General features: G+C 46.7%; 1 protein-coding gene and 2 long non-coding RNA genes across 3 annotated transcripts in view; 1 reads left to right on the top strand and 2 right to left on the bottom strand.

Annotated features, from left to right (window-relative positions):
- LOC142587167 (uncharacterized) overlaps window positions 1-5,062 on the top strand; it is a 12,548-nt gene extending 7,486 nt beyond the window's left edge. Inside the window, exons 5-6 of the mRNA XM_075698054.1 lie at window positions 2,433-2,584; window positions 4,823-5,062. Of these exons, the coding sequence (XP_075554169.1) occupies window positions 2,433-2,584; window positions 4,823-4,920 (250 nt within the window). The 3' untranslated portion in view covers window positions 4,921-5,062. The remainder of the gene's footprint in view (window positions 1-2,432; window positions 2,585-4,822) is intronic.
- Window positions 5,063-13,207: 8,145 nt separating this feature from the next.
- LOC142587165 (uncharacterized) lies at window positions 13,208-42,703 on the bottom strand. Its single transcript, XR_012829380.1, has 4 exons — window positions 42,543-42,703; window positions 40,273-40,458; window positions 36,366-36,545; window positions 13,208-13,425 (listed from the first exon to the last, which is right to left on the bottom strand). It is a non-coding gene; the product is annotated as an uncharacterized LOC142587165 (long non-coding RNA).
- Window positions 42,704-54,963: 12,260 nt separating this feature from the next.
- Window positions 54,964-68,012, bottom strand: LOC142587166 (uncharacterized). The gene is made up of 4 exons (XR_012829382.1): window positions 67,873-68,012; window positions 65,680-65,865; window positions 59,582-59,761; window positions 54,964-55,121 (listed from the first exon to the last, which is right to left on the bottom strand). It is a non-coding gene; the product is annotated as an uncharacterized LOC142587166 (long non-coding RNA).
- Between the last annotated feature and the right edge of the window lie 4,077 nt (window positions 68,013-72,089).

The following is a 72,089-nucleotide window of genomic DNA, read 5'->3' as shown; positions in this document are numbered from 1 at the left end:
CGGCGCCGCAGCGATAGGAACGCGTTGAGCGTCAACAGCGCCTGCGATAGTCGATGTACAGGTCAACTAGTTGGGGATCGGGTGTGGTATACAATGCGGTAACCATTGCAGGCCCACCACAGAAACGAAAAGGTTGGGAGCTATCACAATACGTCCAGACGTGGTGCGAGAATCAGGGTAAATCAAAATGTTGCCGTCTAGAATTTTGTCAGCACTAACCGAGACGATTTCTTCTCGAGGTGGCCAAGTAGCAGTTTCCATAAGTGCTTCGAAACAGACACCTTCCATTAACACTGACAAAAGATTCGACGAGCGCTCTAGAGGTATAATAGCCAATCCTATGGATGAAGCGTTCCCTCTGAACACGTTTCTGAGCTCTCGCATCAAATACGCATCGAACAAAACAAACGATTCACTTCGCCGGGCCCCTCCTGCCACATCGGACACGTGCCAGAACCCTGCCGCCATGCTACAATATTTGTTCCTGTCTTATGTTGTTGGAAGCGCTTGATGGGATGCACGGGCTCCCGTTCGCCGGCTCTTTGGGATGGAAGCGCCAGCTTTCGGGATATTTTCCAACTAACAAGTGCACTTCGACATGGCTCCAGAGGAGGGCAGCACCTTTTCAACAGTACTTGAAGGAATTTTTTCGCGCAATTTGTGCTAGCGGCGGGCGTCAAGCGCCAACAGGATGGCCATGTTTACAGCATGGGCGTTTTAAGGAAAAAAAAAAAGTCACGTGCGTTCAGTTGATCAGAAGAGGACTTTAGAATCACGGATGAACATATTTCGCCTTTAGATAGGAAGTAAACTTTCATGGATAAGAAAACTTTAGAAGAAGGCCACAGTGAAGAAACCTTCAGTCCCGCAGCACAAATCCTAGCCCGCACCCAGAAGATCGCTTCGAGCGCTACCACACAGTGCTGAAGTACCGTTGAGAGCCTCAGGAATAAATAAACGTTTTGTGAAAGATATAAACGTGTGTTTGTTTACCTGAGTGCTTTTGCTGTCTGGATTTCAAAAGGAGCAATATAGCCCTTTACTGGAAGGACTATAAATTGGGTAAATTCTCTTGACCGCAACGTGTTAAAAACCACAGTTCGAAGAGTTACATGGGACATCGAATTTGGAAGTCTTGATCTTTGAAGTCGCATACGAATGTTTACTGGGCAGTCGCATGGGGGCGCATAAGCTCACTTAGAGTTGCCTATTCTGGAGTGAGCGAAGTCGTGACGTGAGGACAGCGCAAGTGGGGGTGGGGCCGACAAAAGGAAGGGGAATGAAAGGTGATGATTGACCCTGTCAGTGGAAGGAGCCGCCAGTGTTTACGTGTAACAAAGTTTAACACGATTTTTTTTAGTCGTACTGTGTAGCGATTTACAGCAAGAAAAGTGCAGTAGAGTTCCTTACTAACACGGTTTCAAAGCGGATAGAGGTACTGTGGACGGTTAGGACCTACAACAGAATGAGCACCACAACAAAAACGACACCTCCTTCACATTTATAGAATGCGGCAGAACACGAGAAAGCAGGATGCGGAAACGAGCTGTCAGGCACTAAGGAAAGGAAATCTGGTATGTTTAGGGTTATTCAGAAAACAAACAAATAAAAAAACTCGGAACATTTCGGCCTCCTGACGGGGTCAAGTCCGGACTGCCTCGCTAAATTACTCATGATTGGCAACCCTATGTCTTCGTAGACTACGTGATAGCTGCACCGAAAAGGATGTTCCACGTCTGCCGCCTTATGCGTAAATGGTTCTGGCTAACTATACATAGGTTAACCTTGTACGCAAATAGCCAAGAATGTGGGCCGCTGGATGGCTGACGCTATAGCTTAATCTAGTTGGTAAGGCGCTGTACGCCTAATGCCTAAGGTACCCGCCGTGGTTGCTCTGTGGCTATGGTGTTGGGCTGCTGAGCACGAGATCACGGGATCGAATCCCGGCCACGGCGGCCGCATTTCGACGGGGGCGAAAACACCCGCGTACTTAGATTTAGGTGCACGTTAAAGAACCCCAGGTGGTCGAAATTTCCGGAGTCTTCCACTACGGCGTGCCTCATAATCAGCAAGTGATTTTGGCACGTAAAACTCCATAATTTAATAATGCCTAAGGTGTGGTTTCGGCTCTCAAGTGCGGCAAGGTATCTTTTTTTTTGTTTTCATTTCCCTTTACCGTATTGTTTCTACATTTCGATCAACCATATCAATCAATTCTACAACGCGCTTTCACAGCACTATTTGTCAGTTACTTCATATAATATGTCATTATTTTTATATTTCAATTAACTATAACAACTCACATTATTTGTCTGTTACTTCGTATGATTGTGACTAAAACAGATACTGAGCCCCTTGGATCGCTCCCATTGTTACTCAGCCTGTTTACATTACTGTCTCCAAGTTTTCTTTTCACTGTTTCCGACATGCAGCGTGCAGTTCACTTCCTCGCCAATCATGGCAGAGTGCCCGGATGATTACATCATAATCGGAGGTGTGCGCATGTGCTCCACGGGCCACGAGACCGAGATCGAGCAGCGACACACCAGAGACCTCAACGCCACGGGCCTAACGCTCATAACAGGTAAACGTAAAAAAAGAAAGAAATATCCACGTACACGTGAATACAAGTCTATCACCTCTCGCGTAGTCTTTAAAAAGGAGTCTTAGTGCTCGCCGACCTCAGCGAAACCTTCTTGAAATGTAGAAAAAAAAACGAAGTTCGCAGGAATATGAAGCCTTCAAGCGAAGAACAGTTGGTCAGCAAGAATTGCCACTGGAGCCAACATCTCAACGGGATATGGTCTTCCTCGTGGCTGCGACTGCTTTCCTTAGCGACGTTTGTGTACGCGCAGCTCACTCTCTCCTTCTCTGTGTAGGAAATGAGGAGGAGAGGCATTCGTCAGTTTCACCCCAAGGCTAAGAAATTGAAAGCGATTGCAAGGTACGCGGTAGGTCGTCTGAAAACTCTATAGCGGGGAAAGAAGCGTTTCAACGATGTTGCAGGAGTCGCGCTTGGATTGCGCGCGAGATGAGACCGCAGGAAAACAGTCAGCGTTGGGCAGCGTGCGCAGAAAGCATGACAAAAAATAAACCTTGACGTTAACCACGCTGTGGTATGCCCGCAGCTGCTGAGGTGGAACGCTAGTGTGTGAGTGAGCACTACGCTGATATTCCACGTGTGCCGGAAGCCCATTAAGCGGAGTTTGACGGTGTTTTGTCCACTCGGGTTTGTTGGATTTGAAGCCGAAGAGCAGTTCGTGTCTCTGGAGGCCTTCAAAACCCCACGATGCGTCAGTCGCCCGGCTCTCAATAATTGCACTAATTATTCCCGACACATTTGTACCCTGATTGACGCTCGGTAGAGGCTTCGTGCAGCGTTTGCGCGTCCTTTTCGGCGGAGCGCGAATCGGTGAATATATCAAAACCTTACCTTAAGAGTACTTAACAAACAAACAAACAAACAAACAAACAAACAAACAAACAAACAAACAAACAAACAAACAAACAAACAAACAAAGAAACAAACAAACAAACAAGCAAACAAACAAACGAACAAATGAAGAATTCATCCACGCGCGCTTTGCTCACCTGTCGTCGATGACAGGACAGCACTACGCCGACTCCAATGGCGACGGTGCAAATGTGCTTTGAGCGTCTGCATAATTGCTATCGCAATAATGAGCTGGTGCATACAGTGGGAAGTTAAGAGCAAGCTCTAGCTCGGGCTCAACTCCGAAGCGGCCTATTCAAATACATGTAAAACGCAAAAACGCTTTTCTGAGATAATCCCTAGAGCGATTTTAATTAAATTTGTTGTATTTGAGAAAGTTAAATTATAGTGACTGTTGGAAGCGGAATTTCGATTCAGGTCCTGAATCTCGTTACAAGAATTTTCAAACGTACGAAAGTTTAAAAAAGTATAGAAGCACGAAGTTTACAAATTCATAGCTCTGCACCAAGAACAGATATCGCGGTTCTGCAAACGGCATCGATTAGATCATTCAAAGCGGACAAGTTCAGTTTGTCATTTTACATTTTACATGAATTTGTTACGTTGGTTACTGGGGTTCTGCAAAAGCTGTATTTCCACATTACTAAATTCGTTGATACTCATGAGCAACATAGCAATTTTGTCCGCTTTAGATGTACTATTACATGTAATTCACAGAATTGTATTATCATTTTTGGTTGCTGAATTACAGAGTTGTAGACTTGATAGCTTCGTATTTTGAAAAGTTTCGATTTTCGCGAATTCTTTTGTTAGAAATAGAGGACATAAATCAGAAATTCGAAACCAACAGTCACTAGATTTTAAGTTTTTCTTTTAAATGCAACAAACGTCGTCAAATTTGGTGCAGTGGTTGCCGACAAAAATGGATTCTCCTTTTACGTGTATTTAGATAGGAGCACCCGAGCCAAAGCTTCCTCTTAAGAAAAAGCGTCCTCAATTGGCTTTGCTCCCCCCAGAACCCAATTCCTTTTCCACACCTTTTACGTACTTTTGCAATCTTTGTGTTGTTTTATACGCCTGGCCATTAATGTCCAATAACAGTGGCTATTTTATAGGTATTCTATGTGTACATCAATATCAACAGAGAATTGAGTAAATAAAGCTCCAACAACCTAAAATGAGATTCCTTCTCTTTATATACTTTTATCAGTACGGCGAAGGAGAATAATCCACAATTTGGAGGATATGAACACATTTACTAGTAATGCAGTAAACATTGAGCGACGTGGGCGACGTTTATCGCACATGAGCCTCAAGCAGTTCCAAATGATCTCATTTATTGCATCTCCTATTGTTCTGGATTCACAGACGGTACGCCTGGTCCATTCCTGATGCGCTTTGTCTCAAACCACGTGAACAACGCCCGCGGATTCAAGCTCCACTACCGCCAGAACCCCTGCAAGTGACACCCACGCCCTGGTCTCTGCAAGGTTTCCTGTATCTTCGGCCATCTCTTTCCTTCTGATACCCTACCTATGTCGCTAGTCTTCGTTCAGTAGTCCGCTGTAATCTTGTACTTATTACATGTGAACGTGTTATCGTGGGAAATAAAACGTCGTGCTCAAGTTGTCGAATCTTTTTCTTCGCATGTTTGGCAAGAAAATTCCCATCGCGACTTTCGTTCAATCGTTTCACAGCTTCTTGGTGACAATTTTAACTTTATACGTGTTCGCAGCTCTGCGTATGTTCCATGCATGGCCACCGTCGAAAGACGTGCGTGAGAGTAGTAGCCCAAGTGAAACTAGCACTCGTTGAGGAGTAATAAGATTAGGCAGCGCGCAGCGTGTGCTGCCCGCGTCGGCAGCCCCGAGCGGCTGGATGTCCGAAAGCAAAATCTGCCGACGAAATGTCGTTGGGGCTGCTCCAATATGCTTAGAGATGGCAACAAACTTTCCACTTCTGTTCAGGGTTTTCGAAAACAACATTTTGAACGCAGATATGAGCAAGAAGTTCACCGCCGCAATGTATTGGAGAGTTTATGCGACTCGATGAGAGAGGAGAAGTTCCACAATTGCAGCAGTGTCTTTAATATACACCGAAAAGATTTTCTTCGTGTCTAGTGCTCACATAAAAACTTCGTGCACAGCTAAGCACTTTTATTTAGAAACTGTAATAAAGGTTAACGTAATATTACTGCGCTCACATCGACATCCCTGGAACACACTTATCATCGACTGGAACACGCGCACTGAAGCAACAAATTAGAAGCTGGAGCGTTTTTTTTTTGCACTGGCCGTCACCTAGGCTGGGGTGCTTATGGCCCCACCCCGCCCCAATCGCCCGACATTGGCAATAAAGTTTTCACTCACTCACTGATACAAAAGTATCCATATGCCGAAATATATTCGTTCAATATCTATGACCTACGACGGATGTCTGAGACGACGATACGAGAGAACAAAACACAAGGTTAAAAATTCAGAAAACGTTCACAAGCGCGGGCACATTTCTAGGCATTTTTCTTCGCGATGGGAAGTGGCTCGCATTCTACAAATTCAGCGTGGCAATATTTGGTGCAAGAACGACAGTTTCCTCGTATGGACCCCAGCCCACACGGGCCCTCTGCTCCCGAGGACTTACATGCCGAGCCGCGGCGCCCGGCGGCAATCCCGACGTCTCGCCCACCGCGAGAGCGATGCGGGAGTGGACGTGGGGGGGATCGCATGACCCCATTCAGAGACATCACGCAACACTACAGATTGAGCAGATGTAAATACCCACCAGAGCACGCCAAACTAAACAAGAAACAGGCGGTTGCCTGAAGGCAGTTGCACACCCACACATATCCGAACCCGGCGATCCTTCACCTCTGCTACCCCGACATTCATTCGTCCGGCGATTGTAATGCGTGCGGAGCCAGAGCGACGGAGTTGCAGTACATGCTGTGGGCATGCACCGGTAGCGTGCGCCAGGAGTCCCTGAGGACCCGGGTAGACATGGCAGTTTCGAACTGAGGAGCGCGTTGGGAGGCGGCCCTGCTCAGCCACGACTTCGCCGATCAACTGTGGGCCGTCCGGCACGCCGAGGAAGCCGCCCGTGTCCAAGGACTCGAGGCCGTTACCAAGGCTGGGGTGCTTATCCTCTTCGGAAATATTCGGACACTTAGAATAAAGTTTTCACTTACTGAAGTTGCTTTAGTTTCCTTTACAACCCTGTAAAGGAATCCCTCGCACAAGTCCTATCTTGCGTTGTAATGCCATGGAGGAATCTTCTTCGCACAGCTACCACCGCGAAGAAATTTCCAGCATAGCCATGGTTGTTTTGCCGGTTCCGAAAAAGTAATTTTGATAACATGCTCTAGCAGCGCGGTATCGGTCGTGTACGTATTAAAGCGAAGCATAAGAGATACGTACAAGGCGTACATATGCGCAACAGCTAAGGTCAGCTGCACAGTACGTAATCTTTAGGAGCCCATGCAGCGGGGAAACTGAATTTATTCCGTAACCTCTCCAGAAAACTTCTTCTCATGAGCGATAGAAAGAAAATTTCACGGGGAAAATATTTCAAGTGAAAGCCGCCACTAACAACTCGAGTCGTTGGCTATATTGCAGAGGAACCGACGTCCACCCCTACATTTTTTCACATGGCACCCGTAATTCGGCAAATCCGAGAAGATCTCGAACATCCTGTTGTGAATAAGTTTAAACGCACCGTTGCTTATCAGACGATAATATTTCGACCTGGTACCAACAAAACGTTGGCTTGTGCCTAGATGTTACAGCGAAGCTGCATACGGCTAGGTTTCCGTTTCTTTTTGCCCGCGTGGAAGAAGTTCGCGTGGACCAAGAAGTCGACGTAGCAACTCTCCCCTAAACTCTCCCCTAAAAAGTGAGAGTGAAAGAGCCAACAACGTTCTGTACTTGCAGTGCATTACATGTGTGTTATGGCTGTTCTAAATATCTGACTTTATGTATGCGTACGTGAACTGAACTAATGCACAGAACTTTGCGACTGTTGGACTGTATATTTTTTGTTCATCCAGTGTTCTACCGAGTTCCATATTTCGTGTCGCTATTCTCCCTTTTTACGCGAATTTGTTTCCTTTGCCAAGTGACAAGGAGTAGCCGGTGCCACCATAAAGGCGCCAACCTCTCCTAATATTCACTTCAATAAAAAAAAAAAAACGAAACCAAACGCACATCGCCGCTCGCGTCGGAGCTCGGTTTAACGGCCACCTGCGTCGAAAACGGCATCCGTCGCCGCTGCCTCTGCGAATGTATGACGTAGTGCGTGACGTAGTGTGCCCCTGATGAGGCGAGCAAGGGGAATTTTCTGTACCGTTTCGCTCCACCATTGCTATAGGAAGGCCGCGCGTGATACGTACGCCTGAAGACCAGCGCATCTACGAGGAGCGACAGCGAGAGCAGCGGCGGGAGAGAAACCACGGACGTCGTGCCAACCCAGAGGCCCAAGAAGAAGAGCGGGCCAGCGATTTCGTCCGTAGGCGATGACCAAAAGCCAACGACGCACGCCGCGACGCCGAGGATGCTGCGAAGAGACGTCGACGCCATAGGCGGAGAGTTTTCATTTTTACGGTTGGGGGCGGGGCACGTAGGCGCTGATCAAGGGTAATGTGCGTCGTTTTAGTACAACGCTTGTACAGAGGCTCTGCTGAAGAGCGCAGGTACAACGTTTCTCCACGACGAACGGTTTCTTGCACCCGCGGTTCCGGCACGTCTTCCGAACCTCAACGCCGATCGGATCAGCTTTGCTGGCCCTCCACCTTCACAGAGTATAATGACTCATGAATTTTTTTCTACAGTACATTTCCAAAAAAATACGCGTCATGGAATTGACGACTGATGTGCGTTGAAAGGAAGCGTGTGAAAATTGATAAATATTGAAAGCCAAAAACACAGTTATTGCTTGGCATGACGGTGTTGTTGTTATGATGGTGGTGTTGTTATGTAGAATCAGTATTACATGGCAATCACCGCTCCAGGACGGACATGATGCGAATTGATTTTACGTGGAACTAACTGCATTTAGCGCTCAGACGGAGATGAGTTTGGATCTGGAGTTCTTGATGCATTTCTGCATTTATGGGTTCGAGCTTGGATTTGGAATATTCCACCGAAGTCACGCATGCTTTAGCCTTGAATTCCTCGGAAGCAGTAATAACATCTTCGCCCTCACACCACACACTCGCACACGCAGGCACACAGATGTAGACGCATGCACACACACCCGCACACACAGGACCAGAAACTACAGAATCACGTTAACATGTGCAGATAAATGTGCAGACTTCTCGGTTTTACTTCTCTATATTATATTTCAGATATACAAACAACGGGGAGCTCCCCAATTTTCGCATTAGAGATACAATATTATTAACGACCTATACATTGTACATATCGTCATAACTACGGGGCGTAAGGGAACAGAAAAACGACTTGAAGGTTAGACTAGCCATAGGTATGGCCCCACAACAAAATTTCTGAGACTGCGTAAGCAATAAAGCCAGAAATTTTTAACGCGATAGCCATAAAGGCCCCGTGTCGCCGAAAATTCGACTCCGGCGTCGGCGTCCCGCGTCGGCCTCCGGCGTCCAGCGTCGCATGCCGTTTCGGCAAAAATATTTTCAAATCACCCATGCCCAGGCCCTCATTCAGTCTGGCTATGATCGACCTGCCGGCCCAGTTGGGTGCTGTCGCTGGTGTGCAGCATGCGCTCTATGCCGACGACATCACCCTGTGGGCCACGCAGGGCTCACCAGGAGACATTGAGGCTAACCTGCAACAAGCGGCGACCATAGTGGACCGTTATGCTCGCCACTGTGGCCTGCAATGCTCCCCTCAAAAGTCTGAATTTGTACACATACGCCCCTCACCAAAGTGCACAGCCAAAATTGAGCTCTTTCTGGAGACAGGACCAATTCCTGAACACACAGAAGTCCGGGTACTGGGGCTTTTCATTGATCAATGTAGACGGTCAAACACTACCCTGGCCCAGCTCCGTAAGGTGGGGGACCAGGTGGGCCACATGGTCCGCCGGGTTTCCAACAAACGCGGGGGGTTGCGGTGCAAAGACGCCTTGCGGCTGGCGCATGCATTCGTGACCAGTCGAATCTTATATTCGACTCCTTACCTCCACCTTCGGAAAAAAGACGAGGATGCACTCGAAGTCATCCTCCGCAAAATTATTAAGAGAGCCCTCGATCTCACCGTGAACACCTCCAACCAGCGACTCCTGGGTCTAGGCATGGTGAGCACGTTCCGGGAGCTCCGAGAGGCTCACTTAACTAACCAATACACACGCCTCTCTAAGACACTTTCGGATCGCGGCCTCCTTGCCCGACTACGCATCCAACACACCACCCTTATGAAAGAGCGAGTGCGACTCCCTTTCGAGCGGAGATGCGCCCTCCACGTACGCCCTCTTCCTAACAACATGACACCTGAGGACCACAATGGTCGGCGCCTGGCGCGGGCGGAAGCCCTGGGCCGCCATTATGGGTCTAAACCCGGCACTTATTACGTGGACGCCTCCGGGCCCCACCATGGGGGATGGTACACGGCCTCAGTCGTCCACCAGTCCAAAACAGTTAACGGGCTTACATTTCGCGCCCGCGACATAACTCATGCGGAGGAGGTCGCCATTTCACTGGCTGCTACCCACTCTGATTCCGAAAAAGTTATCTCCGACTCGCGAGGGGCCTGTCGGAACGTCGAGCAAGGCTGGGCTCCGTACTTAGCCTACCGACTACTTCAAAGTTGCACTTACACCGGAGACCCCGCTCACCGGAACATAGTATGGGCTCCTGCTCATATGGGTCTCGAGGGGAATGAGGCAGCCGATGCAGCCGCTCGCGCGCTCTCTCTCCGGGCTTCCTTTCTCGACCCCCTAGATCAGGATCTTGAATTCAGTCCCGCGTATTCTTTTAAAGACATTGTCCTGCATTATCAATCTGCCCATAGCCTTTACCCTCGCCCGAGTAAAGGTCTATCTAAGACGGAGGAGCGGCTTCTACTCCGTCTCTATACGAACACTCTGCTGTGCCCGGCAGCACTCAAACATTTTGATCGTTCTTTCACGGGCAGTTGTCCGCACTGTGCGGAGAAGTCTTCGGACATCTACCACATGGTGTGGGCCTGCCCATCTAACCCAGCTATTGCCCCTCACCCCAACCCCACTCGGGAGGACTGGCAGGCGACCCTGCTCGGCTGCTATGATCTGCAGGCCCAAAGGGCCTTGGTCGAGCGCGCCCGGGCTGCGGCCGACGCCACTTGGGTCCCGTACTTGGGATTCCGCCCAGTATTTTATGGGCCGGGCCCTTAAGGACCAGCCCATGTGCGTGCCTCCATGTGCTTCTCGTCTGAGAGCAATAAAAGTTTTTCACCACCACCACCACCCAGGCCCTCCATGTGGCGCGAGGAACTTACCGAACTATTTGTATTTCTGAAGCTAAAATACGTAGAAAAATCGTAAAGTACGCCTTACACACAACCTACAGACATGATAGCATTGAACTGTAACTTCGATGTACGAGAAAACACAATTACGTTGCGTGAAAACTCAAAGAAACATTTTTTACAGCATTTCTACCATACATAGACCGAGCACGGCGTCCACCATTTGCATGCACCGGTGTGCGAAAATCTCGGAGTCCACGTAGCGGCGCATCCGCTTTCTTGAAACACTTCTAGGTGGCGCTCGCCTCCGCCGCATCGCGGCCCATGCAAGAGGCCGCGGCCGCGTTAATATCAGAAAACGCGCCTTCGCGAGTAGCGTTTGCCGCGAGCGTTTCCCGGTTAACATTACGGCTACAGACACTGCAGTTGCCTGGAAGCGTAAAGAGCAGTGAAGGATCTTTGAATGCTATCGGCGTTCCACTCTTAAAGGCGAAGATTAAGCGTCCTCCAATTTTTTTTCTGAGCTGGTGCTGTTTATGTATGTATTTTTACACATATAAGCAGATATAAGTAACACGGAGGGACAACATGCAAATATACGGTTGTAGAGTTATAGAGAAGTGGTCTGCGTAATATCGGATCAAATAATAACAAAACAAATTACAATGTGCCGTGACGCATAACTGCCTTGATTGAAATTGCTTCAAGTAAGACTGGATCTAAACACGCGCGTGAACGCAATATTAGGTCCAGGTAGATTACAAGGGACAGAAGACATACTGGTGCTGTATTCGCCACGATCATATCTGAAGCGCAATGCTGTTACATTTGTTGCCTTGAGGCCGAAAGGTTTTTGTCATATTGGGAGAGGAATTTCACATGCATATTGAGCTATAATAGGCATTGTTGTACATTCAGCTGCATCGTCGGTCTTCGTTTTACGAGAAATCTCGCCATAAATTCCAAATATAGAGTTTGAACATGTTGACTTCACTGCGCGCACACTTTTCCTAATGCAGCACGGAATCCGCTCTCGGCCTTCACTTTTATTATTCACTGTGGAAGCTTTCGTGAAAAAATATACGTTGTTACCACTAGAAATCATACTGCAAGTAGACAACGGCCGCCTGACTCTTAGAATATCCTAAGAAAACCATTTTTATTGATTTATGCGTTTATGTATTCATTTATTGCAGAAAAACTGCTGCGCTCCTACAGACATCAGTGCAAAGGAGGGCACATATACGTAAGAAATACAAAGCACAAAAGGAACACGGATTTTGCTTCAATTTATAGAAAACAATTCTCGACTGCCATTCGGAAGTTGATGCAGAAGGGGCCGCAATATTATTTGTTAGCTTACATTGAGTGTTTTTTCACCATACGTAGATACAGTAAATATTTGTTTATGCAAAATCAGATAAGTTCCATGCTGTGCAATCTTGTTAGCGCGAGCGTCAAATAGAAGTTTTGAATTGTAATAGAAAAGCTAAAAGTTACGTTTGAATAATTTTCAATCTAAGCAAACATCCGAACGCGAAAGCGAATCTTTTGTGTACTAAATGTACTAAATGTGTGAAAAACACGAGAAACCTACGACATTGTGCCCTTGGATTGCCTCTGGCTAAACCGGGGCAGTTTTAGAAGTATGGGAGAGGCATTTGCTCTGCAGTGGGCGTAACCAGGCCGATGATGATGATGATGATGATGATGATGATGATACTGAACCCTGGTCAAGCGACCCAGTCAAGGTGCAGCTGACGTATCGACTCTCGATTTTTGAAAGAACCAAGCTCTGGCATGCAATTACGACAGCTTGCTTGTTAATTTTTTTCCCAGATCATTTAAGGCGAGAAAAGGATATTATTATCGATGATGTTTTGGCGTCTCGGTATTGCGTGCGCTATTGTCGAGCCTCCTCGTGTGTGTGTGGTGTGGTAAAACCTTCTTGAGGTCCTGCAGATTGTAAGCTCAGTAAAGTTTCACCACACCCCACACATACGAGGAGGCTCGACAATAGCTGGCGCAATTCCGAGAGGCCCAAGCTACATCGATAATAATTGCCTTTTCTCAGCTTAAACGACCTCAGAAAAAAAAAAACAAGTACGCCGTAGTAATTGTATGGCAATGCTTGGTTCTTTCAAAAATCATGTGTTCGTACATATTTTTTTTCTCTGTATTTTTCGGCTTATCAAGAGAAAGCGAGGGAGAGAGAAAGAGACGTCATAAGGGAAAGGCAGGGAGGTGAACCAGGCTGAGCCCGGTAGGCTTCCATGTGCTGGGGAAGGGGAAAAGGGGACTGGAAGAGGACTGGAAGAAACATTGGTGAAATACGGAGGCGAAACTGGGTAGATCCTTTATTCTTTATTCCTTCCATTAAAATCCTTTATTTTGGTGTTATTTCGCAGGCTCCAAGGGCGCTCGACCTTGGAGTTCGTTTAGTCTGGCCCTGTCAGTGGGGGTCGTGCGGTGCATTTTCTAAATGTAGTTTATGTTTAGACTTCGATTTTGTTTTCAGTATGTCAGGCAAGATACAGACTGCATCCGCATTGCGATCTGAAGCAGAACGAAAACAAGGTGAAATGTAGAAAAGTAAAGTTCATGCATAAATCAAGAGCTGATTGCACACAAAGAACTTTATCAGCCTTTCTACTCTGTGAAGGACAAGCAGTGGAAATGTGGTGCGTTCTACCTTAATCGACGCATCTATCTATCTATCTATCTATCTATCTATCTATCTATCTATCTATCTATCTATCTATCTATCTATCTATCTATCTATCTATCTATCTATCTATCTATCTATCTATCTATCTATCTATCTATCTATCTATCTATCTATCTATCTATCTATCTATCTATCTATCTATCTATCTATCTATATTATTATTATTATTATTATTATTATTATTATTATTCTTATTATTATTATTATTATTACTATTATTATAATTATTATTGAAAGACAAAGCCCAAAAATATATCTTTTTTACAGTGAAGTGATTTATTCTTTCATGAAGTAGTGGCGCGTGCGAGTACCACCGCTTGGCAGACGGGAATTCTCCAATATTTACAACTTCCCTTTGAACTACGTAATTAGGAGAACTAGTTGAAACTCGGCGTGATGTTTGAGTCGATTTACCGGCCAATTGCCATTTAATTTGCATCTGAATAGTTTTGTTAAATTGAGCGTGACAGCCGTTTTCCGTGACCACACACCCTTCGTATAGCGGGCCACGTGTTCATCGCAGACAGGAATTCTGTAACGTTTACAACTTGACTGTGAACTAACTAATTACGACAAGTAAATGAAACTCGGCGTAGTTATAGAGCCGTCTTAGCGTCGAATTTCACTATATCTTTTTCCAAGGCAGCTGCATTAGATTGAAAACTACGGAGCATTTACGAGAAAATGGACACGAAAATTTTTTCGTGTCGACGCGACGCGTAGATGGACGGATATCGACCACCGCCAGGAAGGTAGCTATAGGCAGCTTCTCTGTAAAAATAGGAGCGAATGTCACTATGAAACTAAATTGTCATCGTTCCCTGTGCATGCATAACAGCGATGGCTACACTGAAGAGCGACTAATGCTTGTTTATGTTGGCATAACCCATTCCGAGCATTCGCGCTACAAACATGAGAATGTCGTGCGTACGTTTATTTACAGACATCATCGGTCCTACCACGGAACAAGATTAATGATGATGATGATAGCAACTTTATTGTACCGCCGGATAAGGAGGCCCCTACTCCCCGTCCCCGGCACACAGGCCTTGGGGACGGGGGCCGGAACCTCCGCGATTAGAAGCAAGCAAAGAGGTCTTGACTCTTCGCGGCTTCTTCCGCCAGGCGGATGGCGTGTTGCTGTGGAGTAGGGTCCTCGCTCCGCAGCAGGGCTTCCCAGGCCTCTCTACAATTTATGTTTGCTTTAGCCCCTGGTGAGCTAGCGCATTCCCAGATTACGTGATCGAGGGTCCCTCTCGCCCCACAGTGTTTGCACTCATCGGCTTCTCTATCATGCATAACATGGTACGCCCAGACCGGGTTTACGAAGTTCCCAGCTTGCAGGCGCCGCCATGCGACTGCCTCTCTATTGTTTAGACTTTTATCCGGTGGTGGCACCAGTCTCCTGCGTAGCCGATAATTTTCGACAATCTCCGTATAATTTTGCAGACGCTCGTCCATGTTCCGGCAGTCGGGCGGTTCCACAGCCACCCGGAAGTAGAGAGCTCGGGCTAACTCGTGGGCCGCCTCGTTGCCAGGAACGGAGGTGTGTGCAGGGGTCCAAATTAGGCTAATTTTTCTGTTCAGCCGTCTACTGGCCAGAACCCTTGCCGCTTCCGGCGAGATCCTGCCCTTTCCAAAATTCCAGATGGCCGTTTTGCTATCGCTAATTATGAAATTTGCTTCCGTTCCCACGCAAGCAAGCGCTATCGCAACTTCTTCAGCCGTTTCCGAGTTGCGGCTTCTAATGGTGGCGGCCGATACGGGGGCACCTCGGCCGTCGACCACCGAGGCGACCGCCGCACCCGACTTGCCACTTGCCGCGTCCACGTACGCAACCGACTTGCTGTTCATTGAATCAAAGCGTTTGATTAGTGCTTCTGCTCTTTTTTCCCTCCTCTCCGTGTTGAATATGGGATGCATGTTACGAGGAAGGGGGGGAATGATTATATTTTCTCGGCAGTCCAGCGGGATGTTTGTCTTGCCTCGTAGTCCCCTATCTGTTTGCAGGCCTACCATTTCGAGGATAGCTCTGCCCGTGGTCGTTCGGCTTAATCTTTCAAGCTGCGAAATTCTGACAGCCTCCGCTATTTCGTCCCAGGTATTGTGCACCCCCATAGAGAGGAGCTTTTCTGTGGAGGTGGTAATTGGTAAGCCTACGGCCCTCTTTATGCACCGTCGAATGAGCGAGTCGAGTTTCCTCCTCTCCTCTGACCTGATGTTTAAGAAAGGTGTGGCATAGCACACGCGGCTTATTACGTATGCTTGGGTTAGTTTAAGCAAGCTTCTTTCCTTCAGGCCTCGTCCTTTCAGCGCGACCCTTCTAAATATGCCAAGTGCTTGCGTGGCAAAGCCCTCTAGATTTTTGATTGTCCCATCATTATATCCGTTTTCCTGTATGAAAAGTCCTAGGATTCTGATTTGGTTAACCTTTGGGACTGGTTTCCCCTCTATTTTAATGTCAAATTCCCAGCTACGCTTGCACCGGAGCGACTTTGGGTTGTAGACGAATAACTCCGATTTTTGCGGTGAGCACGAGAGACCCCTACCGGCAGCATAGTGCACGACAGTATCCGCCGCCGCCTGCAGGCGCTCCTCGATGCTCGCATCGCTCCCCTGGTTGGTCCAGAGGGTGATGTCATCCGCATAAATACTGAAATTTAGCCCCTGTATGTTTCTCAGAGCTTCGGGGAGGCCCCTCATCGCCACGTTGAAGAGGAACGGGGAAAGAACCGAGCCCTGCGGCGTGCCCCTGCTTCCTAATTTCAGTGTTGGAGATTCAATATCTTGGAACTTCATGCAGGCAGTTCTGTCTGACAGAAAGTCCTTGATATAGTCGAATGTTCGCGCGCCTACCCCGATTTCTTGGAGACCGTGGAGTATCGCTTCGTGTTTAACATTATCAAAAGCCTTTGTCAAGTCCAGGCCGAGGATTACCTTGGCGTCTCTAGAACGTGAGTCGATTATGTCATGTTTTAGTCGGAGCATCACGTCCTGCGTACACAAGCCCGGTCGGAAGCCGATGATCTCGTGCGGCCACAGGTCGTTCTGCTCCATAAAGTGCGTCAGTCTGGTCTGGACTACGCGCTCCATCAATTTTCCCATGCATGAGGTTAGGGAAATGGGTCTTAGATTTTCTAGTTTAGGGGGTTTGCCCGGCTTTGGAATTAGGATCACGTTTGCCATCTTCCACTGGCGTGGCAGGTGGCCTTTAGTCCAAATTTCTTGCATGTACTCCGTCAGAGCGCTGATGGAGGCATCGTCCAGATTTCTTAGAATTTTGTTTGTTATCCCGTCAGGGCCTGGGGCTGATTTGGTTTTTAGTCCCAATATTACTGCCCTGACCTCCGCCTCAGTGATGGGTGCGTCGAGCTCTTCATTGGGAGCTCCGTCGTATTCCGGGAGGGGGGTGCTATGCGTATCGCCAATGTACATGGTGATCAGTTTGTCCATAAATTCCGCGTCTGTACCCTCATACGCGTGCCTGGCTTTTGATAATCTAATTCCCGATAGGGTTTTCGAATTGGTCGGATCTAATAGGTGTCTCAGCAGACCCCACGTTTTGGAAAGGCTCATGCCCCTCTCCATCTCGTCGCATCTGCTGCACCAATTCTGTTCGCATAATTTGATCGCGTAATTTTCAATTTCTTTGTTATGTCTAGCAATCCGCCGTCTAAGATTACGGTTCCATTTCTGCTTCTTTAGTCTGCGCTCCATGCCACGTTTTGCCTCCCACATGTGAAGCAGTTTGCTATCGATTATTTCCGGGGCATCGTCCCCTTCAATCGTCTTGGTTGCCTCTTCAACGTGACGCGCGATGACCTCCGTCCATTTCTCTATGTTTGTGATTTTCCCTATGGCAGCTTTCTCTCGTTTCTCCCTAAATAATCCCCATTCGGTGATCCTCGGTTGACGCACACGACGCGTCTTCACCCCTTTTTTAAGGATCGAGGCCAGAATGAAATGATCACTTCCGAAATTGAGCTCCGAGTTTTTCCAATTCAGATCGGTCATATTTTTTGAGAAGGTCAGGTCAGGGGAGGTGTCTGCGCACACGCTGTTACCCACCCTGGTCGGACAGCTAGGGTCCGTGTGTAGGGTGAGTCCTAGCTCGTGCGCGTCCTCCCATAGCTGCCTACCTTTTGGATCTTGTTTAGCGTAACCCCATTCCGGATGCGCTGCATTAAAGTCACCTACTATTAGTAAGGGATTAATCCCGGCTGCCTGAATAGCTTTGCGAAAGAGGGCCCTGAATCGTACCTTTCTCTGCTGTGGAGTGCTGTACAAGTTTAATAGGAACACGCTCGGTTCCTCTTTTCGTCCCGTAATAATTTCCAGAAGCACTGCCTCAATGTCTCTCGAGTTGATTTCGTGCACGATTGCCGCAATATTCCTCTTAATGAACGTAGTGACGCGAGATTTCTCACCCCTGTCACTTGAAAAAGCTTGGTATCCCGAGAGTTGTGTTGCTTTGCCCGTCTCCTGCAGGGCTATAGCTAGCGGTTTCTCATCTAATAGCGTCAAGTACTGTTGCACTAACGCTCGCTTGCGTTGGAAGCCGCGACAGTTCCACTGCCAGATTAAAGACTCACTTTGCGCGCCTCTGGCCATGTTGGAGGTGGTCGAGTTGTTCCTCTGCTTTTAGTTGCCATTCTCCGATGGCTACTAATTCTGCCCTTTGCTTTTGTACTTCACCCGTAACGGCTTGGATCTGGCTTTGAACCTGCTGTATTGCTCCCATAATTTGGGCCATAAAAGAATCAAATTTAGCTTCGATTTTGGCTTCTAATCTTTTCTCTAGTGCCACCAACGGATCAACGTCTTCCCCTTTGCGTTTCATTGGGGGTGGTCTAGCCGATTCGATAATCATATTTTCCTCCTCCGGTGCCGCAGGCTGCATGGGAGTCACAGCCATAGGGACCGGGCGGGTTGGTTTCGATACCAATTTTGGTTGCGTGTTGTGGGTGGAGGGGGACACCGTACACGCCTGTGATTTTGGTCTATGCAACTCTTGAGTGAGCTTATTAATGACCTCTTTAAGCTCCCCAACCTCTTTCCGTAATTTATCGATCTCCTCATCTTTCTTATCTTTTGCCTGGGAAACCCCACTGCCAAAGCTTACATTGTTTCGGTCCCTGCTCTGCTTCCGCTTCTTAGTCCATGGGTTCGCCGGGTCCCTGGAGCTTGATCTCCCCCTTTGTCTGGATCCGGAGCGGCCCCTGGTGCGGGACCGCGAACGGCCACGCTGCTGGTGCCCTCCGGTGGTCTCCTCCAGCCTCGGAAAGGAGTCGGTTCTGACGCGAAAGTCCTCGTTTCCGCGCCTGACCTTGGAACGACCCCTGGGATTCACCTCGGCAGTCGCTCCGGCTTGCTGCTGCTTCTGAAGTTGCTGCTGCTGTAGCATGTTGGTCTTTCGTTCCCACTGCCTCTTCTTCACCTCGTAAGGAACACGGTAGAGTTCTCTACATTTTCTGTCACCGAGCGGGTGTCCTTTCCCGCACAGTTGGCACTTGGGTTCACATAAATGGTCTTGTGGTGGTTGCTCCATGCCACAGCCACGACACTTCACATTCGCGGGGTCCGGGCAGACGTCCTCGCGGTGTCCGAGCCGCCCGCAGGCGTTACAAACTTCGTACTTCTTGCGGTAGAGTACGCAGCGTTGCGCCACGGGCGTAAGTCTCACCCACCGCGGCACCTCTTTGTCTTCGAACAGTATTAGAACTGTCCTCGACGTTCTTCCGAGTCGTCGTACTCCCAGGACCGGGGGATTCCCGTAGATTTGCAGCCTTTTCAAGATCTCTGCGTCGGAGAAGGACAAAGGGACTTCATGCACGACGCCTTTTCCGCAGTCCTCCGGCATAGCGACGTACGTAGTCATTTCAATTTTTTCCCCTTCGAAGACGAGGAGCTTCAAGTCCGCGTATTTTCGCTTCCTTTCCGCGCTGACGGTGGCGACGAGAATGGAATGCTGCTTCACATTCATCAAGATGACGTCCTCTCCGGCGGCGTCTGGACTGACGCCAGCCGCCTTAAGTATTACGTCTGCCAAATACGCACTTCCGTATTTCATTAGACGTACGAGACCGCCGTGCGGCCTCATGACTACTTTCTCGGCGCCGTCCGGAAGTCGGGCAAATTGCCTCTCAACCGACTTAGCCGCCATCTTCCTCCCTGCGAGCTTCTCAGCGGCTCGCTGCCGTTCCATATGGCGTGCCTCGTTGTTCACTAGGGGGGCCGCTTTTCCTTTCTTCTTTCTAATGTACCATTGCCCCGGCACGTTCAATTCTTCCGGATCGATCTCCGTACCATCTACGGTCTCCATCATAGTCTTTGAGCTGCGCCTCCACCGCCGCCGCCGCCGGTGGCTCCTCGTCGCTATCTCGAGCCTTAGGCTTAGCTCACCATGCAGCGCGTAGAACGCTTCAAAGTCTCGATATCGTGGGAAAACGAGGGCCCACCTTGGAAAAATTGATATCCTCGGTGTCCGTTCGTCGAGTGCTGTTGATTCCAGCTAGAAACCAAGACCGTCGAATCCAACTTGTGCTAGAGCGGCCGTTGTCGACGGAGCCCATCGAACGCACGTCTGCTCGAGCGATCGTCGTCGTCTTCCTCTCCCGGAACAAGATTAATAACAAATGATTACGACACGTCAGGCTCTGTTAGTAGAATAATAGAAAAGATGAAAAGGACAATTTTTGAAGAAGCTCCGCCATCACAACTTGTCCCCGGTAGCTTGTTCCAGTTCCGCGCAGTTTCCAGGAGGAATGAATTCATGAGGAAACCAAAGGGGTCGCAGTGGAGCGCCCGATCAAGAGGACCAGTGCAGCTGCATTATAGAAGGGCCCGGCGAGTGCCATACATCGCATCGAGCGCGCGCTGCTATCCCATCTTCAGTTTCCTCCTCTTTCACCAAGGCTCCGGCTGAGAGCGCCAACCCTAGCGTCCCCGAGGTGTGGCATAGGTGGGCGCTACAAGCCCTCCCCCCTCCCCCACCCCCACCCACCCGCCCAGTGGCAACGGCGAAATGGATAGTGTGAACGCGTTACAAAGGGGCTCGTGGTTAGCCTAAGTAGTCTGTTTGAAAGGCATGGAGTCACTACCACAGAGCTCGGGCAGGCGGCCCTGGGTGCTTAGTAACGGGCGAGGGACTCGATGAATAGGCGCTTTTGGCGGGAGCGTGCCCAATTGACGAGCCGATGCTGGGCACATGCCTCTTCAGGTTGGGGGACGGGGAACAGTGCGTCGGCGGTGCTTCCATCATGATGATGTACTATTCAGAGCGTAATCAATCCCTGAGCCTCGGTAGGTTCGGTGAATGGTTCCACTTGATCGATGACCTTCTTGTAGAGGAGGGTGGGTTGACTTCGTACAGGATGTTAGGGTCAGTGATTTCACTGATGCAAAGTCGCTCAGGCTGAGCAATTCACTGCCTGTAGATTCACTAGGTACGACGACGGGAAAAAAATTTCTGTGTACTGACAACGCAGGAATTGGCTTCTCGGGCAGAAAGATGGTCAGCGAGAGTCACTACTGTATGTAGCTCATGGGGTCGGAGTGAACCGAGTGGAAGTTCAGTTCCCGTGTGAAAAATGAGCTTTATGATAGAAGAGATAGTCCGATTACTGTCAAGAAAACGAAAAATGGCAGTTGTTTCTCGGTTTTTTGCTGGTGGTGAACTTAGGAGCCATGGTTAAACGGTCAATGCTTCCAGCAACGTCGACACCGACTGTGTCGACGCTACGTCGATACAGGGCCGGCGATAGGCCCGGTAAAAGCTAAGTGCGTTCGACAAAAGATGGACTGAAAAACCGAAAGAAGCCCTCTGGAGGTCATCGAGGTCATTCCAGGTAGTCCTTACTGCATTAGATACGCCGTGATTGCTCAGTGGCTATGGTGTTGGGCTGCTGAGCACGAGGTCGCGGGATCGAATCCAGGCCACGATGATGATGATGATATGTGGTGTTTTGTGGCGCAAGGGCCAGGTTTGGCCAAAGAGCGCCATGACACGTGGTAATGTTGAAGATGTATTATGGAAGATGTGACTTGGCTGTAAAGTGGCCTAAAAATATTCGCTGTAAAGTGCGTAAAATCTACGTGCTATAAAATTATGGCGATGACTTATGACGAATACTATGAAGATTGAAATCCATCGTAGAATAATGATGGAAATTATAAAATATATAAGATCGTAAAATTACTTGGAGCACTGCTGCCTCGACAGAGCCCTTGAAAGACAAGGGCCTAGAGGCATGTGCTATACTAAAGAGATATCGCAGCGGCATCCTCTGAAGAGAGGACCCGCTACGAACATGTGGGGCTAAAAACATGCAAGACAACATCTTTCAGAAAACTTAGGACGGCATTGGTGTCAAATAAAGGTTCTGGGCCGAGTAGCATTGCGGGATGAAGGGGGATGTGATGCCGGTATGCTAAAGGAAAATGTTTCTTTCTTTCATATTCGGCTTCCCGACACTCCAGGAGGACGTGGAGGATGGTCAGCCTCTCCCCGCATCTACCGCAGGTTGGAGTATCATTTTCAGTGAGTAAATAGTTATGCGTGCCAAATGTGTGTCCTATTCTGAGACGACAGAATAGGACATCTGTTCGGCGTGATTTTGTTACAGAGGGCCAGAATCCTAACTGTGGCTTTATCACGTGGAGCTTATTATTTGTTTCCGCGTCCCATAGGCGTTGCCAGTGATTTCGTAGTTTCCTCCGCAAGAAGGGCTTCAGATCTGTGACAGGAACTGCAGCGGTGGGATTAGCAGAATGCCATGCAACTGACGTGGCCATCTGGTCCGCCAGAACATTACCTTCGATGGCTCTATGTCCTGGCACCCAGCATATAATCACATGCTGGTTAGATATATATGCGTTACATAAGATGGAATAGAGTTCAATTATAACAGGATTTTTGTGCTTACAGAACGATATCAAAGCCTTCACAACACTTAGGGAGTCCGTATATATAACTGATCTTTTGAGTTTTGATTTCCTTATATGCTTCACAGTCGATAATATTGCGTAGGCTTCAGCCGTAAAGATACTAGTTTCCGGATGCAGTACGCCGGATTCCGAGAAGGATGGACCGACGGCTGCATAGGACACCCCGTCGTGCGACTTCGATGCGTCTGTGTAGAACTCCGTGCAGGAGTGTTTGTGTTGGAGTTCCCGGAAATGCATTTGGATTTCAATGTCTGAAGCGTGCTTTGTAACTTGAACGAAAGATGTGTCGCATTGTATCAGTTGCCACTCCCAAGGCGGTAGCAGCTTGGCTGGTTGCATTAGGCGAAGCTCGAGGAGTGGAACATGCATTTCTTCACTAAACTCCCTCACACGCAGCGAGAAAGGCTGTCTTACGGAGGGACGATTGCGAAAGAGTGTAGCGTATGTCATCTCGTTAACGGTATTATAACACGGATGTTGAGCATTAGAGTGGACTTTCAAAAAATATGTTTGGCTGATGTATGTTCTCTGGATATGAAGTGACCACTCATTCGATTCTGCATATAAACTTTGTATGGGACTCGTTCTGAAAGCGCCCGTGGCTAAGCGGATTCCTAGATGGTGGACCGGATCTAGCATCTTTAGCACGCTCGGGGCGGCAGAATGATAGATCACGGCACCATAATCTAATCGTGACCGAATCAGGCTCTTATAGAGATTCATTAGGCACGTCCTGTCACTACCCCACGTAGTCTGCGATAGAAGTTTCAATAGGTTCATTGTTTTCAGACATATTTTTTAAGATGTTTTATGTGTGGGATGAAAGTGAGTCTATTGTCAAGTATAACACCTAGAAATTTGTGTTCTTTGTTTACCGGTATCTGTTGTCCACACAGTTCTAAGCAAGGATCCGGAACCAGGCCTCTCTTTCTTGTATACAGAACACAAGAACTCTTGTGAGGATTGATTTTAAATCCATTTTTCTCTGCCCACTGTGATACCTTGTTCAAACCGTGCTGTACCTGTCTCTCGCAGACTGTGAGGTTGCAGGATTTAAAACCGATTTGTATATCGTCTACGTAGACGGAATAGAAAATAGCTGGTGGTAAAGATGCACGAAGCGTGTTCATCTTTACAACAAAGAGCATGCAGCTGAGTAGGCCACCCTGGGGTACCCCAGTTTCCTGTATAAATGTACGCGACAGTGCAGGACCTATTTTCACTCGAAATGTACGGTTCTCTAGGTAGCTCTCTATAGTATTTAGCATATTGCCGCGGATACCAAGCGCGGAAAGATCGCGCAGGATTCCGTACCGCCAGGTTGTGTCGTACGCTTTTTCCATATCCAGAAATACAGATAAGAAAGATTGCTTGTGCACGAAGGCATCGCGAATGCTCGCTTCAATGCGCACAAGATGGTCGGTTGTAGATCGCCCTTCCCGAAAACCACATTGAAATGCGTCAAGCATTTTACTAGACTCTAGGAGATGCACGAGACGGCGATTGATCATTTTTTCAAATACCTTACAAAGGCAACTTGTCAGGGCTATCGGATGGTAACTTGCCACTGAGGAAGGATCTTTGCCTTGTTTCAAAACCGGGATCACAATGGCTTCTTTTCATGTAGTCGGGAAGTATCCCGCAGCCCAAATCGTGTTGAAAATTGTGACTAGTGTAACTTGGGTGTCTTTATGTAAGTTTTTGATCATTTCATACATGATTCTGTCAGATCCCGGTGCAGAGCTCTTGCATGCGCTCAAGGCAGCTCTAAACTCGGCAATGCTAAAAGGACAGTTGTATGGTTCATTCTGTTGACATTTTCTCATGAGTGGCTTACATTCTTCTATTTGTTTATGTTTCAGAAAGGATTGCGAGTAATGGTTGGCACTTGACACACTCTCAAAGTGCTCCCCAAGTGAGTCCGCCTGATCTTGTAGGGTATCGCCTTCTGTGTTTACCAAAGGGAGTCCATGTGCTTGTCGCCCTCTTATCCTATTGACCCTGTTCCAGGCTTTCGCCTCATCTCTGAACGAGTTAATACTCGATAGAAACTTCTGCCAACTTTCTCGTCTGGCCTGATGGCGGGTTCGCCTGCCTTCGGATTTTACTTTTTTAATGTTAACTAGATTCTCTGCAGTGGGAGAAGCGCGTAGCAACCCCCACGCCCTGTTCTGTTTTTTACGAGCGATCCTACAATCGTCGTTCCACCATGGGACACGCCGTTTGCAGGCCAAGCCTTTTACTTCTGATATGCATTTAAATGCGACATCTATTATGAATGCTGTAAAAAACTCGACTGCAGCGTCAATTCCTAACGAAGACAGGTCAGCCCATGAGACACTAGTTAGAGATCGAAATTTCTCCCAATCAGCTGTCTCAATCTTCCACCTAGGAGCGTATGGTGGATATTCGTTTTCTTTATATGATCTTAGCAGTATACGGAAGTGGTCGCTACCGTAAGGGTTGTCGGTAACTTCCCATTCAAGTTCAGGCAGTACAGACGGGGAGACTATACTAAGATCTATTGACGAAAAGGATCGGTTTGCAAGAGAGTAATATGTAATATGTGGGTTCTTTCTTATTGAGAAGGCACGCTCCAGAAGAAAAAAGGAACTGTTCAACAAGGCGACCTCGCGCATCTATACGAGAGTCGCCCCACAGGGAGCTGTGCGCATTGAAATCACCAAGAACAGCTTAAGGTTCTGGCAATTGATCGATCAAGGAGTACAATTCATGTTTGTTCAGTTGGTAATGCGGGGGTATGTAAAGGGAGCAAATGGTGATGAGTTTGTTTAGTAGGACAACTCGAACCGCCACTGCTTCAAGGGGCGTTTGTAGCTGTAAAGGTTGACACGCAATACTTCTATGAGTAAGAATCGCAACACCACCCGATGATGCGACGGCATCATCGCGATCTTTGCGAAACGTAACATACGTACGGAGAAAGTTTGTGTGTTTAGATTTTAAGTGTGTTTCCTGTAAACACAGCACTTTTGGATTATGTTTGTGGATGAGTTCTTGCAAATCATCAAGGTTTCTAAGGAGACCTCTGATGTTCCATTGAATGATTTGTGTATCCATGTTTAAGGTAAATTGGTGCTGTGTTTACGGAAACGGAGTGGATGCCTTATATTACAGAGCCCTTTCGAGGCTGTTTGGATCCCACCGATGGCAACGGTTGTTGGGAACTCGGCGCTGACGCCCGTTGTTGCACCTGGGTCGCAAGCCCCAAGGGTAGCGTTGGCCTGGCGGCCTGGGGTACAACTGGAAGCATCCGAAGGTCCCGGCAAAGCATGAGTCGACTGGTAACAACAAAACAACTTGTTTATTTTAACATCGCAAAGAGTTGGCGGTCAGGTTGACCGAAGTAGAGAGACGGGAGAGCACTTTACTCAACAGAAGAAATCGGAGCCCTCCTCTTTCGTCCGGGGGCAGCTGTTTTTATACTCTCGCAGTTGAGGGCAAGAAGGAACCCCTCAATAGACGAGCACGTGATTGTACAATGAGATAAGGTGACGCATACTGTCGTAGCGCCGCCGGTCGGGCACAAAGACTGGGAGGAGAAGGTAACTCCTACTGTCGTATCGCCTCCGGTCGGGCACAATGGCTGGGAGGAGAAGGTAACTCCTACTGTCGTAGCGCCTCCGGTCGGGCACAATGGCTGGGAGGAGAAGGTGACTTCTACTGTCGTATCGCCTCCGGTCGGGCACAATGGCACATACACTCACACACGCACATGAAGACACGTGGCATCGGAACATGCCTGGACGCGCTTGGCGGGGAGCGTAGCGGCGACGCCGAACGGGCCAAAATGTCTGCCGCTTTGTTGCAGTCGCGCCGGCTAAACCGCGCGTCGTAGGCGAAACGTAACAGACCGCCCCGCCGGGGGAAGGAGATCCCGATGGACAGGGGACTGCATCCGCTGTCCGGAGGGATGTCGCTCGATGATGCTCATAACCGAAGTCGGGCGTCCCTCGACGTTTCTTGAGCGCAGCGCACAGAGAAGGCCTCGTTCTCTCGTTCAGGTTCGCACAGGACACTGCAAAGTGACTTCGGGAGAGTTCACATTCTTGTTCTCGTTCCCGGCAAGCGTTAGAACTACGCTGAAACTCAACCGCTCAGTCAGCAAGCACGGCACAACCCTCACTAAGCCCTGCCAGGCTCTTTCCCCTTCTATACCACTGCCTAGTTCCTTACAGTAGTCTAGCAGCACTTAGAACGCGTCCACAAATTGGAAAATTGCACTAGAAAGCATATCATCACTTTGAAACACTAAACAAAAGCAATATGTTAACAAATCCTGCCTCAGGAAGAAAAACATCAGTAACAAACAATTTTTGAGGCTGATTCCTACGTTAGGGGCTTCGACTTAAGCCATCGGCGTTACCGTTGAGACTCCCCTTTTTGTAACGCACCTCAAAGGAATATTGTTGCAAAGCGAGGCTCCAGCGCAGGAGGCGGCCATTTTTGGGAGAGATGGTCTGCAGCCATTGGAGAGGGCAGTGATCCGTCTCAATGATAAACCTCGAGCCGGCTAGATAGCATGACAATTTCTGAACGGCCCAGACGAGACATGCACACTCTTTCTCGGTGGCGTTATACGCCTGTTCACGACTGGTCAGCTTACGACTAGCATACAGGACGGGGTGTTCTACTTCTCCATTTTCCCGTTGGCACAGTACAACGCCCATGCCTCGCTCACTAGCATCGCACTGAACAACGAACCCTTTTGTATAGTCTGGCGATCGTAGCACAGGCTGGCTTGTTAGGGCACTCTTTAGGGCGCTAAAAGCTCTTTCCTTTGTCTCGTCCCAGACGACTGTTTGAGGCTCTGTCTTTCTTAGAGCATCCGTCAGGGGAGCCGCGATATCAGAGTACCTGGGGATGTACCTCTGATAGTAGCCGGCGACACCTAAGAACGACCGAATATCGGTCTTCGTGCGCGGTTGCGGGAAGTCTCGCACAGCGGCCACCTTTATTTCAGAGGGGCGGCGACGACCCTGACCAATCACGTGACCGAGGTAGACAACCTCGGCCTGTGCTAACTGGCACTTAGGAGCCTTTACTGTCAAGCCCGCTTCGCGCAGGCGGGTTAGCACTGCCCGCAAGTGTGCCATATGCTCAGACCAGGATGCGGAGAATATCGCTACGTCGTCTAGATACGGTAAAGCGAATTCTTGCTGTCCCCGCAACACTTTATCCATGAGGCTTGAAAAACAGTATGGCGCGTTCTTCAAACCAAAACTCAATACTTTAGGACGGAAAGTTCCCATTGGTGAAATGAACGCCGCATACCTACTAGCCTCTTCTGTAAGTGGAACCTGCCAATAACCCCTGACAAGATCTAGGGTGGAAATAAACTGAGCGCTACTAACTTTCTCAAGGCGCTCCTCGATGTTAGGGATCGGATAAATTTGATCCTTAGTGATGGAATTAAGCCTGCGGTAGTCGACGCAAAGACGAGGTTCCTTGCCCGGTACCTCAACTAAAATCAAAGGGGAGGTATAATCACTCTCACCTGCCTCAATAACACCGAGCTGTAGCATTTTCTTTACCTCAGCCTCCATAATATCGCTCTGGCGGGGTGACACCCGGTACGCCTTGGATCGTACTGGCTCTGGGGAGGTAAGTTCTATGTCATGAGTAAGGACAGAAGTCCTACCAGGCCTCTCAGAGAACAGACCTTGAAACTCTTGTAAGAGCTGGTGCAGTTCGGTTTTCTGCTCACGCGACAGCGATGCTCCACTGACTAAGTCACTAATGACTTGACCGGTGTCTTCCCTGTTCGTCACTGAGCCTAGTCCCGGAAGCTCGACCGGGAGCTCTTCAGGAACGTTTGCCATCATGCACACCACTGCTTCCCTTTGTCTATAAGGTTTGAGCAGATTACAGTGGTAAACTTGCTGTGCTTTCCGCTTTCCTGGCAGACTTACCACGTAGTTAACGTCCGACAGTTTCTGAACAATTCGTGCTGGGCCCTCCCACTGCACGTCTAGTTTGTTGTTTAGCGATGTGCGCAATATCATGACCTCATCGCCCACCTCAAAACGACGGGCCCTGGCTGTCCGATCATAATAAACCTTGGCCCTCTGCTGGGCCTTTGCCATTGCTTCACCTGACAACTCCTGTGCCCTTCTTAAGCGTTCGAGGAGCTTAAGCACGTACTCCACCACGACTGGGTCGTCGCCCCTGCCTTCCCACGATTCTCGAAGCATGCGAAGCGGAGACCGAAGCGAGCGACCGTACACCAGCTCAGCTGGCGAAAACCCCGTAGCTGCATGCGGCGCGGTCCTTAATGCAAACATCACCCCAGACAGACACAGCTCCCAGTCAGTTCGATGTTCAAAACACAATGCTCTCAACACGCGCTTCATGACGGAGTGGAGTTTCTCAACGGAATTCGACTGTGGGTGGTACACTGAGCTGTGTAACAGCTTTACCCCACACCTTTCGAGAAAAGTTGTCGTCAAAGCGCTAGTAAACACTGTGCCCTGATCTGATTGGATTTCCGCAGGGAAACCAACTCGCGCAAATATGGACAGTAGTGCATTGACTATCTCAACTGAGCTGAGTTCTTTAAGCGGCACTGCTTCAGGGAACTTTGTCGCTGGGCAGATCACAGTCAAAATGTGTCTGTACCCCGTGGCTGTTACCGGCAGAGGTCCCACTGTATCAATAACGAGCCGTCTAAAAGGCTCCGTAATGATAGGTACCAATTTCAACGGCACCCTTGATTTGTCCCCTGGTTTGCCCACCCGCTGACAAGTGTCACATGTCCTCACGAAATGGTCTGCGTCCCGAAAACACCCTGGCCAATAGTACTCTTGCAAGAGACGGTCCTTAGTTTTCTTAACTCCTAGGTGTCCGGACCACGAACCCCCATGCGCCAAGCGCAACAGATCCTGACGATAGCATTGAGGAACGATCAGCTGATCGAACTCCACTCCTCTGCGGTCTAGATACTTCCGGTACAGGACTCCACCTCTTTCCACAAAACGCGCATTTTTCCTGGCGATACCTTCCTTGACATTGCAGCGTATGTTTTCTAGGCTACCATCCTTCTTTTGCTCGGCTATCAAAGCCGACCGGCTGACTTTTAGCAACCTATCAAGTCCGTCTGACGTAGGCGCGATGAGCAAATCTGCAGATAGCTCTTCTAACTTTCCCTTATCGGGCATTTCCTCTCCAGTATCTGGCGCCTTCAACGCTACCGGCTCAATTTTATTCAGTTCGGGCGTGCTCTGAATATCGGCTTGCTGCGCCTCTGACCCTTTTTCATTGTTTGATACCGTCGGCCCCGCAACTACCGCCTTTGCAGCGAGCTCCCGAACCTTCGATCTGGTTAATGCCTGAACGCTAGCCTCACCAAACAAAAGCCCCTTCTCGCGCAGGAGGTGATCGGACCTGTTTGAAAATAGGTACGGGTACTGGGGGGGCAGCATAGATGACACTGCGGCCTCCGTTTCAAGTGCTCCGAAAGGTCCTTCAATAAGCACTTTTGCTACTGGCAGACACACGCTATGAGCTTCCACGGCTTGCTTGATCCATGCGCACTCGCCCGTGAACATATGGGGTTCTACGTAAGACGGGTGAACTACATCCATTGTAGCTGCGGAATCGCGAAGCACTCGGCACTCTTTCCCGTTCACGAGGAGGTTTCGCATGTAAGGCTCGAGAAGCTTCATGTTCTCGTCAGTGCTGCATAATGAAAAAAACACAACTTTTGGTGTTGTTTCCGGACACTGCGCCGAAAAGTGACCCGGCTTCTGGCACGTATAACAAACGCGCGCTTGCCTCATCTCGAACCGCTTTCTGCGTTCGGCTTCGGTTGCCGCCGTCTCCTTTCGTTCGTTTTGCCGCCGTCTCCGCCGTCTCCTTTCATCCGCACTACGTGTGTCGCCCCTCGCTCTCATGGGTGTGAACTTCGGCCTCTCAAACTTGGAGCCAAATTCACCCTTTTGACCGTCCTTAGCTCCGCGAGCCCGACGCGTCACAAACTCCTCGGCTAGCTCAGCGGCTCTAGCCACCGTACTAACGTCTGGCCTATCCAAGACCCAGTACCGCACGTTCTCAGGTAACCGACTATAAAACTGTTCCAGCCCGAAACACTGCAGAACTTTCTCGTGGTCACCAAACGCTTTCTCTTCTTTGAGCCACTCCTGCATGTTTGACATTAGCCTGTAGGCAAACTCTGTATATGACTCACTCCTGCCTTTTTCATTTTCCCGAAACTTGCGACGGAACGCCTCCGCCGACAGCCTGTACTTTTTTAGCAGACTCGATTTTACTTTGTCGAAATCCTCTGCCTCCTCTCTATCCAAGCGAGCGACTACGTCGGCCGCCTCGCCGGGTAACAAAGTGAGCAAGCGCTGTGGCCACGTTTCCCGAGAGAACCCCTGCTTCTCGCACGTTCGCTCAAAGTTAACCAGGAACAAACCAATGTCCTCTCCAAGCTTAAACGGCCGCATCAGGTCAGTCATTTTGAACAATACGCGTTCTCCTGCACCGTGTGCCTGACTTCCATTACGAGCGCGTTCCATCTCTACCTCGAGACGCTTCATTTCCAAAGCGTGGTCGCGCTCTTGTTGCTCTCGCTCTTTCTGTTCTTTACGTTCACGCTCTTGTCTTTTTGCAGTCTCCCTTTCCTCAATGGTCTCAAGGCATTCCGACAGCTCGTCATCCTGAGCTTCTAACTCAAGAATAGCCCTTAGCAGTTCAGGTTTTCTTAGTTTGTCTGAGACATCCAGACCCAACTCTCTTGCAAGCTCCAGCAATTTCGGTTTGCGCAACAACTTCAAATCCATGGCTGCTCTGAATGCTGCTTTCTCTACTGCTTACTATTGTCTTGCCGCAAACTAACCCGGCAGCAACGACAACCACAATTACCAGCTCTGTTTCTGACACTAACAAAAGCCTGGCAAAGCTCAGAAGAAGAAAGTCCCGCACTCACCAAACCTCGCAGCCAAGAGTCCAGCGCAGTCGTTCCGCTGCAGGCAACCAGTCATCACACAGGGCTCGTTGCACTGCTCCCGGATCGTCGTTGAGCTGCTCAGCATACAGTCAACTGCATATCTTCGCTGCTGGCCTCCGTTGTCGCGATCTCACCGCTGGCAGACAGTTGTTTGGATCCCACCGATGGCAACGGTTGTTGGGAACTCGGCGCTGACGCCCGTTGTTGCACCTGGGTCGCAAGCCCCAAGGGTAGCGTTGGCCTGGCGGCCTGGGGTACAACTGGAAGCATCCGAAAGTCCCGGCAAAGCATGAGTCGACTGGTAACAACAAAACAACTTGTTTATTTTAACATCGCAAAGAGTTGGCGGTCAGGTTGACCGAAGTAGAGAGACGGGAGAGCACTTTACTCAACAGAAGAAATCGGAGCCCTCCTCTTTCGTCCGGGGGCAGCTGTTTTTATACTCTCGCAGTTGAGGGCAAGAAGGAACCCCTCAATAGACGAGCACGTGATTGTACAATGAGATAAGGTGACGCATACTGTCGTAGCGCCGCCGGTCGGGCACAAAGACTGGGAGGAGAAGGTAACTCCTACTGTCGTATCGCCTCCGGTCGGGCACAATGGCTGGGAGGAGAAGGTAACTCCTACTGTCGTAGCGCCTCCGGTCGGGCACAATGGCTGGGAGGAGAAGGTGACTTCTACTGTCGTATCGCCTCCGGTCGGGCACAATGGCTGGGAGGAGAAGGTGACTTCTACTGTCGTATCGCCTCCGGTCGGGCACAATGGCACATACACTCACACACGCACATGAAGACACGTGGCATCGGAACATGCCTGGACGCGCTTGGCGGGGAGCGTAGCGGCGACGCCGAACGGGCCAAAATGTCTGCCGCTTTGTTGCAGTCGCGCCGGCTAAACCGCGCGTCGTAGGCGAAACGTAACAAGGCCCTGTAATAGGTGTTTTGTTCTTTCTGAAGCGTTCGAGCGATTCTCGACGCTCCTTAGGCGTTTGGTGCGCCTTGGGGACAGGTGTAGTGTCCATTGCCTCCTGTGAGACGCCGGACAAGCGCTCTTGCGAGCGAGAGGTTTTCCGAGAGAGTCCTGCCCCGGAAGGCAAGACTCCTGCGCCCACCAGCCCGGAGGTCGATGGGGCTCCCTGAGGGATTTGGCTGCGCTGGCCATTGCCAGCGCTGGAAGGGGCCTCGGAGGTTGGGGCAGCCTCGGCTGCCCCCACCTTCGGGGTGGATGGTCCCTTCTCGGTTGGCGGAGCAGCGCTAGCTGCAACCGCCGCGGGGGCAGATGGCTGCCGACTCACTGCCTGTGGGTCGAACAGCCGCCGGAGGCCGTTGTGACGCTGCCCCCTTACGCGCCACATCGGCAAAGCTGCTCTTAGACAGGTATGACACCCGCCTACGTGCTTCCTTGAAAGATATATTTTCTTTGACTTTGATTGTCACAATCTCTTTTTCTCTTTTCCAGGACGGGCAGGCGCGCGAGTATGCGGCGTGCTCGCCATCACAGTTGACACAATGTGGAGTCTTCTGGCATGTTTCGGAGGAATGTTCAGTGTCACTACACTTGGCACATGTCAGCCGGCCTCGACAGTTCTGTGAACTGTGGAAGAACCTTTGGCACTTAAAGCATCTGAGAGGACTGGGCACGTATGGCCTAACACGAAGTTTGATATAACCGGCCTCGATGGACTCGGGGAGGACACTTGAACCGAAAGTAAGTATCAGGTGTTTCGTATTGATCTCTTTACCGTCTCGCCTGATCTTAATTCGCTTAACATTTATGACATTCTGTTCACTGAAGCCCTCCAAGAGTTCAGCCTCAGTGATCTCTAGCATGTCATCGTCCGAGACAACGCCGCGGGTGGTGTTCATGGTAGGGTGCGGTGTTACTGTTATTTGGGTCTCGCCAAATGAGACAAGTTTCGGCAGTTTCTCGTACTGCTTCTTATCGTGGAGCTCCAAGAGAAGATCACCACTTGTCATTCTTGACGCCTTATATCCTGTTCCAAAAACTTCAGTTAAAGACTTGGAAACAAGGAACGGTGAAATATTACGCACTAGTTTGTCTGGGTTTTCTGAGTAGATCACATGATATCTAGGAAAGTTCTGGACTTGTCGTCCGAAAAACTGAAAGAGATCTTCGGTGCGCCCTCGTTTGTGAGGGCGATCAGGGAGTTTAGGAAAAGTGTTTTCCATGAGTACAGTAGGGTTTTCGGCCGCGATGCCGACCACCCACCATGGAGCCCAACAGGGGGACGTGACAGGAGTTCCTACTAGAGAAACCCTGCCAACGCCAGCCGTACATCGCCGCTATAACCAAATACAGCATAACCAAGGCTTGCTAGCTACACAAGGATAACCCTTGCCGCCGGGAAACTAGGAAGTGAGGAGAAGTGATGAGAAGACAGGAAAGATGAAAAAGGCGAGAGAGAAAGACGAATATTGGAGAGGAGGACAGGAAAAGGCGACTGCCGATTTCCCCCGGGTAGGTCAGTCCGGGGGTGCCGTCTACGTGAAGCAGAGGCCAAAGAGGTGTGTTGCCTCGGCCGGGGGGCCTTATAGGTTCTAAAACCCGGCGTCGGCTCAACCCCCAGGATCCCCCTTTACCCGGACACGGCTAAGCCGCGCACGGCTACATGCGGGAGGGTCCAACCCTCGTGTGCTCGGGTACGTGGTGTCGCAACGCACCAAACGCCTGCTGACGCGGACGCCCCTGCAGGGAATCCAGGCCACGGCGGCCGCATCTCGATGGGGGCGAAATGCGAAAACACCCGTGTGCTTAGATTTAGGTACACGTTAAAGAACCCCAGGTGGTCAAAATTTCCGGAGTGCTCCACTACGGCGTGCCTCATAATCAGAAAGTGGTTTTGGCACGTAAAACCCCAAATATTATATTATTATTATTACTGCATTAGCCATTTGAATCAGTGACCGGTCAGGGTGGTTCAAGGAGTTTTCCGGTGAAAATGATATTTTGATAAGGATCAATGTGGCAGGGCGTCCCATGGCTTCCGCGTCCATAGGAGGAACTCGGGGGGCGATGGACATGGTTCCTGTTCAGAATTTCGTCTTGTGCTATGCACAAAGAATACGACGAACACTGACAATACCCCGCGGCGGTTTGCCCCGTCTCTGTTTGTGTGACCAGAAAGCGGGAACGCATTTTAATATGTACGCAATGAACAATTTCCATTGGTTAATACACTTAGTAGTGTCACTATACAGTTCATTGCGATTGCGTGCTGTGAGCCGGCCTATAATCCTTGTGGCCGTCATTATAATCATTGTGCTCCCGCTCCCGGCGAATTATTACTAATGCAAATGATAAGTATTATATTTGTGCCACTTCTGAAGCAACCAACACATTCGGCATGGGAGTCCTATAATTTGGTAATGGATTTTGGAAGGACGGCAAGACGGCGGCTTGCCATCGTTTGGCTTGCCATCCTAACACCAGAGAATATATACGCTGTCGAAAACCTCCAATAACCTCAGGAATGATTTGCCCTACTTCGGTTTGTTAAGATGCCTCTGTGCTGTCATGTTGTGCAAAATATGCGTGAGACCCGCTTTTATAGAAGTCGCAGGGAAGTACGACATCGGGATTGACGCGATTCTCTGTTTCGAGAAGCAACTCCAAGATTTGTGACTGCTTTTGGCTTAGTAGTGTTCAAGCTGCATGCGTAACGAAGCCGAGTGCCATCTTTACAATGGTGAAAAAGGCACAATCTCTGATACTAGTTCGCTTGAAGCTCCAGCTACTAAAGCTCGCCACCCATCGCCACGCGTCTTCTTCATTTCTGACACGGTCAGATATTGACGCAGTGATCCAAGATTAAGCTTTACTTTCCGTAAGACATGATGATCAGTTCCCCAGAACGCTGTAATTAGAGGTGATCCGGAGTGGTTGCTTGTGTCATCGCTCAACGCTCCGCCATTACGCGCCGATGAATCGGAAAAGAAAGCCTGAAGGTAGGAGCATCACTGAACACAGGTTGGCTCATGTTCACGGCTAATGCAGTGGCCTTCGACCCGGAAGTAGCAGCGGCAAGCGTCAACTTTTCTGAGGCTGAACACTGGCGCTTCGTTCGTTAAGCAGGTCGCTTCGACAACAATAGTTAGCTTAATCTTCTGGAGGCTTTACCTAGACACGTTGAGTCGTCTGATTACATTTTTACTACACCACACAATTAAATTCAGCCAGGTACCGAAAGAAAAGGCCTCTCACAATGTGTGGTATTAAAGTGATAGGGCTTTTTCATCACTGTTCTTTCAATTTTGTACACTTCATCCTTTGTCGAAGCTTTTACCCAATTTCTTCGCACCTCTTATTGAGGCCCTCATATAAATGGCTCCAATTTTAGTACTAATGATACTTGTTCACTAAATGACTCATCGTAATGATTCTCAGTATTTGCACTCTTCGGAGTGTTTAAGAAAAGTGGCCAACTTGTAGGTAGGTTGTTATTCCATTAAAGGGGGAACATCAATGAAAAAAAGCGTCTTTTGGTTCTCTGGCCCCAATCGTGATGCACTAAAGGGAGCTACAAACCTGTATATAGTTTGGCATTTTCGCTTTCGCTATATGTGCTTTGGTATTGCTATGTTTGTTGGCTATGTGACGATTGAAATGTAGGCGTCAATCTGTGGTTTATCTTAAGATATTCTTCTACCGCGTTGTGAAAAAAATTGAAATGAGGCGCTCGAATTATAAAGAGCAAATAAACTAAAACTGAAACAATTGATCAAAGTTGTGCCCTCATGCACTGGAATATTAAAGATGGCCATGAAATTGAACAGCAATGGAAAATATATATGTTCGCATTTATGCGTTTTAGCCGCAGAGAAAAAAACTTACTGCTGCATCTCTTCGTACATGCATGACAGGAGGAAAAGCTGTTAGCATTGGTTCCACATTTCGTGCCTGCAAAATGTTTACAGAAGCCGGTTTGGGCATCGAAGTACCACGTTAGATTGCGAGGAGAGCAAGGGCCTGGTTTCGGCATGAGGCTGCACAAGAGTTTTCGCTTTGGTGGCGCTGCAAAGCAATAGCAAAAAAAATCAATTTCAGATAACGTTAACATTCGGTCGAACACAAAAATGGAATGAAGGGAATTATGTAGCCGAGATAAAAAAAGAACAACGCGAAAAGGCGAAACCAAGTCATTCCAGTGTCTGCAACGGAAAGTGACAGCATCCGAGCGTACAAAATTATATGTGTATAATAATACGACACCACACGGCATGGGGTGTGTTGAATTTACCATGTGTCCTTTGCGTTCGAACTCTCTCCCCCCATCCCCCTCATTTCGCTAAAGAAAGGTAAGCACAGCCTGAAACCCACAATGTTGTTCTATCTCAGGTGTAATGCTAAAATGGACAATTAGGGATAAATAACTATGGAAATTGGAAAATCAATGTAGGTAAAACATCGCCGAAATAATTTTTATATGACAGAGACTCAAGCACACGCTGCAGGAGTCAAATTGACGCTGAGTAATCTTGTCGGGCGGTAGTACATGCTTATGACTGCAAGAATATAAGCCCGAAATAGTTTGAAAACAAGCAATGAGGGCCTAACGAAAGTTTATTGTCATCGCACTACTTAGTGCTCGTTATTTCGGACTCGTGAAGACGAGTCATGTCGGCTTAGCCCAAATGCTACGACCATGGCCATGTTTTTGATGTCCTTGCATAAAATTTTCTGCAACATTCGTCTTCAATTTACCCGTTTCTCAAAAAAAAAGAACATCTCGCAACAATTAGCAAATGCGCTACCTGGGCTGCGATAGCGTTTTTTACGGGACTTCTGGAGAGCGAATATCTCAATATTCGTACTAGGCTTAGCGTTCGGGTTAAGAACTCATGTCGTCACCTTTTGTCTCCTTTAAATTTATATTTGCAACATGTTCCCTTAAGAGCATTTTTTACAGTAAAGTGGGTTGGAGCGCATACGGCATACATTGTCAGCTCCTAACTGGAAGCTTTCCGTTATCAGTGAAAGGGAAGGTGCACAATCAGTGCATTTTACCGGTGCTGACATATGGGGCAGAAACTTGGAGACTGACCTAGGAGCTTGAGAACAAGTAAATGACCGCGCAAAGAGCGATGGAACGAAGACTCCTAGGCATGACGCTAAGAGGCAGAAAAAGAGCGCTTTGGATCAAAGAACAAGCGGGTATAGGCGATATTCTACTTGACATTTAGAGAAAAAAATGGGGCTGGGCAGGTCATGTAATGAGTAGGTTGGATAACCGGTGGACCATTATGGTTACAGAACGGGTGCCAAGAGAAGGGAAGCGCAGTCGAGGACGGCCGAAGACCAGGCGGGGCGATGAAATTAGGAAATTCGCAGGCGCTAGTTGGAATCGGTTGGCGCAGGACAGGGGTAATTTACGTCACAGGGAGAGGCCTTCGTCCTGCAGTGGATATAATATAGCCTAATGATGATGTTGATGATATTTAATGATGAAGAGCACAACTGAAAAAAATAGTATGTGCAGATTCACACACATGTAGAAATATATGTGATGTGACGCTTTCTTCAAGGTGGTAAATAAATCGCGACAAAACGGTTAATGTTATTGATGCGACGAAGTCTGCAGCATTGCGATTATGTGCCTGCCGCGGCCAATACGCCAGACATGGAGACCGCCACCACGTGACCCACGGGATCCACGCCACCACGGATGACGCCTCCTCCGGAATCGGGCAGCCTTTTACTACATGAGTGATAATTATGTATCTGATGATCTGCCTGCTTGATGGTGTTTACGGCGTCGCTTCTTGCTGTGGCATGCGCTTGGTGAGAGCTTGCGGGTTTATGTGAAACATAACGTTGAGTTATTATATAAAGCGAACGTACCGCGTACTCATACTTGTTTGTGTACAGTGTGTCTATTTCAGATCTTTTCATCTGTACTAAGGCACTCCGAACTTTGTCTTCTTGCATCTTTCACCACGCCAGCGCCAGAATCAGCCCAGTTCAATTTTGCAAACTTGCATCACCAGCTATGAACCACCAACGATTGACGGCAGCCTAACGTATCGACGGAGCACTTGCTTTGACTTGACTGATTTCCAAGCACTTTGCTGCATGCAGAGACAGTGTTCCCTCTATCCCGCTTTCTTTCTTTCTGTTCCCCCTTTCCCTTCCCCGAGTGTAGGGTAGCAAACCGGACGCTCGTCTGGTTGACCTCCCTGCCTTTCCTCTCATTGCTATCTCTCTCTCTCTCTCTCTCATCGGCCAACCTAACGTGGCAAGAAGCTGAGAGAGCCAAACGCCTGTGAAGAAGGCATAAAAAGTTTCCAGAGCTTCCCTCTAACGAGTTAATTACACCCTTGAAGGGGAAATGTTTGTTGTACTGCGTGTATTTGTCAAATTTACCCGTAATTGCGCAGAAAACTGAGCTGGGAACAAGCAGACCTTCAGGGGTAGTACGGATGGTTCTAAACATAAAGGAAGGGGGTGGGGGGGGGGTACGATTCGTTGTATGAATTCCGTCTTGTGTATGAGCTATTCCACAAGACGGCAATGACGCTCGTGGTAGTGGTGGGTGTGGCGGTAGCAGCGACCATAGTCAGAAACATAATTGACATCAGGATGGCTTAACAATGTATCGTCGATAAGTGTGCTCATTGCTGTCACTGCTAGAAAGAGATGAAAAATTCTCGATGTAAGGGTATTTATAATCATGGCTGCTTTTTTTTGAAACGTCAACTGCAAGGTGTCCGCTTTAAAATGGCCCCGCGCTTACGTCGGCACTATGTCACCGTTACTGAAAGCTGCCGGTCTCGCTCATTCGCGTGTCATGGGATTAGCACAACAACAACAACAATAACAACAACAAGACAACAGCAACAACAAAGGACCTTTAGGGGGCGGCGGAGGTTAAAGGTTACGATATGTTTAGCGTGCCGAGGCTTGCTATCAATAATGATTTTTACATAAATATACGTTCAGCGACACCGTAGTAAATAATCGAAGAATTTGAATGTTACTTGACATTGCTGTATAATACTTGTAATGAAGACGCACGGATGTTTGTGCACAATTACAATTATTTCTGTCCGCCACAGGGCAATACAAGGAAGGGCGTTTAATGGTATCGAATACTCAGGCTGTCCAGAAGTGTTTATCCAACCTCTTATCCTTGTTCTAACCTACGAGTAGTAATCACTTTTCTTATGCTTGCATTGCGTAAACGTTTCTACGCAGATATATATATATGTAAGAATTGTCTTAAACGACATATTTACCGATCATCATTGAACATTCCACTGCACCAGCTTCTTGTGTGCTCTGTTATTTTTCACAGTTGAAGAGATGCATTGTTGATACGGCAAGCTTCAGCGTGTGGGTAACCCCGCAGAGTCATTAAATGGAATCGAAGTTTTCATCGCAGACAAAATCAGCGCTTGCTGCTTTCCGATTTCAGATGGTGTAGCCACCTCTGACATTAATTTCAGGGAATAACTTCCCGGTGTCTGGAGACGCCAGTCTTTTAAATTTTTTGCCAAGTTTGCGTGCTGGTGTGGGTCTCGCTGTGAATATGTAATCTTGAAGAGCTGTTGCTCCCCTTAACTGGCTGTGTGTGCTTGTTGTCACATAGGATAACGTCACTTGCTAAATTTGAAAGCTGCAAGCCGGCTCTGAACAAAAGCGAAAGGTATAACGAAAATTGGCCTTAAAAATCACGCAAACCCGAGGCACTCTTAAAACGACTTTGTAATATCGTAAAATAGGCGTTTTTTGCAGTACTCACGCAGGCACATGTGTTGACACGATTTTTCCGAAACGAACTTGTTTGTGGTTGTTGAATTGCAAGTATCAGTATTGAACAGTTTGCAAACTCGGGTCACGAAATCGATACCCCAAGATTGGGCGTGATCTCTGCATGCACGAACAGTGCTCGGTGCCAGGCAGTACTTAAAGATTAGACTCTTCAGGGCTGAAAATAATGAAGGTAGAAAAAAAGAGGCTTAATTATGCACAACGTAAGCGTGTAGCAAAATACTCGTCGCTACGCGTAAACAAAACAGTACGATATACACATTATTACCTTAGTGGGAAAGTTCCGTGACGAGGAGCAACGCTTGTTTCACACTTGTCCATCCAACATTTGTTGTTGTTAAATTCAAATTCTAATTATGTTTCACGTAATGTGTGAAGGGGCAAAACTCTGATTCGCTAGCAGAACGGGTTGGACATGCGTGCCTGTTCTGAGAAATTTGGTACCGGAAAGGCTTTTATGTGTTGTTAAAAAGCCTGCGGCACCGAAACTATATAGATAGGCGCTTCTGAGCCCGTGACAATTTGAAAAAAAAGAATAAACCGTTGGACTACACGAGAGCTCAATTTTAAATCTAGAAACCTTGGAGCGAAAAAAATTAAAACAGCAACATGCAGGTGTGGAGATTCTGACTAGTAACTTCTAAGGTGGTTCCTTTAGCTACAGTGGTGTGTTTTATGTTACGTAACTTTGTGTGTCGTTGGCGGCGTTTTGGCGTGGTAGTCAGAAAGCATACGGCTTGTGGCCTCAGAGTGACAGGAAGTTTTTTTTAGCTCATAAAGCAAGCGCTTTCCACTCCAAGCCGTGAACATTGCCAATTGAGGAGCATTGGTGCCACGCCTAGTTTTCAGCTCATGAACTCCGCGCTGGTTCTCTGCGCTGCCAAAACTCTATGAAAGGGAGTTCCAAAATATCATTTGCAGAAACCACGTTCTATAAAGATCTGAAATCAAGAAAGGGGCTGACAGATGGAATAGCACACTGTCGCATAAAGTTTGTAAACAGGGATAAGGTGCCTCTTTCTGAGGTGGCCAGCCTTTCTGAGGCACATTGTCCCTGTTTACAAACATTATACCACAGCGTTCTAAAGATCTTAGCGTTGACAACTTCTATAGTCAGTCGTCATGCTCGTTTTCTCGAAATCAAATCGTATCAGGTGGGTTTTAAAATGAAATTGTTTTTTTGGGCATATCTATCCACTTGCCGAGAGGGAACGTAAGGCATAGTAAAGTGAGCGGACAGCGAGATGGCACAGCGAGCCCGTGGCTGACTCTTAAGTTATCAAGCCTGATCAATCGGTGGGCCGGCCCCCACATAAGTGCGCGATATCTGTCCTCGAATGGGATTTAATGAGCTTCGTTAAGGAGGTTCACTCTGGAGGATTCGCAATATTCCATAACTATATAGCACGCCTCACAACGTTAGCCAATACAATCGTGACAACAGGCGCAGGTAGCAGGAGCTTTCAATAGGTCTCTTTCAGAACATTGTGTTGACTTCACTTCGACAATCGCGTGTGACAAGCATATACCTATTTGTGAGGTTTAGTGCTGACATCAGTAGAGATGTTCACTATCCAAATCCAAAATGCGGTCAACGGCACAAATTCACCCAGAACATGCACTTTTCTTCAAAACTGTTAACCCGTGCGATTCGACACTGTGACCACAACGAACGGTTCTTTGCATAATTAGGCTGCGCAGAGAGGCCGATTACTCAGCCAATGTGGGCATGCGTCCTAACTACTAATTTTGTTTCCCGCAAGGACAGCCTGTGGAATAATTATTTGACGACGATTTGTCGATAGAAAGACGCCGTTGCGTTAGTTATATGTAAATATTTTTTGGATGACTTAAGGCGTGAAACTCGTGGCACCCATCCCATAAAATGCACGGCTCATATCTGTGCTCTGCTGCTTAGATGGGTAAAAAAATCGCACCCTAACGTGCACCCTTAAGGGCCCTTAAGGGCGCCTGTCGGTTTACAGCGTACGCTTACGAAGTAGGCCCCGTATACATTTTGCGCCATGACTGCTTCGAGGCCTAATGCAACACATTTCGATTCAGCCCTGTACCGCTGCGCTTTTGTTATATATCACTCCAAAGAATAGACAATGCCACAAGAATAGATATGACGAAGCCAATATCTACAAGAAAATATTACTCAGGTTGAATACACGAGCGCAATTTCTGTACGCGAAATGGAAGCGCTGGGTTCTTGTAATGATACAAACACACACGTACCGAAAACGTAATGGACGCAGGAAAAGAGAATTAGAAGGCAGGCCAAAACTTTCATCGCAGGGTTGTTTTGAGCAGGGACGCTTGTGGAGCTGTTTCCTTGCCCGAAAGATAAAGCGTATTGTCGAGCGTTAGGAAGAGCTGCCGCAGCATTACAAATCGCTGCAGCAGCGATATTGTAGAGCGTATTATTTTCGCAGCTCGAGCGTTAGGACAAAAAAAAAAAAGGTTCAGGGTGCGCTCGTCCAACCGATTCGCGATGCCGGCGATTCTTGCTGCCGTAAGAATAGTCCTTGCTTTCTGTATTTTTGCTTATGAGAACTTCATCGGTTTGAAGAAGGAGGCTTTGCATATAAATCTCCCTCGCTTCAACACTAACGTCCTTTGTTCTGTGCTGGTGCCCAGACGCTCGCAGTTGCTTTTCTAACCACACGTAGTCTTTCTTTAATTTCGCTACACCAAAGCATTCGCTTCAATACGACAATATAAAGAGATGAAGCTCCGAAACGCAGCACAAAAAAAAAAAAGAATATACTATTGGGTGTGCGTGCGCCTGTATTTTAAAACGCGTTTGAAATGTATTTAACGTAATAAGCGTATATAAAACAAGCTTTCCCACTTAGCTGCGCTACCGCTGTCAGTATTGATAGTGATAGTGAAGTAGTAATACGGAGTATTGATAGTGAAGATTTGAGCATGTGCTTATGCCGACCATAAAGTACCAAAAATGTTTCGGACAATAAGAATGATAATATGCGCAACAGTTGTTCAAAGGCCGGAGTATTCCCATCCAGATATTTCCGCTGCCCAAGGACAAAACGGTAACATGCTAATTTATTATTGTGCAAGGACATGTGATATAGGAAAGACGGAAAAAGTCTTGGTGCAGACGCCGTCTAACAAGCGTGACTGGTTGAAATTTGCGTAGGAAGCATATGCAGCAGCCGAAATCATGAAAGTACGAGTAACCAGGTGTTAGAGTCGCACGAAGTTTCACTCTCAAAGGTGCCCTGCGGTCCGCTGGCACCAACCGTATTTATAGACACTCTTCCCCACTTCCCAGTAGTTATACTGTCGCCTATTATGGTCCTTTTGCATTTTACCGACTAGCAACCATTCTCAGTGGATCGTAGTCTACCTGAGGACGTCAGTGAGCGAGGCTGTGATTACTCACTAAGCTTGACCTACATTCTGCTTTGGACGAATGCTTCACTGCTTAATAAATGCCATAGTAAACTGTTTACGCACTGTTTATAATGGCCAACTTGCTTCGTGTAATGAATTTCGCTTTCTCCTTGCCGTTGTAACTCAATACCAACACCTCCAATTGCCTGCCTTAACCCTTTCAGTCACCAATTTATTCTGTTGATTGAGAACTTACTTTAACCACATTTGCGTCTTGCGTCCTAAGTATCACGAAAAGCCGTAAAGCTGCATATTACATTAGAAATTTTCAATCTTTAGTGAGTTTGGTCATGATTACATAATGTGGACTACATAGGAAAACTCAATATAGTAACATAAAATATGATAACAACGACCATTTCCCGTCCAGCAGGCTTCAAATGCATCTATCTAGCTACCTGGAAGTAATTATGTATCGAAAAGACAGTGAAACACAATAAAACATGTGAACTTGCTATATGCAATGACATACCGAAAGCGAGCAAAAGCATCCAAGAGCCTAACTCGCCACTTGTTTTATAAAAATAATATTGCATATTTTATTGAAGCTTGCAGAACTATTCCAATCATGAGTGTTTCAATATGTATGCTAAACATATTAAATATCATTACTTCAATGAATTATTTTCATGCTGATGAACTATCTTAGTGTAAATATTGTTTACACCGCGTCTGATTACACCGCGGCTACACACCGCGGTGTAATCAGACACCGCGGCTAAGTTGCGTTAGTGACACGTACACTAAAGGACCTATTGTGGTACTTCCTCTATATTTCTAGCATAATACTTGCACATATTATTTGACAGTTTACACCTGGTCTTCAGTCTTGCGATGCCGGAGTTGTTCAGTATGGTGTGTCGTAAAATAGTCAACTCAGCCTGCTACCTTTCTTGAAATGGCTGGCTGCAACATGGAAATGTCGTTGAGAAGCAATAATCCACGTTTACATGGCGCTACTTACTCTACACTGCTGACCAAGCGTCTGCAGCGGTGATATTTAAGTGCCAGTTACATCTGTAAAAGGAAGAGACATAAATGTTTTATTATAAAAAAACCATAAGCACCATGCTATTAACGGGACCATGTTATACAACACCCGATACGAGGATGCCTCCTTGGGCAAGATGGCCGAACTTCCCCACTAAACCGCAGCTGAAAGAACCGAACTGCGGGGTGGAAATGGTGCGCGGTAATGTAGTCTCTATGTTAATTTTATTGCCGATTATATTCAGTGAGAGAGAAGTATTCGAATGAGGAGTGGGTGACCATTAGAATAAACATGCACACATAGTCACCGGAGTGTCCAGTGTAGAAACCAGTGTGGACGTCGGAGGCCGCACTCAATGCAGAACCTTGCGGGAAATGCATGCGTTTTTGTAGAAACGGTGCACTGCTTATAAACGCATGTGAGAAAACTAGAACCATGTCGTGCATGACTGCTGAACACACTATCGAATAACTTTTACGGTTGCCTGCTGTAGTAGCTTTGTGGGTGTGGCATTGCCTCGCTGAGGTAGCGGGTTCGATTGCGGCAGTGTGAGCTGCATCTTAATGGCGGTGAAATGAAAATAAATAACGCTCCTCTCCTTACAGTTAGGTGAATGCGAAGTAACCCTATGTGGTCGAAATTAATCCATTAATCAGAGCGTGGTTTTGGCACGCGAAAACTTGGCAATTAAAACAGGAAATGCTTTTGCAGTTCTCGAACCTCATCCTCGTCTTCTTTTTCTTTCTTGTTTAATCGAAACTTTTTGTGAGTGTTCTCCCAGCTTTGGCGGTTGCTGCTGTTCCTGTTGCTGGTTTGGTCGGTCGGTATATCGATGGGTATGCGCGGGGATACGAGGACTGTATGTTCAGAGAATGCAAGTATAAACAAATGGATTATCAAACACCTGTATACTGATCGACAAAACGTTTCGAGTTTGTTGACCTCCATTCTGTCAAATAAAGAAATACTACTTAAAATTTGACTACATAACGTCGACCCTTATTTATTTATATTGCGGACAAACTTCCTATTATAATAAGCTATTATAGGGAAATGATTATTTCGTTTAGCTATGTGGTATGTGCTACAAGATGTGTACCTGTTCTTGGCCAGTCCTTCTGTTGGGGTATGTGCCATTACTCCGCAATATCCCAAGACCCTAACCGACCAAAGTTTTCGTTCTTAAGTGCTTTTTGCCATTGGCCGATAGCCTTCTCTTATTATATATCCAGCCTTGTGATTGGTGGAACTTACACTTACGAACAATGCGGGTGTGAAAGATCCCTGTAAATAAGGTCCCAGAATCCTGAAATTTATCTGGGGGCATTCAATCTAAGGTGTACCAGCTCTTTTGATAATCGTCCCAGATTATTCTGAAAAAAAAGACATATACCCGCATTGTGCGAAATCTTACCTCCTAAATATTTATTTTTCCGAAACGAAAATATTAAGTCATGAGTGTGTTCTGAAACTGGCGTACAGAAGTGAACCCACGTCGTGTTGAACACTAGCAAAGGCAAACGAGAGACACCTTTACATGCACACTCCAGCGATGGGTGGTCCGCAAACACTGCGAAATATAACATCGTGAATTACAGTTCACTGCGGCTTGTCGACGATGTTCCAGAACTGGAGCGGCACAGCCACAGAACGTCAGCTGTGCTCCAGGTGTCTCAACTGTAGCTGGACGACATGGTCAGACGCGTTGCTGGCCAAGAGACCGGTGAACACACAACTTGAACCGACAGGTGGTAATCGGTGTGCCTCTTGACGTCCCGAAGACGTTCGACAGCTCAGGACGCAGAACAACAAGCCTTGGAAGCACCAAGGACCGGCAGACAGAAACGAATGCCCCACAGATTCCTTATTTCCCCGGCTTCAGGCACTGCTCCCCGTTTCAAGCTCGCGCCGCAGTTGTATTGAAAGCGAATAAATATATTTCGCTCCCTTGGTCGTTTTTGGGATCCGCGGTTGGTGGTGTGTGTTTGGCGGTTGGGCTTTCGCTACCGGCGCGAATGGCACGCGCTCTTGTGCAAGTGACTTGCAGGCTGTGCTTGTGGCCGAACGCAAATAAGATAGGTATCTTAGAAGTTTTTATCAAGAACGTTGTTCTCAAGATTGTGTCAGTTCTAGGTTAGCAACGGTAAAATGAAAATTTCGATAAATTTCACTAAACCTTTAGTGCTATGCGGGAGGCTCTGAAGATAGGTACAACGTGATATGGCCAATGTATAACTTCGCTCCATTGAAGCCATACTTTCCTAACATCGTCCATAGTCGCACGTGTAAATCGTATCCCCAAGCCTGCCAGCACGTGCTTTCATGCGAGAGCTTTAGAGCGTACGAATGTTTTGGGGGTTCATTCACACCGACGACTAACAGAGGTCGCGTGATCAAGCTGGCCTCAAAGCAACCGGCAGAATATGGTCGCGATTGGTAGCTTTGGTCGAAAATCGACTGCCCACTGTTCAATATCTTAAATCTCGTGGCTGAAGTCGCAAAGCTTCCGGTACTAATCAGGTGTATAGAAACAGGACATCTATATACGCTTACGTGGTGGTGACATTGCGAGCGGACGCGAATGCCATCAAATCGCAAGACATTTCAGTGTGCCCACTGGCCTGTGGGACTTACCCGTATGCACGCCCGCCGACTTGAGCAACTTCGTGTTCGCTTGTCGCGGTTGCGCGACTTCGCCAAGTCGCCGGTTTGAATGAGCCCTTTAACGTAATAGCGGAGCAGTTGGGAAACGTTGCCGCCTTATTTCTCCCCATGCCCTCCAACCTTGTCGTAGCTTCAAGAGAAGCCTCAGGCTTCGCATCAAATGCACTAGCTGACGGTTCCACTCCCTACGATAGTACGACACGAGACAAATAAACAAAACTTTAATCGTCTCCCTGCCACCAGTACTCGTCTTCAAGACCATAATTGCTTTAACAAAGCTAATAGCTTTCTGAAAGCGCTGGGCTCTCCGCCGACATTGAAAATACTCGTCGTTAGTTTCTCAACATTTTTTTTCTTTCTTGACGTCTTATTTTCCTGCTGTTAGGTGAGCGCGTTTAAGTCTCCGGCACTGGTGTCTTGTTTGCCATGGATGCCGGCACCTACTGACGACTACGGTACACGGAGACCTCACACTGAAGATTTTACAAGCGTGAAAAAGTAAGAATTTGAAGCGAACAACAATGCTGAATATTTGAGATACTGGAACATACTGAGACATCATGCAGTACGAAAACTATAAATTTTGATGCTCAAAAGCACGACGCCGAAAAATTGACATTACCGAATACATTTGAGTACGTGGCTGAAGTCTGCACGGATAAGTCTGAATTGTCGTAACATGTTTCCCTTTATCGTCGTAATATTCCGCTTCTTTCAGCAGTTGTGTACGTTTGTAACTATCGGTAGTATCAGAGCTGAGTTAAATGAAAACGTCACTGTATGTAACCTTGTTAAATTTGACATATTTATTATAAAAGCTGTGATGGGACTTGGCCTCCGACGAAACCGCCATATGAACATTTCATTGCAGGTAATACTTGCTTGGTCAGGGCGCGCTCCGCATTTAGGGACGATGCCGTGTGAAAAAAGGTAAAATCATCTTGCAGCTCACGTCAACGCATCAGATTGAAACAGTGGGATTTCGTGCCTGGTGAAGGACGAATCCCAACATAAAAACGTAACGAGTGTCTATTCGGTTAGCGATGGCAGCGAACGAGCTTACCAACGCTGCGCTCGTAAGCTCGTTCGCTGCCATCGCTAACCGAATAGACACTCGTTACGTTTACGCTTACCAACGCTGCGCTCGTTCTGTCAACATGTCTAGAAACACTTGGTTTGACCAGAATTCTAAGAGCTCTGACTTATATCATATTGATCCATTTATTGAATTCAAATTTTCATTGTCATTAGATAGAACTATGGAAACGCTTATTCATCGATTACGGCTAGGCACTGCCTACACAAAGCATTTCTTACACAGAATTGGCCGAGCGGAAACCCCCGAATGTGATTGTGGATTTGTAGATGAAGATATATATCACCTCCTTCTAGATTGCCCACATCACGACACACCAAGATGCCGACTTAAATCAGCGCTAAGTAAATTAGACCGCAGACCTTTCAGTTTAAGGAAACTTTTGGGCCCTTGGCCAACAACGGCCTTGCAGAAGAGCGCTTTAAAAGCACTAAAGACTTTTTTTAAAGACAGTGGCATCGTTGGACGTTATTAGTGCTTTCATTGTTCTGTTCATTTGAATGTCACTCTATATATCCATCTGTTTGGGAATTATGTTATGTTGACTGCTTTGTTGTGACTGTATGTGCTAATATTTTAACACGATGTATATACCACCCGCTCACTACACAACGTGTTATTAGGCGACAGTATCGTTTGTACTTTTGAGACTTTCGGCTACATAAGTGTGAAGACATTTGCCATGTATAATGTATGTACCGCTGACCCGCTGACTAGAAAATGTGCTATTAGGCGACAGTATCGTTTGTACTATTGAGACTTTCGACTACATAGGTGTGGAGACATAGTGTGCTAAGTGTTATTAGGCGACAGTGTTATTAGGCGACAGTATCGTTTGTACTTTGGAGACTTTCGACTACGTAGATGTGGAGCCATAGGTGTGCTTGTGTGAAAAGACTATTTGATATGTAACCGTGCACCCTGAATGATGTATGACGGAACCACCCAAGAGATAAGGAGTAGCCGGCGCCTTAAATTGCGCGCCAACATCTCCTTATATCATATGAATAAAAAAAAAAAAAAAACGCTGCGCTCGTCTCAGTGGCGGAAGGAAAAAAAAAGCGACTCGTCCCAGCCGGGCAGCCTGTTTTTGTTTTCGGAGAAATCTCGCCATAACTTCCAAATATAGAGTTTGAATATGTTGACTTCAGTGCGCGCACACTTTTCCTAATGCAGCACGGATTCCGCTCTCGGCCTTCACTTTTATTATTCTCTGTGGAAGCTCCCGTGAAAAAAATATACGTGGTTACCACTAGAAATTATACTGCAAGTAGACAACGGCCGCCTGACTCTTAGAATCTCCTAAGAAAACCATTCTTATTGATTTGCGCGTTTATGTATTCATTTATTGCAGAAAAACTGCTGCGCTCCTACAGACATCAGTGCAGAGGAGGGCAGATATACGTAAGAAATACAAAGCAAAAAAGAAACACGGATTTTCCTTCAATTTATAGAAAACAATTCTCGACTGCCATTCCGAAGTTGATGCAGAAGGGGCCGTAATATTATTTGTTAGCTTACACTGAGTGTTTTTTCACCATACGTAGATACAGTAAATATTTGTTTATGCAAAATCAGATAAGTTCCATGCTGTGCAATCTTGTTAGCGCGAACGTCAAATAGAAGTTTTGAATTGTAATAGAAAAGCTAAAAGCTACGTTTGAATAATTTTCAATCTAAGCAAACATCCGAACGCGAAAGCGAATCTTTTGTGTTCGGGGCGACGTTTAGCAGCATACCAGAAATGTTCTTATTCGGCGCGGCGCCTCTGTAGCTCTTCCACCTATTCTTGTGTGAAGAGGCGTTTGGGGGACATTTCGTAAGAGTTAAAAAGGCAAACTTCGAAAGTTCAAGCGACTTGTACTTGCAGAGTAAGCGATAAAGCGCTGTAAAAGCGAATGACGAAGCGACCGTTAAGGCGAAAGGAGCTTTTAGAGCAATTACACAACTTGTCTGGTTAAGGTCTGTTGAAGCGAACGGCAAGGCAAACAGCGAAGCTTCTGTAAAGCTATTCGCCTTATGAAAGGACTGATGCACTTGCAAGCGTATATGCGCTGCGATACGGATGTTCAGGTAGCCTTCGTTCTTTCAATGCGCAATTCCGTAGAGGACAGAGCCGGTCGCCAGGACATAAGTATGGCTAGTATAGACGGTTACACACAAGCGGCTTCGTTATTTGCGTGTTGCCTCCAGAAGCGCGTGAGTGGTAGTGCAGAAGGCAACTGCTCTGCTCCTCCCCCGCCACCGGCCTGAGCCCTCTCCTGCAGTCGCTCACGCGCGTCCACAGCGCCGGATAGGAAAGCTGTCAAAAAGCGCTACAGCTCTGCTTTGTCGCATAGGAAAGACGCCACGCGCACTGCAAGTCACTCGATAGCCAAAGACGATTGCTATTCGTCTAGAAATCACGCATGCTCCCCTTCGGCAGCAATTGCGTTGTGCCGCTGTCTGTTTGGCCACTCTTACCTCCCGGTATTTTGTTCCTCATTTCTTGTTCTCTCCCTCTTTTTTGGCCAAGTGGTTGCTGCCAGTGGTTCTTTCTATATGTAGAACGTAGCGTGTGAGTTGAAGACTAGTGGAGTTACAAGGTGTAGTACTTAATGTGGGAAAAACACGAGAAACCTACGACATTGTGCCATTGGATTGCCTCTGGCTAAACCGGGGTAGTTGGAGAAGTATTGGAGAGGCCTTTGCTCTGCAGTGGGCGTAACCAGGCCGGTGATGATGATGATGATGATGATGATGATGATGATGATGATGAAACCAGGTCAAGCGACCCAGTCAAGGTGCAGCTGACGTATCGACTCTCGATTTTTGAAAGAACCAAGCACTGGTATGCAATTACGACAGCTTGCTTGTTAATTTTTTTTCTCAGATCATTTAAGGTGAGAAAAGGATATTATTATCGATGATCTTTTGGCGTCTCGGTATTGCGTGCGCTATTGTCAAGCCTCCTCGTGTGTGTGTGGTGTGGTAAAACTTTCTTGAGGTCCTGCAGATTGTAAGCTGAGTAAAGTTTTATCACACCCCACACATATGAGGAGGCTCGACAATACTTGACGCAATTCTGAGATGCCCAAGCTATATCGATAATAATTGCCTTTTCTCAGCTTAAGCGACCTCAGAAAAAAAAAACAAGTACGCCGTAGTAATTGTATGCCAATGCTTCGTTCTTTCAAAAATCATGTGTTCGTACATATTTTTTTCTCTGTATTTTTCGGCTTATCAAGAGAAAGCGAGGGAGAGAGAACGAGACGTCATAAGGGAAAGGCAGGGAGGTGAACCAGGCTGAGCCCGGTAGGCTTCGATGTGCTGGGGAAGGGGAAAAGGGGACTGGAAGAGCAGATGGAAGAGGGAAGTTCCCACTTTGCATGGCTGCACACACAAGCGTGCATCGCAAGAAAACTTTTCAGCAAGGCGGACGTGATATCTGTGGTCTTTGAGGCAGAACATTTGCTGCGTAATTTGCTGTAGTCGTGGCAAACAGAAAATGGTAGCCTATATTTGCCAAGGACTATCGGCTTGGCAAGATCTTCTAAAAAAAGTTGCAGTTTGAAAAAGTTGCAGTACTGATATCGATAGCAGAGAGAGAAAGAATGTTAAGCAGATGTGAACAAAAATAGTGGCGTCTTACCAGTACTCAACTACGGGGCAGGATCCTGGAGGCTTACGAAAAGGGTTCTACTTAAAGTGAGGACGCCGGCAACGAGCTATGGAAATAAGAATTATTGGTGTAACGTTAAGGGATAAGAAAAGAGAAGATTGGGTGAGTGAACAAACGCTAGTTAATGACATCTTAGTTGAAATCAAGAAAAAGAAGTGGGGAGGGGGCATGGGCAGGACATGTAACGAGGAGGGAAGATAACCGATGGTCATTAAGGGTTACGGACTGGATTTCAAGGGAAGGGAAGCGTAGCAGGGGGCAGCAGAAAGTTAGGTGGGCCGATGAGATTAAGAAGTTTGCAGGGATGACATGGCCCCAATTAGTACATGACCGGGGTTGTTGGAGAAGTATGGGAGAGGCCTTTGCCCTGCAGTGGGCGTAACCAGGCTGCTGCTGCTGCTGCTGCTGCTGATGATGATGATGAAGAACAAAAATGCTGGAAGAAAAGCATGATAGCCTACCTGATTACTTCAAGCAGGTTACGTGACTATTTGTCACTGCCCCGTATGACGTGGTTCACAGTTGGATGGGACGTATATAACGCGGGAAAAATCTACTTAGCACTTAAATTAATAAGCGTGGTTTTTCGCGCGCATCGAGAAACGTGAACGGAACTCGCTCCATTACCACGAACACTCGCTGTCACAACGCTGACGTGATTAAGGATACTCGAGAAAACCAGGGAAACAAATGAGACGCAAACGCGAACGAAAGAAGTGACACCACAACGCTGAACTGACTACTGACATTTGTCTGAAAAACGGACCAACCCTCGAAGACCAAAGCACCGACGCACGCGCGATGCTCTTAGGTATGTGCAAAGTTCCATAAATTCTTTGGACGCACAATTTGCCCTGTCTCGTGCTCACGTTCAAAGCTCAGTCTTTGAGGAAAGCTCCGAGAGACCGAAGGAATAAGAACGCTGGCTAGGGGTGTGGAATCCTTCGTGCAGCCTCTCGCAACGCCGCGGCCCGCAAACTTGAGATTAATCGACTCCCAACGCGAGGCGCATTTAAGCAGCGCGCGCGTGATGTCAACAGCCATCTGGGCTCTCGTTTAGCTTTTCCAACAGCCGCAGATCACCTCCAAGACATGGCCCGTGGGCCGCGCATGCGCTCAATCGCGTGAACGGCTGTGCGAAATGCAGATTGGACTATAGAATACGCGCGCTCAGTTTCCCTGGCGCGGGCTTGATCACCTGATCTCCAACACTGGGCATGCGGAAAAAACTGGGCGCATGAAGCCACTAAAAGGGTTCTACTCAAATTGAGGACGACACAACGAGCTATGGAAAGAAGAATGATAGGTGTAACGTTAAGGGATAAGAAAAGAGCAGATTGGGTGAGGGAACAAACGCGAGTTAATGACATCTTAGTTGAAATTAAGAAAAAGAAATGGGCATGGGCAGGACATGTAATGAGGAGGGAAGATAACCGATGGACATTAAGGGTTACGGACTGGATCCCAAGGGAAGGGAAGCGTACGAGGGGGCGGCAGAAAGTTAGGTGGGCGGATGAGATTAAGAAGTTTGCAGGGACGGCATGGCCACAATTAGTACATGACCGGGGTTGTTGGAGAAGTATGGGAGAGGCCTTTGCCCTGCAGTGGGCGTAACCAGGCTGATGATGATGATGATGATGATGATGATGATGATGATGATGAAGCCACTAGTCTTCTCGGCCCAACCTTGCACCCACAGTATAGGGTGCGCGATGTTCTGACACTGGTACTTTGCGGGCAATGTGACGGCAACGGCAAATACTCGCTTGGAACGTCCATATGTTAGCCCTGGAATGAGTCCATTTTCGACGCAGGTATTAAGCAAAGGGTGTAGATGCGCACGATGAGGTTGCTACCACGCACCTGCACGGCTGGTGCATACTGGTGGGATTGGGAGCTCAATCCCACCGTTCGCGACCAGTTGTCAAGATTGGAATCGGGCATGAATTAGAAGGTAGCTGGCCCATGCCGTCGTCCAACTTATCCACGCTGACGACGTTGATGAAGGGAAGGACTGCTTCTCATTGAGAACGAGGAATATGGGTTTATTTGCAGTATCTACATCAGTCTAACATGACTGCTTGAGAAAGTACATCAGTCTAACATGACAGCTTAGAAAAGTGCACTGAGCTGCCGCACAACGGCTTATAAACAAACGGTCCTCCCTCGATCCCCAAGTGACGGAAACGGCCGACCAGTCATCGTAAACAAGCCGCCTCTCTGCTGAACGGTTTACACACACACACAAACACACACACACACACACACACACACACACACACACACACACACACACACACACACACACACACACACACACACACACACACACACACACACACACACACACACACACTTCCTTGCGCAAGGTTCACGGTCCGGAGCCGACATCAGACGGACTTCGTAGAGCTCGGGGCTAGTGTCAGGAAAGGTGCCTCTTATGTCTGCCTGATATGCTATCAGAGGACGCATCCCCCAAGGAGACTTCCAACTTTCCTTCGCCTCCCCTTTTCAACCGCTCCTGGCGATCCTACCCCTCCCCACTTTCACGGGTGAAGCTTCCCTCTGATCCCTGCCGCTTTACGAATACCCCTCTACCAGCTGCGACAGTCTTAGAGAACGCCAAACTGCGCCATCTCGTAGGAATGCCCCGAAATTTGCATGATCATGAGTACGTAACGTACGTACAGATCACGGATTTTTCGCGATGCCCGACTTAAACCATTTTTGTATTGAAAAAAAAAAGAAACATTGGTGAAATACGGAGGCGAAACTGGGCAGATCCTTTATTCTTTATTCCTTCCATTAAAATCCTTTATTTTGGTGTTATTTTGCCGGCTCCAAGGGCGCTCGACCTTGGAGTTCGTTTAGCCTGGCCCTGTCAGTGGGGGTCGTGCGGTGCATTTTCTACATGTACTTTATGTTTAGACTTCGATTTTGTTTTCAATATCTCAGGCAAGATACAGACTGCATCCGCATTGCGATCTGAAGCAGAACGAAAACAATGTGAAATGTAGAAAAGTAAAGTTCATGCATAAATCAAGAGCCGATTGCACACAAAGAAATTCATCAGCCCTTCTACTCTGTGAAGGACAAGCAGTGGAAATGTGGTGCGTTCTACCTTAATCGACGCATCTATCTATCTATCTATCTATCTATCTATCTATCTATCTATCTATCTATCTATCTATCTATCTATCTATCTATCTATCTATCTATCTATCTATCTATCTATCTATCTATCTATCTATCTATCTATCTATCTATCTATCTATCTATCTATCTATCTATCTATCTATCTATCTATCTATCTATCTATATTATTATTATTATTATTATTATTATTATTAATATTATTATTATTATTGAAAGACACAGCCCAAAAATACATCTTTTTTACAGTGGAGTGATTTATTCTTTCATGAAGTGGTGGCGCGTGCGAGTACCACCGCTTGGCAGACGGGAATTCTCCAATATTTACAGCTTCACTTTGAACTACGTAATTAGGTGAAGTAGTTGAAACGCGGCGTGATGTTTGAGTCGATTTACCGGCCAATCGCCATTTAATTTGCATCGGAATAGTTTTGGTAAATCGAGCGTGACAGCCGTTTTCCGTGACCACACACCATTCGTATAGCGGGCCACGTGTTGATCGCAGACAGGAATTCTGTAACGTTTACAACTTGACTATGAACTAACTAATTGTGACAAGTAAATGAAACTCGGCGTAATTACAGAGCCCTCTTAGCGTCGAATTTCAGTATATCTTTTTCCAAGGTGCCTGCATTAGATCGAGATCTACAGAGCATTTGCGAGAAAATGGACACGAATATTTTTTCGTGTCGACGCGACGCGTAGATGGACGGACATCGACCACCGCCAGGAAGGTAGCTATATACAGCTTCTCTGTAAAAATAGGAGCGAATGTCACTATGAAACTCAATTGTCATCGTTCCCTGTGCACGCATAACAGCGATGGCTACACTGCAGAGCGACTAATGCTTGTTTATGTTGCATAGCACATCCCGAGCATTCGCACTACAAATATGAGAATGCCGTATGTACGTTTATTTACTGACATCATCGGTGCTACCACGGAACAAGATTAATAACAAATGATTACGACACGTCAGGCTCTGTTAGTAGAATAATAGACAAGATGAAAAGGACGATTTTTGAAGAAGCTCCGCCATCACAAGTTGTCCCCGGTAGCTTGTTCCAGTTCCGCGCAGTTTCCAGGAGGAATGAATTCATGAGGAAACCAAAGGGGTCGCAGTGGAGCGCCCGATCAAGAGGACCAGTGCAGCCGCATTATAGAAGGGCCCGGCGCATGCCATGCATCGCATCGAGCACGCGCGGCTATCCCATCTTCAGTTTCCTCCTCTTTCACCAAGGCTCCGGCTGAGAGCGCCAACCCTAGCGTCCCCGCGTTGTGGCATAGGTGGGCGCTACGAGCCCTCCCCCCCGCCCCCACCCACCCGCCCAGTGGCAACGGCGAAATGGATAGTGTGAACGCGTTACAAAGGGGCTCGTGGTTAGCCTAAGTAGTCTGTTTGAAAGGCATGGAGTCACTACCACAGAGCTCGGGCAGGCGGCCCTGGGTGCTTAGTAACGGGCGAGGGACTCGATGAATAGGCGCTTTTGGCAGGAGCGTGCCCAATTGACGAGCCGATGCTGGGCACATGCCTCTTCAGGCCGGGGGACGGGGAAGAGTGCGTCGGCGGTGCTTCCATCATGATGATGTACTATTCAGAGCGTAATCAATCCCTGAGCCTCGGTAGGTTCGGTGAATGGTTCCACTTGATCGATGACCTGGGGGGCTATTCTGTAAGAGTTCACCTAGTGGACTGTCCATTTCGGCCGCTGCTGATTGGCTAGCGCCGCCCGTCTCCTCCTCTCCCGTACAGCGGCATCCAATCAGCAGTGGCTGAAACGGACAGTCCACTAGGTGGACTCTTACAGAATAGCCCCCCTGCTTGTAGAGGAGGGTGGGTTGACTTCGTACAGGATGTTAGGGTCAGTGATTTCACTGATGCAAAGTCGCTCAGGCTGAGCAATTCGCTGCCTGTAGATTCACTAGGTACGACGACGGGGAAAAAATTTCTGTGTACTAACAACGCAGGAATTGGCTTCTCGGGCAGAAAGATGGTCAGCGAGAGTCACTACTGTCTGTAGCTCATGGGGTCGGAGTGAACCGAGTGGAAGTTCAGTTCCCGTGTGAAAAATGAGCTTTATGATAGAAGAGATAGTCCAATTACTGTCAAGAAAACGAAAAATGGCGGTTGTTTCTCGGTTTTTTGCTGGTGGTGAACTTAGGAGCCATGGTTAAACGGTCAATGCTTCCAGCAACGTCGACACCGACTGTGTCGACGCTACGTCGATACAGGGCCGGCGATAGGCCCGGTAAAAGCTAAGTGCGTCCGACAAAAGATGGACTGAAAAACCGAAAGAAGCCCTCCGGAGGTCATCGAGGTCATTCCTGGTAGTCCTTACTGCATTAGCCATTTGAATCAGTGACCGGTCATGGTGGTTCAAGGAGTTTTCCGGTGAAAATGATATTTTGATGAGGAACAATGTGGCAGGGCGTCCCATGGCTTCCGCGTCCATAGGAGAAACTCGGGGGGCGATGGACAGGGTTCCTGTTCAGAATTTCGTCTTGTGCTATGCACAAAGAATACGACGAACACTGACAATATCCCTCGGCGGGTTTGCCCCGTCTCTGTTTGTGTGACCAGAAAGCGGGAACGCATTTTAATATATACGCAATAAACAATTTCCATTGGTTAATACACTTAGTAGTGTCACTATAGAGTTCATTGCGATTGCGTGCTGTGAGCCGGCTTATAATCCTTGTGGCCGTCATTATAATCATTGTGCTCCCGCTCCCGGCGAATTATTACTAATGCAAATGATAAGTATTATATTTGTGCCACTTCTGAAGCAACCAACACATTCGACATGGGAGTCCTATAATTTGGTAATGGATTTTGGAAGGATGGCAAGACGGCGGCTTGCCATCGTTTGGCTTGCCATCCTAACACCAGAGAAGATATACGCTGTCGAAAACCTCCAATAATCTCAGGAATGATTTGCCCTACTTCGGTTTGTTAAGATGCCTCTGTGCTGTCATGTTGTGCAAAATATGCGTGAGACTCGCTTTTATAGAAGTCGCTGGGAACTACGACATCGGGATTGACGCGAATCTCTGTTTCGAGAAGCAACTCTAAGATTTGTGACTGCTTTTTGGCTTAGTAGTGTTCAAGCTGCATGCGTAACGAAGCCGAGTGCCATCTTTACAATGGTGAAAAAGGCACAATCTCTGATACTAGTTCGCTTGAAGCTCCAGCTACTAAAGCTCGCCACCCATCGCCACGCGTCTTCTTCATTTCTGACACGGTCAGATATTGACGCAGTGATCCAAGATTAAGCTTCACTTTCCTTAAGACATGATGATCAGTTCCCCAGAACGCTGTAATTAGAGGTGATCCGGAGTGTTTGCTTGTGTCATCGCTCAACGCTCCGCCATTACGCGCCGATGAATCAGAAAAGAAAGCCTGAAGGTAGGAGCATCACTGAACACAGGTTGGCTCATGTTCACGGCTGATGCAGTGGCCTTCGACCCGGAAGTAGCAGCGGCAAGCGTCAACTTTTCTGAGGCTGAACACTGGCGCTTCGTTCGTTTAGCAGGTCGCTTCGACAACAATAGTTAGCTTAATCTTCTGGAGGCTTTACCTAGACACGTTGCGTCGTCTGATTACATTTTTACTACACCACACAATTCAATTCAGGCAGGTACCGAAAGAAAAGGCCTCTCACAATGTGTGGTATTAAAGTGATGGGGCTTTTTCATCACTGTTCTATCAATTTTGTACACTTCATCCTTTGTCGAAGCTTTTACCTAATTTCTTCGCACCTCTTATTGAGGCCTTCATATAAATGGCTCCAATTTTAGTACTAATGATACTTGTTCACTAAATCACTCATCGTAATGATTCTCAGAATTTGCACTCTTCGGAGTGTTTAAGAAAAGTGGCCAACTTGTAGGTAGGTTGTTATTCCATTAAAGGGGAACATCAATGAAAAAAAGCGTCTTTTGGTTCTCTGGCCCCAATCGTGATGCACTAAAGGGAGCTACAAACCTGTATATAGTTTGGCATTTTCGCTTTCGCTATATGTGCTTTGGTATTGCTATGTTTGTTGGCTATGTGACGATTGAAATGTAGGCGTCAATCTGTGGTTTATCTTAAAATATTCTTCTACCGCGCTGTGAAAAAAATTGAAATTAGGCGCTCGAATTATAAAGAGCAAATAAACTAAAACTGAAACAATTGATCAAAGTTGTGCCCGCATGCACTGGAATATTAAAGATGGCCATGAAATTGAACAGCAATGGAAAATATGTATGTTCGCATTTATGCGTTTTAGCAGCAGAGAAAAAAACTTACTGCTGCATCTCTTCGTACATGCATGACAGGAGGAAAAGCTGTTAGCATTGGTTCCACATTTCGTGCCTGCAAAATGTTTACAGAAGCCGGTTTGGGCATCGAAGTGCCACGTTAGATTGCGAGGAGAGCAAGGGCCTGGTTTCGGCGTGAGGCTGCACAAGAGTTTTCGCTTTGGTGGCGCTGCAAAGCAATAAATAGCAAAAAAAAATCAATTTCAGATAACGTTAACATTCGGTGGAACACAAAAATGGAATGAAGGGAATTATGTAGCCGAGATAAAAGAAAGAACAACGCGACAAGGCGAAACCAAGTCATTCCAGTGTCTGCAACGGAAAGTGATAGCATCCGAGCGTACAAAATTATATTTGTATAATAATACGACACCACACGGCATGGGGTGTGTTGAATTTACCATGTGTCCTTTTCGTTGGAACTCTCTCTCACCCCCCCCCCCCCTCATTTCGCTAAAGAAAGGTAAGGACAGCCTGAAACCCACAATGTTGTTCTATCTCAGGTGTAATGCTAAAATGGACAATTAGGGATAAATAACTATGGAAATTGGAAAATCAGTGTAGGTAAAATATCGCCGAAATAATTTTTATATGACAGAGACTCAAGCACACGCTGCAGGAGTCAAATTGACGCTGAGTAATCTTGTCGGGCGGTAGTGCATGCTTATGACTGCAAGGATATAAGCCCGAAATAGTTTGAAAACAAGCAATGAGGGCCTAACGAAAGTTTATTGTCATCGCACTACTTAGTGCTCGTTATTTCGGAGTCGTGAAGCCGAGTCATGTCGGCTTAGCCCAAATGCTACGACCATGGCCATGTTTTTGATGTCCTTGCATAAAATTTTCTGCAACATTCGTCTTCAATTTACCCGTTTCTCAAAAAAAAAGAAAAAGAACATCTCGCAACAATTAGCAAATGCGCTACCTGGGCTGCGACTGCGTTTTTTACGGGACTTATGGAGGGCGAATATCTCAACATTCGTACTAGGCTTAGCGTTCGGGTTAAGAGGAAGCTTTAGCTCGAGTGCTCCTATCTAAATACATGCAAAAGGAGAATTCGTTTTTCTCGGCAACCACTGCACCAAATTTGACGAGGTTTGTTGCATTTAAAAGACAAACTTAAAATCTAGTGACTGTTGGTTTCGAATTTTTGAGTTAAATTGTCAATTTTTTATTAAAAATTGGCGAAAATCGGAAATTTTCAAAAAACGAAACTATCAAGTTTACAACTCTGTAACTTAACCACTAAAAATGATAATACAATTCTGTGAATTGCACCTAATAGTAGATCTAAAGCGGAAAAAATTGATATGTTACACATGAATATAAAAAAATTTAATCATAGGGAAATACAACTTTTGCAAAACCCTTGTAACCAACGTAACAAATTCACGTAAGATGTAAAATGACATATTGAATTTGTCCGCTTTGAATGATCTAATGAATGCCGTTTACAGAACCGCGATATCAGTTCTTGATGCAAAGCTATGAATTTGTAAACTTCGTGATTCTATATTTTTCTAACGGTCAAATATTTGAAAATCGTTTTAAGAAAATTCAAGCCCTAAATCGAAATTCCGCTTCCAATAGTCACTAGAATTTAACTTTGTCTTTCAAATGCGACCAATTTCATCAAAATCGGTCCAGGGGTTATCTCATCAAAACGTTTTGGCGTTTTACATGTATTTGAATAGGCCGCGTCGGAGTTGGGCCCGAGCTAAAGCTTCCTATTAAGAACTCCCGTCGTCACCTTTTGTCTCCTTTAAATTTATATTTGCAGCATGTTCCCTTAAGAGCATTCTTTACACTAAAGTGGGTTGGAGCGCATACGGCAGACATTGTCAGCTCCTAACTGGAAGCTTTCCATTATCAGTGAAAAGGAAGGTGTACAATCAGTGCATTTTTCCGCTGCTAACATATGGGGCAGAAACTTGGAGATTGACCTAGGAGCTTGAGAACAAGTAAATGGCCGCGCAAAGAGCGATGGAACGAAGACTCCTAGGCATGACGTTAAGAGGCAGAAAAAGAGCGCTTTGGATCAAAGAACAAGCGGGTATAGCCGATATTCTACTTGACATTTAGAGAAAAAAATGGGGCTGGGCAGGTCATGTAATGAGTAGGTTGGATAACCGGTGGACCATTATGGTTACAGAATGGGTGCCAAGAGAAGGGAAGCGCAGTCGAGGACGGCCGAAGACAAGGCGGGGCGATGAAATTAGGAAATTCGCAGGCGCTAGTTGGAATCGGTTGGCGCAGGACAGGGGTAATTTACGTCACAGGGAGAGACCTTCGTCCTGCAGTGGATATAATATAGGCTAATGAAGATGATGATGATGATATTTAATGATGAAGAGTACAACTGAAAAAATATTGTATATGCAGATTCACCCACATGTAAAAATATATGTGATGTGACGCTTTCTTCAAGGGGGTAAATAAATCACGGCAGAACAGTTAATGTTATTGATGCGACGAAGTCTGCAGCATTGCGATTATGTGCCTGCCGCGGCCAATACGCCAGACATGGAGACCGCCACCACGTGACCCACGTGATCTACGCTATCACGGATGACGCCGCCTCCGGAATCGGGCAGCCTTTTACTACATGAGTGATAATTATGTATCTGATGATGTGCCTGCTTGATGGTGTTTACGGCGTCGCTTCTTGCTGTCGCATGCGCTTGGTGAGAGCTTGCGGGTTTATGTGAAACATAACGTTGAGTTAATATATAAAGCAAACGTACCGCGTACTCATACTTTTTTGTGTACAGTGTGTCTATTTCACATCTTTTCATATGTACTAAGGCACTCCGAACTTTGTCTTCTTGCATCTTTCACCACGCCACCGCCCGAATCAGGCCAGTTCAATTTTGCAAACTCTCATCGCCCAACCTAACGTGGCAAGAAGCTGACAGAGCCAAACGCCTGTGAAGAAGGCATAAAATGTTTCCAGAGCTTCCCTTTAACGAGTTAATTACACCCTTGAAGGGGAAATGTTTGTTGTACTGCGCGTATTTGTCAAATTTACCCGTAATTGCGCAGAAAACTGAGCTGGGAACAAGCAGACCTTCAGGGGTAGTACGGATGGTTCTAAACATAAAGCGAGGGGGGGGGGGCGATTCGTTGCATGAATTCCGTCTTGTGTATGAGCTATTCCACAAGACGGCAATGACGCTGGTGGTAGTGGTGGGTGTGGCGGTAGCAGCGACCATAGTCAGAAAAATAATTGACATCAGGATGGCTTAACAATGCATCGTCGATAAGTGTGCTCATTGCTGTCACTGCTAGAAAGAGATGAAAAATTCTCGACCTAAGTGTATTTATCATCATGGCTGCTTTTTTTGAAACGTCAACTGCAAGGTGTCCGTTTTAAAATGGCCCCGCCCTTACGTCGGCACTATGTCACCGTTACTGAAAGCTGCCGATCTCGCTCATTCGCGTGTCATGGGATTAGCACAACAACAACAACAACAACAACAACAATAACAACAACAAGACAACAACAACAACAACAAGAACAACAACAACAACAACAACAACAACAAAGGACCTTTAGGGGGCGGCGGAGGTTAAAGGTTACGAAACGTTTAGCGTGCCGAGGCTTGCTTTCAATAATGATTTTTAAATAAATATACGTTCAGCGACACCATAGTAAATAATCCAAGAATTTGAATGTTACTTTGACATTGCTGTATAATACTTGTAATGAAGACGCACGGATGTTTGTAATCATCATCATCATCAGCCTGGTTACGCCCACTGCAGGGCAAAGGCCTCTCCCATACTTCTCCAACAACCCCGGTCTTGTACTAATTGTGGCCATGCCGTCCCTGCAAACTTCTTAATCTCATCCGCCCACCTAACTTTCTGCCGCCCCCTGCTGCGCTTCCCTTCCCTTGGGATCCAGTCCGTAACCCTTAATGACCATCGGTTATCTTCCCTTCTCATTACATGTCCTGCCCATGCCCATTTCTTTTTCTTGATTTCAACTAAGATGTCATTAACTTGCGTTTGTTCCCTCACCCAATCTGCTCTTTTCTTATCCCTTAACGTTACACCTATCATTCTTCTTTCCATAGCTCGTTGTGTCGTCCTCAATTTGAGTAGAACCCTTTTCGTAAGCCTCCAGGTTTCGGCGCCGTAGGTGAGTACTGGTAAGACACAGCTATTATATACTTTTCTCTTGAGGGATAACGGCAACCTGCTGTTCATGATTTGGGAATGCCTGCCAAACGCACTCCAGCCCATTCTTATTCTTCTGATTATTTCCGTCTCATGATCCGGATCCGCCGTCACTACCTGCCCTAAGTAGATGTATTCCCTTACGACTTCCAGTGCCTCGCTGCCTGTTGTAAATTGCTGTTCTCTCCTGAGACTGTTAAGGATTACTTTAGATTTCTGCATATTAATTTTGAGACCCACTCTTCTGCTTTGCCTCTCCAGGTCAGTGAGCATGCATTGCTATTGGTCCCCTGAGTTACTAAGCAAGGCAATATCATCAGCGAATCGCAAGTTACTAAGGTATTCTCCATTAACTTTTATCCCCAATTCTTCCCAATCCAGGTCTCTCAATACCTCCTGTAAACACGCTGTGAATAGCATTGGAGATATCGTATCTTCCTGCCTGACGCCTTTCTTTATTGGGATTTTGTTGCTTGCTTTATGGAGTACTACGGTGGCTGTGGAGCCGCTATAGATATCTTCCAGTATTTTTACATATGGCTCATCTACACCCTGATTCCGTAATGCCTCCATGACTGCTGAGGTTTCGACTGAATCAAACGCTTTCTCGTAATCAATGAAAGCTATATATAACGGTTGCTTATATTCTGCAGATTTCTCTATCACTTGATTGATAGTGTGAATATGGTCTATTGTTGAGTAGGCTTTACGGAATCCTGCCTGGTCCTTTGGTTGACAGAAGTCTAAGGTGTTCCTAATTCTATTTGCAATTACCTTAGTAAATACTTTGTAGGCCACGGACAGTAAGCTTATCGGTCTATAATTTTTCAAGTCTTTGGCGTCCCCTTTCTTATGGATTAGGATTATGTTAGCGTTCATCCAAGATTACGGTACGCTCGAGGTCATGAGGCATTGCGTATACAGGGTGGCCAGTTTCTCTAGAACAATCTGTCCACCATCCTTCAACAAATCTGCTGTTACCTGATCCTGCCCAGCTGCCTTCCCCCTTTGCATAGCTCCTAAGGCTTTCTTTACTTCTTCCGGCGTTACCTTCGGGATTTCGAATTCGTCTAGACTATTTTCTCTTCCATTATCGTCGTGGGTGCCACTGGTACTATATAAATCTCTATAGGACTCCTCAGCCACTTGAACTATCTCATCCATATTAGTAATGATATTGCCGGCTTTTTGCACAATTACAATTATTTCTGTCCGCCACAGGGCAACACAAGGAAGGGCGTTTAATGGTATCAAATACTGAGGCTGTCAAGAAATGTTTATTCAACCTTTTATCCTTGTCCTAACCTACCAGTAGTAATCAATTTTCTTATGATTGCATTGCGTAAATGTTTGCCACAGATATGTATAAATATAAGAATTGTCTTAAACGAAATATTTAGAGTTCATCATTGAACACTCCACTGCACCAGCTTCTTGTGTGCTCTGTTATTTTTCACAGTTGAAGAGATGCATTGTTGATACGGCAAGCTTCAGCGTGTGGGTAACCCCGCAGAGTCATCAAATGGAATCGAAGTTTTCATCGCAGACAAAATCAGCACTTGCTGCTTTCAGATTTCAGATGGTGTAGCCACCTCTGACATTAATTTCTGGAAACAACTTCACGATGTCTCGAGACGCCAGTTTTTACATTTTTTGCTAAGTTTACGTGCTAGTTGCTTCTCGCTGTGAATATATAATCTTGAAGAGTTGTTGCTCCCCTTAACTGGCTGCGTCTGCTTGTTGTCACATAGGATAACGTCATTTGCTAAATTTGAAGGCTACAAGCCGGCACTGAACAAAAGAGAAAGGTATAGCAAAAATTGGCATTAAAAATCAGACAAACCCGAGGCACTCTTAAAACGAATTTGTAATATCGAAAAAATAAGCGTTTTTTGCAGTACTCACGTAGGCACATGTGTTGACACAATTTTTCCGAAACAAAATTGCCTGTGGTTGTTGAATTGCAAGTATCAGTATTGAATAGTTTGCAAACTCGGGTTACGAAGTCGATACCCCAAGATTGTGCGTGGTCTCTGCATGTACGAACTGCGCTTGGTGGCAGGCAGTGCTTAAAGATGACATTTTTCTGGGCTGCAAATTATGAAGGTAGAAAAAAGAGGCGTAATTACTATCCGACACAAGGTAAGCGCGTAGCAAAATACTCATCGCTACACGTAAACAAAACAGTACGATATACACGAATTACCTTAGTGGGAAAGTTCTGTGACGAGGAGCAACCCTTGTTTCACAATTGCCTATCCAACAGTTATTGTTGTTAAATTCAAATTTTAATTATGTTTCACGTAATGTGTCAAGGGGTAAAATTCTGATTGACTATCAGAATGGTTTGGACATGCGTGCCTGTTCTGAGAAATGTGTTGTCGGAAAGCCTTTTATATGTTGCTAAAAAGCCTGCACCACCGACGCTATATAGATAGGCGCTTCTGAGCGCATGACAATTTAAAAAAAAAAATTGCTGGACTACACTAGACATCAATTTCACATTTAGAAACCTTGGGGTGAAAAAAAAAACAGCATGCAGGAGCTGAGATTCTCAATAGTAACTTCTAAGGTGGTTCCTTTAGCTACAGTGGCATATTTTATGTTACGTAACTTTGTGTATCGTTGGCGGCGTTTTGGCGTCGTAGTCAGAAAGCAAGTGGCTTGTGGGCTTAGAGTGGCAGGAAGTTTTTTTTTTTCGCTTATAAAGCAAGTGCTTTCCACTCTAAGCCGTGAACATTGCCAATTGAGGAGCATTCGCACCACGCCTCGTTTTCAGCACATGAACTCTGCGCTGGTTCTCTGCGCTACCAAAACTCTACGAAAGGGAGTTCCGAAATCTCATTTGCAAAACCACGCTCTACAGATCTCAGCTTTCGCCACTTCTGCAGTCAGTCGTCATGCTCATTTTCTCGAAATCAAATCGTATCAGGTGTGTTTTAAAATGAAATTGTTTTTGTTTTGGGGGGGGGGGGACATATCTGTCTACTTGCCGAGGGCGAACGTCAGCCATAGTAAAGTGAGCGGACAGCGCGATTCGAGATGGTAGAACCGGCGCGTGGCTGATTCTTGAGTTATCAAGCCTGGACACATAGTGGGCCGACCCTCGCACAAGTGCGCGATATCTGTCCTCGAATGGGATTTAACCTGCTTCGTTGCGGAGGTTGATTCTGGAGGATTAGCGACGTCCCATACTAACACGCCTCATAGCATTACCCGATACAGTCATGCCAATAAGTGCAGGTAGCAGGAGCTTTCAATAGGTCTACTTCGGAACATTGTGTTAACTTCACTTCGAGAATCACGTCTGACAAGCATATACTTATTGGTGAGGTTTCGTGCCGGCATCAGAAGAGATGTTCGCTCTCCAAATGCAAGGTGTGGTCAACGGCACAAATTGCCACAGAACATACACTTTTCTTCAAAACTGCTAACACATGCGATTCAACACTGTGACCACAACGAACGTTTGTTTGCATAATTAGGCTGCGCAGAGATGCCGATTACTCAGCCGATGTAGGCATGCGTCCTAACCACTAATTTTGTTTCCCGCAAGGACAGCCTGTACAATAATTATTTGAAGACGATTTGTCGATGAAGAGACGCCGTTGTGTTGGTTAAATGTAAATATTTTTTTTGATTACTTACGGCGTGAAACTCGGAGCTCTCATCCCATCAAATACACGACTCATATCTGTGGTATGCTGCGTAGATGGGAAAAAATCGCACCCTAACATGCACCCTTAAGGGCCCTTAAGGGCGCCTATCGGTTTACATCGTACGCTTACGAAGGAGGCCACGTATATACTTCGCGCCCTGACGGCTTCAAGGTCCAACGCGACACATTTCGAATCATTTCTGTACCGCCGCGCTTTTGCTATATGGCACTCCAATGAAGAGACAATGCCACAAGAATAGCAGAAGCTTGATGTGGCCAAGAAGAGACATGACGAAGCCAATATCTACAAAAGAATATTGCTCAGCTTAAATACACGAGCGCAGTTTCTGTGCGCGAAGTGGAAGCACTTGCTTCTTGTAATGCCCGAATAAATCTGCTTTTTGTTTCAAATCGTTAGTGTTAAACAAACAAACACATACCGAAAACGTAATGGACGCAGGAAAAGAGAACTGGAAGGCAGGCCAATAGTTTCATAGCAGGGTTGTTTTGGGCAGTTTGGGGACGCTTGTAGAGCTGTCTTATTGCCCGAAAGAAAAAAGCGTATTGTCCAGTGTTAGGAAGAGCAGCCGCAGCGTTACAAATCGCTTGTAAAGCGTATTCTTTTCGGAGCTTGATCGTTAGGACAAACACAAAAAAAGTTCAACTTGCGCACATCCAACGAGTTCCGTAAGCTGGCGATTCTTGCTGCCGTAAGAATAGTCCTTGTTTTCTGTATTTTCGTTTAGCAGAACTTCATCGGTTTGAAGAAGGAGGCTTTGCATATAAATCTCCCTCGCTTCAACACTAACGTCCTTTGTTCTGTGCTTGTGCCCACACCCTCGCAGTTGCTTTTCTAACCAGAAGTATTCTTTCTTAAATTTCTTTACACCAAAGCATACGCTTCAATATTAAAATATAAAAAGATGAAGCTCGGAAACGCATCGCAAAACAAAAAGAATATTCCATTGTGTGTGGCGGCGCCTGTATATTAAAACGCGTTTGAAATGTATTTAACGTAATAAACGTATTTAAAACAAGCTTTCCGCCTACTTGGCTGCGCCACCGCTCTCAGTATTGATAGTGATAGTGAGGTATTGATACGGAGTATTGATAGTGACGAGAGATCGATAGTGAAGAGAGCATGTGCTTATGCCGACCATAAAGTACCAATAAAGTTTTGGTCAATAAAGAGCGAAAATATGCGCAACAGTTTGTTCAAAGGCCAGAGTATTCCCATCTAAATATTTCCGCTGACCAAGGACAATACGATAACCTGCTAATTTATTATTGTGCAGGGACATGTGATATAGGAAAGGCGGAAAAGTCATGGTGGAGACACCATCTAACAAGCGGGACCGGATGAAATTTGCGTAGGAAGTATACGCAGCAGCCGAAATCATGAAAGTAGGAGTCACCAGGTGTTAGACCGGCACGAAGTTCCCCTCTCATAGGTGGCCTGTGGTCCGCTGGGACCAACCGCATTTATAGACACCCTGCCCCACTTGCCAGCAGTCACTGCCGCGTATTCTGGCCGTCTCTACGTTTTACCGACTAGTAGCCATTCTAAGCGGATCGTAGTCTACCTGAGCACGTCACAGAGCAAGGCTGTGAGCACTCACTAAGCTTGATCTACTTTCTGCTTTGGACGAATGCCTCACTGCTTATTAAATGCCATAGTAAACTGTTTACACACTGTTTATAATGGCCAACTTACTTCGCGTATTGAATTTTGCCGTTGTAACTCAATACCAACACCTCCAATAGCCTGCCTTAACCCTTTCAGTCACCAATTTATTCTGTTGATTGAAAACTTACTTTCACCACATTTCCTGCATCTTAAGTATCATGAAAAGCATAGAGCTGCATATTACATTGGGAATTTTCAATGTTTAGTAAGCTTTGTCAATATTACAGAATGCGTGCTACATAGAAAAACTCCCTATGCTAACATCAAATGTGATAACAACGACCCTTTCCCGTCGAGCAGGCTCAAAATGCACCTATCCAGCTACTTGAAAGTAATTCTTTATCGAAAACATAGTGAAACGCAGTGAAAGAAGCGTACTTGCTACATGCAACGACATACTGAAACCGAGCAAAAGCGTTCAAGAGGCTACCTAGCCACTTGATGATGATGATGTATAGGGTTTTGTGGCGCAAGGGCCAGTCATGGCCAAAGAGCGCCAAGCAATGGTGTTATGTACTCGGTGAGAAAAGTAACAACAAAGAGTATGGTGGCTGTCTATGACGAGATAGTGTGGCTGTATAGAGGCATAAGACAAGAAGCAGGGTATAAACATGTTAACATAATGACAATGGCTTGTGAGGTGTGCTGTTAACCTAAAAGTTATACCATGAAGGTGTGATGTACTAAAAATGCATATATGTCAGTAGCACTACTGCCTCAACAAGGTCCTTAACTGAAAGGGCCCGGAGGCAAGTGCTATACAAAGCGCTGTTTTCGCAGCAGGAGCCTCTGATTAGAGGCCGTGCTACGAAACTTGTGGGCCTAGTATTTGTAATGCGTCAACATCCTGTAAAAAGTTAAAAACTGTTTTTGGGTTAAAAAGCGGGTCAGCACCAAGGAACATACATGGGTGTAAAGGGATCTGCTGTCGGTACGCTAGAGGGAAGTGCTTTTTTCTTTGAGATTCCGCTTCCCGACACTCCAGCAGGACATGGAGGACGGTGAGTGTTTCGCCACATTTACAACAGGTTGGAAATTCGCTAACGGTCAATAGATAAGAGTGTGTGCCATAGGTATGGCCTAACCTAAGGTGACAGAAAATGACTTCAGTTCGCCTTGTTTTTGTTATTGGTGCGTAATTTCCTAAGTGTGGCTTCATTAAATGGACTTTATTGGAAGGTGCGGTACCCATGGAAGGGTTGCCAGCTTTTTTTGTAATGGATTTGGCAATTTCAACAGCGAGCGTGTTGCCCTCGATGCCCCTGTGCCCAGGCACCCAACATACTATGACCTGTTTATTACACGAATATAATTTGCACAGGAGTGAATATAGATTAATGAGTATGGGATTCTTGAGGTTCTTGAGTGATATGAGAGATTTTACGACATATAGGGAGTCTTTAAATACAATGGCTTTCAGTAGCTTTGTTTTCTTGATTTGTTGGACAGCAGACAGTATTGCGTAAGCCTCTGCGGTGAAGATGCTCGTTTCCGGGTGCATAACGTTGGATTCGGAGAACGAAGGGCCGACAGCTGCATAGGAAACGCCAGCGTGCGACTTCGAAGCGTCAGTGTAAAATTCTGTGTACGGGTACTTGTGCTGGAGTTCTAAGAAATGCATTCTTATGTGTGCCTCTGGAGCGTGTTTTGTAACCTCTATGAAGGATGTATCGCATTCTATGTGCTGCCACTGCCACGGCGGCAGTGGCTTTGCTGGGGCCATAAGGTTTCGCTCAAGAGCCGGAACTTCCATTTCCTCAGAAAGTTTTCTAACGCGCAGAGAAAATGGTTCTCTAGCTGCAGGTCGATTATCAAACAGCGTTGCAGATGTAAGGTTGTTTATGGTTTCGTAACACGGATGGTCGCGGTTCGCGTTAACTTTCAGAAAGTAAAGGAAACTGCATTGATTGATTGATTAGTAGGGTTTTTTGGCGCAAGGGCCAGATGTGGCCAAAGAGCGCCAAGTCGATGGTCTGTACTTCTGAATGATATATGGGTGTTAATTGCGGGGAGTAATGAAACACGGCTGTATAGTGGCCTAAAATATTCGCTAAAAAGCGCAGTATATGCATGTGGTGCGATGTGGCTGTAAAAGGGCCTAAAATTTATTTGCTCTAAAGTGCGTAAAATACAAGTATATACATAATATAAAAAAATGACTGTGATTGATCGTTTCTGCGATGACAATAGATATTTCACAAGATGGGGAGGGTCAGTAAATTATGTAAAATCTGTAGCACTAGTGCCTCAGCAAAGCCTTGAAAGCAAGGGCTGAGAGGCAGGTGCTCTAGAAAATGTTTTCATTGCAGTTACGACCTCCAGGTGGAGGCCGCGCTACAAGTAGCCTGGCCAAATCACATTTAGGGTGTCAGTTTCAAATAAAAAGTTGAATAGTGATTGAAAAGTAAAAAGGGGTTCATTGCTAAGAAAAAATGCTGGATGTAACGGTATGTGTTGGATATAAGCAGAGGGAAAGTGCTTTTTTCTTTCTGCCTCTATTTCAGTGCATTGGATAAGAACATGAATAACTGTAAGCCTGTTGCCACATTTGCTACATGTCGGTGGTTCGCTTCCCGTCAGAAGGTAGGAGTGAGTGGCGTACGTATGTCCTATTCTTAATCTACACAGAATCACTTCCTTATGTCTTGTTGTTTTTTCAGTTATCCAGTTCCCTAATTTTGGCTTGATAACGTGTAGCTTATTCAATACTGCATTATCCCATTGGTCCTGCCAGTACTTCCTCAGTTTGTTGCGTAAGAAGGGCTTAAGTTCTTTTGCTGATATAGGTTTATTCATATCCGTTTCATTAAACGTGACTGACGTTGCACTTTCGTCAGCAGCTACATTGCCTTTTATGCCCCTATGGCCAGGTACCCAACATAGGATGATGTTCTGGTTGTACATTAATGCTAGGCATAGTTGTGTGTATAGTTCATTAAAAACAGGGTTCTTATGTTTTCGAAAAGTCAT

The sequence above is a fragment of the Dermacentor variabilis genome, chromosome 7, assembly GCF_050947875.1.
Source record: "Dermacentor variabilis isolate Ectoservices chromosome 7, ASM5094787v1, whole genome shotgun sequence".
Classification (NCBI taxonomy): Eukaryota; Metazoa; Arthropoda; class Arachnida; order Ixodida; family Ixodidae; genus Dermacentor; species Dermacentor variabilis.
The sequence above is the reverse complement of the archived record's forward strand: the minus strand, read 5'-3'. Positions and strand labels throughout refer to the sequence as shown.